The sequence below is a fragment of the Triturus cristatus genome, chromosome 7, assembly GCF_964204655.1.
Source record: "Triturus cristatus chromosome 7, aTriCri1.1, whole genome shotgun sequence".
In the NCBI taxonomy this organism is placed as follows: domain Eukaryota; kingdom Metazoa; phylum Chordata; class Amphibia; order Caudata; family Salamandridae; genus Triturus; species Triturus cristatus.
Genome location: NC_140590.1, coordinates 772,651,113 through 772,723,201, shown reverse-complemented (window position 1 = coordinate 772,723,201; position 72,089 = coordinate 772,651,113).

Here is a 72,089-nt window from a genome sequence, read left to right as displayed (position 1 = left end):
AGGTAATCACTCATCATCACACAAGGTACATCATACACAGCCTTAGGCCTTGGTGGACCCCAAATGTTCATTGGGCGTCCAAATACAATCTCATAGGGTGTAAGGCCGGTTCGGGAGTGTGGCACCGACCTAATTGACAATAACGCCAGTGGCAAAGCGTCTGGCCAAGTCAAAGACGTTGAAGCTTGAATTTTGGCGATCTTAAGCTTCAGTGTACCATTATATTTCTCGACTAGTCCTGCAGACTGAGGGTGGAACACGGCGTGGAACTTCTGGGTGATGCCTAGGCCCTTCAAGACATACTTTATAACATCTGCTACAAAGTGAGGGCCATTATCACTCCACAGAAGTCTACAGACGCCGTATCGGGGGAAAAACTCTTTCAGCAATAGCTTCGCTGTAGTCATTGCAGTATTGTCTTTCGCAGGGTACGCCTCGACCCATTTACTAAAGGCGCAAACCACTACTAGAACATACTTCAAATTGTTACAGCGCTCAAGCTGGATGTAATCCATCTGCAGAACCTCAAAGGGTGCAGTGGGTGTCGCAAATCCTCCTGCTGGAGTTCGCGTGCCTTTCCCTGGGTTATACTTCAGACAGATCATACAGGTCTGCACCACCCTCTTTGCCGTGCTAGCAATCTCTGGATGCTCCCAGACTTGGGTAAGCAATTTCACAATTGCGGAAGCTCCAACATGTGCTAGCCCATGTGCCATCTGGACCATAGGTTGTACAAAAGCCGTGGGTAATTTCCATCTATCCATCTGCTTATTTCTCCAGCAACCCTCGTCATCCAGTTCTCCTTCGCTAGCCCATTGTTCCCGCTCTTTGTCAGAAGCGGTCTTTTGTATTTCTCGCACTTCCTCCTTCGCATCATGCCATCTCTCCACCTGTGACTTCACTACATACATGGCAGTAGTACCGGGCTGCATCGCAGTCTCCCGTGCTACTCGATCCGCTAACGCATTCCCTTCTCCAACCTTATCAACTACTTTCCTATGGGCACTACACTTAACAATGGCAATTTTCTTTGGGTATGTCAATGCAGTTAAAAGATTGTGGACTAACTCCCCATGCATTATCTGCACCCCATGTGACGTTAGAAACCCTCTCTCCTTCCAGAGTAGGCCGAAATCGTGCGCTACTCCGAAGGCATAGCGGCTGTCTGTGTAAACATTCACACACAATCCTGTACTAAGCTCACACGCTCGTGTTAACGCTATCAGTTCCGCTGCTTGGGCTGATTTCTGTGGTATGCGTGCTGTCTCCACTATCGTCTGTAACGTGGTAATTGCATATGCTGCTGAAGTCGTACCATCTGGTAGCTTCAGGCATGATCCATCTACCCACAACTCTCCATCTACATCTGAAAAGGGCGTATCCTGGAGATCAATACGACCCTTTGTTTGTTCCTCAGTCACAAGAATACAATCATGCGCTTTCTGTGCCTCAGGCTGTGTCTCGGGGTATGGCAACAATGTGGCCGGGTTTAATGTCACGCACCTTTTTAACGTAATGTGAGGAGCTAAAAGCGTCAACTCATATCCCGTTAAACGGGCACTGGTCAAATGCTGCGTCTTTGTTTGATTAAGCAGGGCATCAACAGCGTGGGGAACTAACACCAACAGTTTATGGGACAATACAATTCCTTCACTCTGCCGTATTGACACAGCTGTCGCCGCAACCGAGCGAAAACACCCCGGCAATGCTCGGGCGACAGGATCAAGTACAGCCGAAAAGTATGCACAAGGGCGCTGCTTATCACCATGCATCTGTACTAAAACTGATAATGCACATCCATCTTTCTCATGCACATACAACGAAAAGGGTTTTGCATAATCAGGGGTCCCTAACACTGGTGCTGAACAAAGGGCCTGTCGCAATTGCTGAAAAGCAGCATCACACTCATCTGACCAAGGGATTGGGATAGGCGTATCTTTTGTCAAGAGGGCTAGTAATGGCTTAGCCGTGTGTGAAAACCCCAGTATCCACTGTCTACAAAAAGAAACGAGGCCCAAAAATGCACGCACATCCTTCTGCGTGGATGGCCTCGGTGTGTCCAAGATTACTTGGATACGATCTGGTGTGAGTGCACGCCCCTCCTTAGACAAAAGGTGACCCAAATAAGTCACCTTTGGTCTACAGAATTGCAATTTCTTCCTAGAGACCTTGTGATTGTGGGAGGCTAAAAAGGAAAGTAGGGATAGCGTGCTTTTCTCGCACAACTCCAGGGTGTCAGCCGCCAACAAGATGTCATCGACATATTGAATGAGGGCGACCCCCTCGAGTAAAACAAAGGAATCCAACTGTCGCTTCAAAGCCTGACTATAGATACTAGGGCTTTCTGTGTAGCCCTGGGGAATTCTACAAAAACGATAAGATCTGTTGTTTAGTGTGAACCCAAAAAGAAATCGGCTATCAGGGTGAATGGGAATAGAAAAGAAGGCATTTTTCAAATCAATCACTGAGAACACGGTCGCCGAAGGCGGGACCAAGGTAAGCAACGTCGTGATATCGGAAACCACCGGGTACTGAGGTATCACGATCTTGTTTACCTCCCTCAAATCAATTATGAACCGATAGACCTTTGCATCCGTGTCCTTTTTCAGAATAGGGAGAATCGGACTGTTACAGATATTATAGGGAACTTCTTCCACTACTCCTACTGCGATCAAATCCTGCACAATCTGTATGAGAGCTTCCTCGCCCTCCTGGGAAATACGATACTGTGGGAGGCGTGGTAGCACCGCCCCCTCCTGGACACTAATGTGGACCGGAGGAATCACCATTTGTCCGACATCTGTGTCCGAAGTCGCCCATAAAGCTTGGGGGAGGGTAGCCAACAACGCATCCTCTGAGATCGTACACATCCGCCCAGATCGGGGGTAGTTGTCATTTAAAATCACCCTCACACCCTCAGGGGAACAACGAATTGTAGCCCTAAAGTACTTTAACATATCAAGGCCCATAATGTTATCCGGTGTGTACGGAGCAAGCAGAAACGGACAAGGCGCAGAAAAACAATCAACTTTAAACGCAAGGGGCTGTGAAAGAGGGCTTCGGGAGAGTGTACCGTCAAACCCTACCGATGTAACTATTGAGCCGGATGGGGGAGCCCCCGGAACCAAGTACCTAGACAATGCACTACGTGTCGCTCCTGTATCCACTAGGAACTGATCAGTAGAACCTAAAACCTCAGCCGATACATAAGGACCCGTCTGATCGACCGGCACCTCAACTGATTCGGACCCCCATCCTACGCATTCCTATGCATGCTGAGAATCATGATATCCCGAGTGATCGATGTCCGATACATGATACTGATGCTGGCGATCGAAAACGTTTGAGCTATCTCGGTGCTGCCCAGCAGTGTCGAAACGGACATTATCGTTAGAATTCCCTCTAAAGTTCGAGAAGCCCCCCCTACCTCTCTGGCCACCCGGAGTGTGCCCCTGCCGCGAAGCACGCAATGCTGGGCACTCCCTGGCCCAATGGCCCAACTGCTTACAGTACGCACATTGGTTCTTATTCAAATCAGATCGGCCCGAAGGGGGACCATAAGATCCGCCCCTTCCCCTATTATTATTACCCCGGCGGGGCGGGCCATATACTTGTGCTAACATCACTTTGGTTTTGAGATCTTTCGATTTCTTCTCCTCCTGGCCCTTCGCCTCGTGCTCCTGACGCTCATAATACTGAGCGATGGTCAGAAGGGCCGTCGGTGTCGCGGAGGACCAAGAACTCTCACTCGCTTTTAACCGGGCCGCAACTGCCGGCAGCAGATTGGCCACATATTTGTCCGCGAAAAGGTGGCGGCCTGTGTCGTCGGTAAGCGACTGGCCACTAAAGTCATGGAACGTTTCTTCGAAGCGCGTGAAGAAATCTGCAACTGACTCATCAACTTTCTGCTTACATGCCGCTAACATATTCCAGTCAATCTTTTTAGGGGGGATTATTGTTTTCAATTTAGCCACAATAGCAGCAGGGAGATCTAGAATATTCTGGGGTGGTTTCTGTGCGGGCTTCCGTTCCCTATCCTCATCCTCAAGCTCAGACCACCGGGCCTTAAAAGCAACTGCATCATCCACCTTTCGGACAGACCGCCGCGTGTCCGGTGGTAGAATAAGGCCAAAGAACAGATCTATATCCGCTAAGGTCATAATGCAAGAATTCAAGGCCCCCTCGACTTCTTCATAGAAGGCCGCTGGATTCTTGCGGGGGTCAGGCAATGCATTCTTTAACGCCATAACATCGGCCCTATGCCAAGGAGTATAAACCCAATTATACACAAAATATCCCCTAGCATCGGCAGAGTTAATGTCCGAGCTAGTCCCTGCTCCTTTCGGAGGGACATACAAAGGTGCCGCCTCTCGCATCGGTTTAGCATGCACTACATTATCCTTATCTGACTGGGAGGTGGATGGGTGGCCCCCTGCCGCAACTGAATCCGACCGCTTCTCCTCCTCCGCTCGTTGGCGTGCTTTCTCTCGAAGGGCCAGCACCTCGTCCCGCAAGGCGAACAGCCGCCGAGCCGCCTCAGGAGCCTTAGAGGGAGAAAAAGCACCGTTACGTATTGCTCTGGCATCCGAAGACACTTCGTCAGGCTCAAAAACATGAGAATATTTTCGGAAAGCATTAATCACTTCATCCGCGAAATGACCCAGAAAATACACTTTATCTCTCTCCTGCCATGGCCCCCAAATTTGAAATAATTCCTCCATGGATACCTTGCCTTTAAGCGCACGGAAGGAAATTTGCCGAAGCTCAGCCATTTGCTCGGCCGGCAGCATGGACCGTGTGTCTACCTTACCCGAAGCCGGGTCAGAATCTTGCGGCCGCGGAGTGGATGCGCCAACATAAGGGGGCGGAGAGCGATCTAGCAAATAAAAATCATCATCAGGATTATTAAGGACAGGATAAAGCGGCTGGCGAACAACATATTGACCCGAAACTTGTAGCCTACGCTCTTTCTCTTGTCTGTCCGTTTGCTCTTTGTCCTCCCGATGCTTCGCTTCCTGCGCTCGCATATGATCATTCTTTCGTTGCTCCTTATCAAACAGCACTTTCTCACGTTTCTCTCGCTCACGCACTTCCTTCACCCATAATCGCACACACTCAAACATATCCTGACGAGCACGTCGCTTACACATACACTGTTCCACATACTCAATCTTACGTATATCAAACGATCCATACAAAGGCCATCGCAACTCAGGATCCTTCCTAGTATATTTCCTCCATAACGTGCTGTACATTATGGAAGAAAGACCATGCTTCACGTACATATCCCTATTAGGAGTCCCCTCTGGGGGAGCTGGAGCAGATTCCTCGAGGTTCAACCGGTTATCCAAACAGCAGCACCACTTACGGAGTGCGCTAAAAGCAGGCATGCTAGGAATAATGCAAAATATGCAGTATTATCAAGAAAAATGGCACTTAATCGTTGCGCCGTTCCAAGTTTACACAGCTCCGGAGAAATTTCTCCACATTACCTGCCTATATGTGTTGCAACGCATATATTTTCACAAAGACAAATTCAAAATATGACTAGTCACCATCAATCAAACTCAAATAGCCAGACCAGGCTTCAAAACTCGGAGCAAGTACCGTACAACGGTTCTTACCAATCAAGAGTCCAGGTTCCAACTGCCAAGCTCCACAATCGCCCAAACGGCTCTCACGGCAGGACCGACAGAAGAGGTCTCAGTCGATGACCGGCGCCACCCAGATGGTCAGCTCGGAAGGGAAGGAAGAAAAACCTCGGGATGCCAGGGCTAAGACGCCGCTGGCAGTGATCACGTCCCCGGCCAAACTCCTCACCTTCGTCGCGACCAGTCCTTCGAGCATCCGAGTCGCCGATGAGCCCCACGTGACGGGCGCCAATTGATGAATACAAGCCCCAGCTAGGCCCGCAAGAGACAAGGGTTCGCTCTTCTGTAACGAAATCTATAAGGAAGTTGGCACGGAAACTGCAAAGTACAAAAACAACGTTTATTAACCCTTAAGGGTGGTCCTACAATCCACACAACACTCTTCAGTATTGCAAGGAGTAGCACCCAGAACTTGCGTACATTGTCCCCTTTTATACACAACAGAGGGGCTCATGAGTGGGTGGATACCACATGAAGTCGAAGAACATTACCATTTAGGGTCATTCTCGATACCAAATCAATACATGGGCGGAGCTAACACATTCCTTGGGCCCGCGAAAACACATGGTCAAGCAAAGCTAATTATAACAGATGTGGTTAAGTCTGGGCATGCGCCAGATGGACGAGAGAGAGCTATTTATAACTGTTGCTAGGCAGATTACAAGAGCAACTAACACAGAGGTCGGACTCTCCTCGTGGTGAGCACGTGGCAGCATGTCAATACAAAATGGAGTCCGGACTTCGGCCAACATAATGAGGAAAACACGATAAAAGGGAAACACTAATGTTTTCAGTGAATGCTTAATCACATTCTGCCTTAATTTACAACACATGGAATGGAATGTCTGGAATGTCATGGAGTAGAATATCAGGAATGTCAGGAATGTCATGTCATGGAATGTCAAGAATGTCATGTCATGGAATGGAATGTCAGGAATGTCATAAATGTCATGTCAGGTATGTCAGGAATGTCATGTCATCGAATGTCAGGATTGTCATGTCATGGAATGAAATGTCAGGAACGTCATGTCATGAATGTCAGGAATGTCATGGAATGGAATGTCATGAATGTCATGGAATAGAATGTCAGGAATGTCATGTCATGGAATGGAATGTCAGGAATGTCATGTCTTGGAATGCAATGTCAGGAATGTCATGTCATGAAATGGAATGTCATGAATGGAATGTCATGTCAAGAATGTCAGGAATGTCATCAGGAATGTCAGGAATGTCAGGAATGTCATGGAATGGAATGTCAGGAATATCATGAATGTCATGAAATGGAATGTCATGAATGTCATGGATTGGAATGAATGTCATGTCAAGGAATGGAATATCAAGAATGTCATGTCAAGGAATGGAATGTCAGGAATATCATGTCTTGGAATGCAATGTCAGGAATGTCATGTCATGGAATGGAATATCATGAATGGAATGTCATGTGAGGAATGTGAGGAATGTCATGGAATGGAATGTCAGGAATGTCATGGAATGGAATGTCATGAATGTCATGGAATGGAATGTCAGGAATGTCATGTCATGGAATGGAATGTCAGGAATGTCATGTGAAGGAATGGAATGTCAGGAAGGTCATGTTCTGGAATGCAATGTCAGGAATGTCATGTCATGGAATGGAATGTCATGAATGGAATGTCATGTCATGAGTCTCAGGAAGTCATCAGGAATATCAGGAATGTCATGTCATGGAATGGAATGTCAGGAATGTCATGGAATGGAATGTCATGAATGTCATGGAATGTAATATCAGGAATATCAAGAATGTCATGTCATGGAATGGAATGTCATGATTGTCATGTTATGGAATTGAATGTCAGGAATGTCATGTCTTGGAATGCAATGTCAGGAATGTCATGCCATGGAATGGAATGTCATGAATGGAATGTCATGTCAAGAATGTCATCAGGAATGTCATGGAATGGAATGTCAGGAATATCATGAATGTCATGAAATGGAATGTCATGAATGTCATGGAATGGAATGTCAGGAATGTCATGTCAAGGAATGGAATATCAAGAATGTCATGTCAAGGAATGGAATGTCAGGAATATCATGTCTTTGAATGCAATGTCAGGAATATCATGTCATGGAATGGAATATCATGAATGGAATGTCATGTCAGGAATGTCATCAGGAATGTCAGGAATGTCATGGAATGGAATGTCAGGAATGTCATGGAATGGAATGTCATGAATGTCATGGAATGTCAGGAATGTCATGTCATGGAATGGAATGTCAGGAATGTCATGTCAAGGAATGGAATGTCAGGAAGGCCACGTCTTGGAATGCAATGTCAGGAATGTCATGTCATGGAATGGAATGTCATGAATGGAATGTCATGTCATGAATCTCAGGAAGTCATCAGGAATATCAGGAATGTCATGTCATAGAATGGAATGTCAGGAATGTCATGGAATGGAATATCATGAATGTCATGGAATGTAATATCAGGAATATCAGGAATGTCATTTCATGGAATGGAATGTCATGATTGTCATGTCATGGAATTGAATGTCAGGAATGTCATATCTTGGAATGCAATGTCAGGAATGTCATGTCATGGAATGGAATGTCATGAATGGAATGTCATGTCATGAATGTCAGGAATTTCATCAGGAATGTCAGGAATGTCATGTCATGGAATGGAATGTCAGGAACGTCATGTCATGAATGTCATGGAATGGAATGGAATGTCATGAATGTCATGGAATGGTGTAGGAAGGTGGAATCTGACTATATGGTTGCCCCACTTTTTTCCTGGTGTTTTATTGGTTTTTGACTCGTCTGGCTGGGATCCTGCTATCCAGAACCCCAGGCTATCTGCTTTCTCCCTTAAACGACTAGGAGTGCATATTAGATGCACTAGTGATTGGATACTGTGGTACCTTATGAGCCCCTAGTATATGATAACTTAGGTACCTAGGGCATAGGTACTTCACTGGCCTACCAGGGGCTGAAGCATGTATTATGCCACCCCTGGGAAGCAGACTCAATCTGACACCACAGGCCTGCCACTGCAGCCTGGGTGAGGTAGTGTTAGCATTCCTCACAGAGGTATAGGTTCCTATATCTCACCATACACACACATATAAACCTATAGCCACCCATATGGCAGGCCCTATCAATCCTGAGGGCAGGGTGCTTGGTTTACAATGTGAGGGGGTGCCTCTGCATGAGCAGGACCCCTCTACAGCTGGCAGAGTCTATTCTCTGTGGCTGTTTGTGAATGCGTTTAAACCATATACTCTTAAGTGCATTATAACCCAAAGGTAAATGCTAACTTTGGAATGGCTGCATCAAAACATGTCGTGTTTGGTGTCAAACAACTTGGAATCATACCCCCACACCAGTAACTGGTGTGGGAGTATGATCCCACCCTTCTAGAGGGGAAGACATGTACCTACTGTGGTCACACGGTAGAAATATGAAAGAGCCCTGGCATCACAAAATGGATGCCACCACCACAGACACTGGGCTGCCCTCCTGCTGCTGACTGAAACTCGCAGTGGAGGAGGCCCAACAATAGGTATCCTCTCACAGGGAGGTGTCACTACCTTCCAGATCGGATTTAGTATATTGGGGCTGGGTGGGTGCACTTCTAGAGCGCTTTGAAGTCCTGCACTGGGGGGGCAGTAGGCTCCTCTGTGCATATGCCAGCTCAAACCGGTTCAGGGGCTACCTGTCCCTGCTCTGGCATGAAACTGGACAAAGGGAAGTGGGTGTAACCACCCCCTACCCTGACCCTCCCAGAGGAGTGGTCATAGAGCTAGTCCCTCCCCTGTCTTCAGTGTAAGATAGGGAATGTCATGAATGTCAGGAATGTCATGGAATGGAATGTCATGTCCTGAATATCATGGAATTTCAGGAATGTCAGGAATGTCATGTCATGGAATGGAATGTCATGAATGTCATGTCATGAATGTCATGGAATGGAATGTGAGGAATATCATGGAATGGATTGTCAGGAATGTCATGGAATGGAATGTTGAATGTCATGGAATGGAATTTCAGGAATGCCATGTCATGGAATGGAATGTCATGAATGTCAAATGGAATGTCCTGAATGTCAGGAATGTGATATCATGGAATGTCAGGAATGTCATTGAATGGAATGGAATGGAATGTCATGAATGTCATGTATTGGAATGTCAGAAATGTCATATCATGGAATGGAATGTCAGAAATGTAATTTCATGAATGTCAGGAATGTCATGGAATGGACTGTCAGGAATGTCATGGAATGGAATGTCTGGAATGTCATGGAATAGAATATCAGGAATGTCAGGAATGTCATGTCATGGAATGTCAAGAATGTCATGTCATGGAATGGAATGTCATGAATGTCATAAATGTCATGTCAGGTATGTCAGGAATGTCATGTGATCGAATGTCAGGATTGTCATGTCATGGAATGAAATGTCAGGAACGTCATGTCATGAATGTCAGGAATGTCATGGAATGGAATGTCAGGAATGTTATGCAATGGAATGTCATGAATGTCAGAATGTTATGAATATATTGGAATGGAATGTTATGAATGTCATGGAATTGAATGTCAGGAATGTCACGGATTGGAATGTCAGGAATGTCACGGAATGGAATGTCATGAATGTCATGGAATAGAATGTCAGGAATGTCAGGAATGTCATGTCATGGAATGGAATGTCAGGAATGTCATGTCTTGGAATGCAATGTCAGGAATGTCCTGTCATGGAATGGAATATCATGAATGGAATGTCATGTCAGGAATGTCATCAGGAATGTCAGGAATGTCATGGAATGGAATGTCATGGAATGGAATGTCATGAATGTCATGGAATGGAATGTCAGGAATGTCATGTCATGGAATGGAATGTCAGGAATGTCATGTCAAGGAATGGAATGTCAGGAAGGTCATGTCTTGGAATGCAATGTCAGGAATGTCATGTCATGGCATGGAATGTCATGAATGGAATGTCATGTCATGAATCTCAGGAAGTCATCAGGAATATCAGGAATGTCATGTCATGGAATGGAATGTCAGGAATGTCATGGAATGGAATGTCATGAATGTCATGGAATGTAATATCAGGAATATCAGGAATGTCATGTCATGGAATGGAATGTCGTGATTGTCATGTTATGGAATTGAATGTCAGGAATGTCATGTCTTGGAATGCAATGTCAGGAATGTCATGTCATGGAATGGAAGGTCATGAATGGAATGTCATGTCAAGAATATCAGGAATGACATCAGGAATGTCAGGAATGTCATGGAATGGAATGTCAGGAATATCATGAATGTCATGAAATGGAATGTCATGAATGTCATGGAATGGAATGTCAGGAATGTCATGTCAAGGAATGGAATATCAAGAATGTCATGTCAGAAATGTCATGGAATGGAATGTGAGGAATATCATGGAATGGATTATCAGGAATGTCATGTCATGGAATGTCAGGAATGTCAGGAATGTCATGTCATGGAATGGAATGTCATGAATGTCATGTCATGAATGTCATGGAATGGAATGTGAGGAATATCATGGAATGGATTGTCAGGAATGTCATGGAATGGAATGTCGAATGTCATGGAATGGAATTTCAGGAATGCCATGTCATGGAATGGAATGTCATGAATGTCAAATGGAATGTCCTGAATGTCAGGAATGTGATATCATAGAATGTCATTGAATGGAATGGAATGGAATGTCATGAATGTCATAAATGTCATGTCAGGAATGTCATGTATTGGAATGTCAGAAATGTCATATCATGGAATGGAATGTCAGAAATGTAATTTCATGAATGTCAGGAATTTCATGGAATGGACTGTGAGGAATGTCATGGAATGGAATGTCTGGAATGTCATGGAATAGAATATCAGGAATGTCATGTCATGGAATGTCAAGAATGTCATGTCATGGAATGGAATGTCATGAATGTCATAAATGTCATGTCAGGTATGTCAGGAATGTCATGTCATCGAATGTCAGGATTATCATGTCATGGAATGAAATGTCAGGAACGTCATGTCATGAATGTCAGGAATGTCATGGAATGGAATGTCATGAATGTCATGGAATAGAATGTCAGGAATGTCATGTCATGGAATGGAATGTCAGGAATGTCATGTCTTGGAATGCAATGTCAGGAATGTCATGTCATGAAATGGAATGTCATGAATGGAATGTCATGTCAAGAATATCAGGAATGTCATCAGGAATGTCAGGAATGTCATGGAATGGAATGTCAGGAATATCATGAATGTCATGAAATGGAATGTCATGAATGTCATGGAATGGAATGAATGTCATGTCAAGGAATGGAATATCAAGATTGTCATGTCAAGGAATGGAATGTCAGGAATATCATGTCTTGGAATGCAATGTCAGGAATGTCATGTCATGGAATGGAATATCATGAATGGAATGTCATGTCAGGAATGTCAGGAATGTCATGGAATGGATTGTCAGGAATGTCATGGAATGGAATGTCATGAATGTCATGGAATGGAATGTCAGGAATTTCATGTCATGGAATGGAATGTCAGGAATGTCATGTCAAGGAATGGAATGTCAGGAAGGTCATGTCTTGGAATGCAATGTCAGGAATGTCATGTCATGGAATGGAATGTCATGAATGGAATGTCATGTCATGAGTCTCAGGAAGTCATCAGGAATATCAGGAATGTCATGTCATGGAATGGAATGTCAGGAATGTCATGGAATGGAATGTCATGAATGTCATGGAATGTAATATCAGGAATATCAAGAATGTCATGTCATGGAATGGAATGTCATGATTGTCATGTTATGGAATTGAATGTCAGGAATGTCATGTCTCAGAATGCAATGTCAGGAATGTCATGCCATGGAATGGAATGTCATGAATGGAATGTCATGTCAAGAATGTCATCAGGAATGTCAGGAATGTCATGAAATGGAATGTCAGGAATATCATGAATGTCATGAAATGGAATGTCATGAATGTCATGGAATGGAATGTCAGGAATGTCATGTCAAGGAATGGAATATCAAGAATGTCATGTCAAGGAATGGAATGTCAGGAATATCATGTCTTGGAATGCAATGTCAGGAATGTCATGTCATGGAATGGAATATCATGAATGGAATGTCATGTCAGGAATGTCATCAGGAATGTCAGGAATGTCATGGAATGGAATGTCAGGAATGTCATGGAATGGAATGTCATGAATGTCATGGAATGGAATGTCAGGAATGTCATGTCATGGAATGGAATGTCAGGAATGTCATGTCAAGGAATGGAATGTCAGGAAGTTCATGTCTTGGAATGCAATGTCAGGAATGTCATGTCATGGAATGGAATGTCATGAATGGAATGTCATGTCATGAATCTCAGGAAGTCATCAGGAATATCAGTAATGTCATGTCATGGAATGGAATGTCAGGAATGTCATGGAATGGAATGTCATGAATGTCATGGAATGTAATATCAGGAATATCAGGAATGTCATGTCATGGAATGGAATGTCATGATTGTCATGTCATGGAATTGAATGTCAGGAATGTCATGTCTTGGAATGCAATGTCAGGAATGTCATGTCATGGAATGGAATGTCATGAATGGAATGTCATGTCATGAATATCAGGAATTTCATCAGGAATGTCAGGAATGTCATGTCATGGAATGGAATGTCAGGAACGTCATGTCATGAATGTCATGGAATGGAATGTCATGTCATGAATGTCATGGAATGGTGTAGGAAGGTGGAATCTGACTATATGGTTGCCCCACTTTTTTCCTGGTGTTTTATTGGTTTTCGACTCGTCTGGCTGGGATCCTGCTATCCAGAACCCCAGCCTATCTGCTTTCTCCCTTAAACGACTTGGAGTGCATATTAGATGCACTAGTGATTGGATACTGTGGTACCTTATGAGCCCCTAGTATATGATAACTTAGGTACCTAGGGCATAGGTACTTCACTGGCCTACCAGGGGCTGAAGCATGTATTATGCCACCCCTGGGAAGCAGACTCAATCTGACACCACAGGCCTGCCACTGCAGCCTGGGTGAGGTAGTGTTAGCATTCCTCACAGAGGTATAGGTTCCTATATCTCACCATACACACACATATAAACCTATAGCCACCCATATGGCAGGCCCTATCAATCCTGAGGGCAGGGTGCTTGGTTTACAATGTGAGGGGGTGCCTCTGCATGAGCAGGACCCCTCTACAGCTGGCAGAGTCTATTCTCTGTGGCTGTTTGTGAATGCGTTTAAACCATATACTCTTAAGTGCATTATAACCCAAAGGTAAATGCTAACTTTGGAATGGCTGCATCAAAACATGTCGTGTTTGGTGTCAAACAACTTGGAATCATACCCCCACACCAGTAACTGGTGTGGGAGTATGATCCCACCCTTCTAGAGGGGAAGACATGTACCTACTGTGGTCACACGGTAGAAATATGAAAGAGCCCTGGCATCACAAAATGGATGCCACCACCACAGACACTGGGCTGCCCTCCTGCTGCTGACTGAAACTCGCAGTGGAGGAGGCCCAACAATAGGTATCCTCTCACAGGGAGGTGTCACTACCTTCCAGATCGGATTTAGTATATTGGGGCTGGGTGGGTGCACTTCTAGAGCGCTTTGAAGTCCTGCACTGGGGGGGCAGTAGGCTCCTCTGTGCATATGCCAGCTCAAACCGGTTCAGGGGCTACCTGTCCCTGCTCTGGCATGAAACTGGACAAAGGGAAGTGGGTGTAACCACCCCCTACCCTGACCCTCCCAGAGGAGTGGTCATAGAGCTAGTCCCTCCCCTGTCTTCAGTATAAGATAGGGAATGTCATGAATGTCAGGAATGTCATGGAATGGAATGTCATGTCCTGAATATCATGGAATTTCAGGAATGTCAGGAATGTCATGTCATGGAATGGAATGTCATGAATGTCATGTCATGAATGTCATGGAATGGAATGTGAGGAATATCATGGAATGGATTGTCAGGAATGTCATGGAATGGAATGTCGAATGTCATGGAATGGAATTTCAGGAATGCCATGTCATGGAATGGAATGTCATGAATGTCAAATGGAATGTCCTGAATGTCAGGAATGTGATATCATGGAATGTCAGGAATGTCATTGAATGGAATGGAATGGAATGTCATGAATGTCATGTATTGGAATGTCAGAAATGTCATATCATGGAATGGAATGTCAGAAATGTAATTTCATGAATGTCAGGAATGTCATGGAATGGACTGTCAGGAATGTCATGGAATGGAATGTCTGGAATGTCATGGAATAGAATATCAGGAATGTCAGGAATGTCATGTCATGGAATGTCAAGAATGTCATGTCATGGAATGGAATGTCATGAATGTCATAAATGTCATGTCAGGTATGTCAGGAATGTCATGTCATCGAATGTCAGGATTGTCATGTCATGGAATGAAATGTCAGGAACGTCATGTCATGAATGTCAGGAATGTCATGGAATGGAATGTCAGGAATGTTATGCAATGGAATGTCATGAATGTCAGAATGTTATGAATATCTTGGAATGGAATGTTATGAATGTCATGGAATTGAATATCAGGAATGTCACGGATTGGAATGTCAGGAATGTCACGGAATGGAATGTCATGAATGTCATGGAATAGAATGTCAGGAATGTCATGTCATGGAATGGAATGTCAGGAATGTCATGTCTTGGAATGCAATGTCAGGAATGTCATGTCATGGAATGGAATATCATGAATGGAATGTCATGTCAGGAATGTCATCAGGAATGTCAGGAATGTCATGGAATGGAATGTCAGGAATGTCATGGAATGGAATGTCATGAATGTCATGGAATGGAATGTCAGGAATATCAGGAATGTCATGTCATGGAATGGAATGTCAGGAATGTCATGTCAAGGAATGGAATATCAGGAAGGTCATGTCTTGGAATGCAATGTCAGGAATGTCATGTCATGGAATGGAATGTCATGAATGGAATGTCATGTCATGAATCTCAGGAAGTCATCAGGAATATCAGGAATGTCATGTCATGGAATGGAATGTCAGGAATGTCATGGAATGGAATGTCATGAATGTCATGGAATGTAATATCAGGAATATCAGGAATGTCATGTCATGGAATGGAATGTCGTGATTGTCATGTTATGGAATTGAATGTCAGGAATGTCATGTCTTGGAATGCAATGTCAGGAATGTCATGTCATGGAATGGAATGTCATGAATGGAATGTCATGTCAAGAATGTCAGGAATGACATCAGGAATGTCAGGAATGTCATGGAATGGAATGTCAGGAATATCATGAATGTCATGAAATGGAATGTCATGAATGTCATGGAATGGAATGTCAGGAATGTCATGTCAAGGAATGGAATATCAAGAATGTCATGTCAGAAATGTCATGGAATGGAATGTGAGGAATATCATGGAATGGATTGTCAGGAATGTCATGTCATGGAATGTCAGGAATGTCATGTCTTGGAATGGAATGTCATGAATGTCATGTCATGAATGTCATGGAATGGAATGTGAGGAATATCATGGAATGGATTGTCTGGAATGTCATGGAATGGAATGTCGAATGTCATGGAATGGAATTTCAGGAATGCCATGTCATGGAATGGAATGTCATGAATGTCAAATGGAATGTCCTGAATGTCAGGAATGTGATATCATGGAATGTCATTGAATGGAATGGAATGGAATGTCATGAATGTCATAAATGTCATGTCAGGAATGTCATGTATTGGAATGTCAGAAATGTCATATCATGGAATGGAATGTCAGAAATGTAATTTCATGAATGTCAGGAATGTCATGGAATGGACTGTGAGGAATGTCATGGAATGGAATGTCTGGAATGTCATGGAATAGAATATCAGGAATGTCATGTCATGGAATGTCAAGAATGTCATGTCATGGAATGGAATGTCATGAATGTCATAAATGTCATGTCAGGTATGTCAGGAATGTCATGTCATCGAATGTCAGGATTATCATGTCATGGAATGAAATGTCAGGAACGTCATGTCATGAATGTCAGGAATGTCATGGAATGGAATGTCATGAATGTCATGGAATAGAATGTCAGGAATGTCATGTCATGGAATGGAATGTCAGGAATGTCATGTCTTGGAATGCAATGTCAGGAATGTCATGTCATGAAATGGAATGTCATGAATGGAATGTCATGTCAAGAATATCAGGAATGTCATCAGGAATGTCAGGAATGTCATGGAATGGAATGTCAGGAATATCATGAATGTCATGAAATGGAATGTCATGAATGTCATGGAATGGAATGAATGTCATGTCAAGGAATGGAATATCAAGATTGTCATGTCAAGGAATGGAATGTCAGGAATATCATGTCTTGGAATGCAATGTCAGGAATGTCATGTCATGGAATGGAATATCATGAATGGAATGTCATGTCAGGAATGTCAGGAATGTCATGGAATGGAATGTCAGGAATGTCATGGAATGGAATGTCATGAATGTCATGGAATGGAATGTCAGGAATTTCATGTCATGGAATGGAATGTCAGGAATGTCATGTCAAGGAATGGAATGTCAGGAAGGTCATGTCTTGGAATGCAATGTCAGGAATGTCATGTCATGGAATGGAATGTCATGAATGGAATGTCATGTCATGAGTCTCAGGAAGTCATCAGGAATATCAGGAATGTCATGTCATGGAATGGAATGTCAGGAATGTCATGGAATGGAATGTCATGAATGTCATGGAATGTAATATCAGGAATATCAAGAATGTCATGTCATGGAATGGAATGTCATGATTGTCATGTTATGGAATTGAATGTCAGGAATGTCATGTCTCAGAATGCAATGTCAGGAATGTCATGCCATGGAATGGAATGTCATGAATGGAATGTCATGTCAAGAATGTCATCAGGAATGTCATGAAATGGAATGTCAGGAATATCATGAATGTCATGAAATGGAATGTCATGAATGTCATGGAATGGAATGTCAGGAATGTCATGTCAAGGAATGGAATATCAAGAATGTCATGTCAAGGAATGGAATGTCAGGAATATCATGTCTTGGAATGCAATGTCAGGAATGTCATGTCATGGAATGGAATATCATGAATGGAATGTCATGTCAGGAATGTCAGCAATGTCATGGAATGGAATGTCAGGAATGTCATGAATTTCATGGAATGGAATGTCAGGAATGTCATGTCATGGAATGGAATGTCAGGAATGTCATGTCAAGGAATGGAATGTCAGGAAGGTCATGTCTTGGAATGCAATGTCAGGAATGTCATGTCATGGAATGGAATGTCATGAATGGAATGTCATGTCATGAATCTCAGGAAGTCATCAGGAATATCAGGAATGTCATGTCATGGAATGGAATGTCAGGAATGTCATGGAATGGAATGTCATGAATGTCATGGAATGTAATATCAGGAATATCAGGAATGTCATGTCATGGAATGGAATGTCGTGATTGTCATGTTATGGAATTGAATGTCAGGAATGTCATGTCTTGGAATGCAATGTCAGGAATGTCATGTCATGGAATGGAATGTCATGAATGGAATGTCATGTCAAGAATATCAGGAATGACATCAGGAATGTCAGGAATGTCATGGAATGGAATGTCAGGAATATCATGAATGTCATGAAATGGAATGTCATGGAATGGAATGTCAGGAATGTCATGTCAAGGAATGGAATATCAAGAATGTCATGTCAGAAATGTCATGGAATGGAATGTGAGGAATATCATGGAATGGATTGTCAGGAATGTCATGTCATGGAATGTCAGGAATGTCAGGAATGTCATGTCATGGAATGGAATGTCATGAATGTCATGTCATGAATGTCATGGAATGGAATGTGAGGAATATCATGGAATGGATTGTCAGGAATGTCATGGAATGGAATGTCGAATGTCATGGAATGGAATTTCAGGAATGCCATGTCATGGAATGGAATGTCATGAATGTCAAATGGAATGTCCTGAATGTCAGGAATGTGATATCATGGAATGTCATTGAATGGAATGGAATGGAATGTCATGAATGTCATGGAATGTAATATCAGGAATATCAGGAATGTCATGTCATGGAATGGAATGTCATGATTGTCATGTCATGGAATTGAATGTCAGGAATGTCATGTCTTGGAATGCAATGTCAGGAATGTCATGTCATGGAATGGAATGTCATGAATGGAATGTCATGTCATGAATATCAGGAATTTCATCAGGAATGTCAGGAATGTCATGTCATGGAATGGAATGTCAGGAACGTCATGTCATGAATGTCATGGAATGGAATGTCATGTCATGAATGTCATGGAATGGTGTAGGAAGGTGGAATCTGACTATATGGTTGCCCCACTTTTTTCCTGGTGTTTTATTGGTTTTCGACTCGTCTGGCTGGGATCCTGCTATCCAGAACCCCAGCCTATCTGCTTTCTCCCTTAAACGACTTGGAGTGCATATTAGATGCACTAGTGATTGGATACTGTGGTACCTTATGAGCCCCTAGTATATGATAACTTAGGTACCTAGGGCATAGGTACTTCACTGGCCTACCAGGGGCGAAGCATGTATTATGCCACCCCTGGGAAGCAGACTCAATCTGACACCACAGGCCTGCCACTGCAGCCTGGGTGAGGTAGTGTTAGCATTCCTCACAGAGGTATAGGTTCCTATATCTCACCATACACACACATATAAACCTATAGCCACCCATATGGCAGGCCCTATCAATCCTGAGGGCAGGGTGCTTGGTTTACAATGTGAGGGGGTGCCTCTGCATGAGCAGGACCCCTCTGCAGCTGGCAGAGTCTATTCTCTGTGGCTGTTTGTGAATGCGTTTAAACCATATACTCTTAAGTGCATTATAACCCAAAGGTAAATGCTAACTTTGGAATGGCTGCATCAAAACATGTCGTGTTTGGTGTCAAACAACTTGGAATCATACCCCCACACCAGTAACTGGTGTGGGAGTATGATCCCACCCTTCTAGAGGGGAAGACATGTACCTACTGTGGTCACACGGTAGAAATATGAAAGAGCCCTGGCATCACAAAATGGATGCCACCACCACAGACACTGGGCTGCCCTCCTGCTGCTGACTGGAACTCGCAGTGGAGGAGGCCCAACAATAGGTATCCTCTCACAGGGAGGTGTCACTACCTTCCAGATCGGATTTAGTATATTGGGGCTGGGTGGGTGCACTTCTAGAGTGCTTTGAAGTCCTGCACTGGGGGGCAGTAGGCTCCTCTGTGCATATGCCAGCTCAAACCGGTTCAGGGGCTACCTGTCCCTGCTCTGGCATGAAACTGGACAAAGGGAAGTGGGTGTAACCACCCCCTACCCTGACCCTCCCAGAGGAGTGGTCATAGAGCTAGTCCCTCCCATGTCTTCAGTATAAGATAGGGAAACTTTGCCATTGCAAATCAGATATCCCTGGACGACGCTCTACAAGAAGAATCCAGGCCCTTCGATGTTCCACTACCTTTGGAAGACAGAAGAATCTCCCTTGGAGTCAAGGAGTGACTCCCCTGCTTGGCAGGCACCAAAAACCTTAATCAACAGTCGCAAACCTTCCCGCTCCCGCTGGAGTTCGAAGTCCCTGTAGCCCCAGAAGTAGATTTCCTGACTTCTCAATGGCCATTGTGAGTCCCCAGCAGAGCTGTAGCAAGTGGACCCCACGAGTGACGAGGAACAGTAATACCCGGGTACCATGCACTATTGTCAAGTGCAACCCCTTCACAACATTCTATGAACTTGTTCATTAGACCATTTGTGGCCTAAGCCTCCAGAAGGTTTTGCAGTGAAAATCAGAGGCCCACCCCATCCCGAGTGACCGTGGGCTCCTGTGAAGCATTTCCTCATGAGGCGTCTTTGCGATCCCTTGGCCATTGGCTTGAGGGTCTCCTGAAGACTATTTCTTTGAACCAAAGGGCTCCCCTGGTTGCTCCACACCTGCCCTCACTCACCCTTGCTGGGTGAGTCCCTCAGACCTTGCTGGTCAGCACCGCTGACTTTATTCCTTTCTCATGAGACTTACTGTTGCCAAGCCTTGTTGGCTCCAATCCGGTTGCCGACACCTCAGTAAGCTGCAGACGTTGTGGGACACTCTGAATCCAGATGCTGTTTATTGTCCATCTCTCCTGAACCTCGTGAGTGAAGAGTCAAAACACCCTTGATCACCTGTAATCACCCGACTTCCGTGGGCATCCATCTTCCTGGCCCCGGGTCACTGGCAAGTGACTGTGAACACTGTCCCTTCAGTTTACAGGTCAATCTCCATCTTGAATCCAGCCTTGGATTCCACCGGACACTTCTCAAGTCTTCGCAAGCAGCAAATCTTCTTTGGTCTCCATAGAAAACAACAACGCGACCCGACCTCAAAAGACACCAATGCACCCAGCTTCCCTGGGTGAGGTAACTTGTGCACTCTGGTGCCCTAGTGTGTGTTGGCCCTCGAATTACTTACCTTGTAAGTGGCTTGCTTGTAGACTTCCTCGAAGTACCCTTAAACTTTAAAAATCCAACTGCGACTTGCTCCATTGTAATCAAGAGGGAACCCGCGGCTGTGTTCTCACACTGCAAGCGACTCCCGTGGGTCTTTTACTTACCTGCTTCTGCTGCATTAGTGAAGCCCCAGCCATTCTACAGGCCCTAGACCTTGTCCCCTTGCAAGTCGACTGTCCTAAACCTCTTTTTTATTATATGGTCTGGTACGCCCCTGGGGCCCCAGCCATATTTGTGCTTAACTTATTGTGAAAAGTAGATATTTGAATGTGTTCCTGGCTTCTAATCTCATAAAGAGATTAGTAGAATGTGTCTAGAAATAAATACATATATATTTGATATATACCTGTGTGGTGTCCTTTCATTTGGTAATTCAAGAGATTATAAAGTAAAAAAAAGCTGCTTTACATTCCTCAGAGACTTAGTCTGAAGGCTGCTCTCCACAGCTACCACTAGGATAGCATTCTTTAAAAGGTTGTCTTAAACCTATCTACCATAAGAGTCGCATTGGACTGGTGCAAGGTGGCCACTATAACTAGTGACCAGCATATGCCAGGCCAACTTCTCACATTGGTGGGCAGCGTGTGGGATTACAGCTTGCCATTGTTTTACCAGAAAATCTCTATTTGAATTACTAACTGAAAAACATTAAAGGTGCTCAAGGTACATATAAAAGTCAAGCTTAGTATCAATAAATTCTACTGAACTTAGAGCTGTTTGTGAAGGGATAGCACACCCTTGCTACAGCTCAAGCTAGGATCAGTAGGCCACAAACTAGTGTAGGTAGTACAACACCACACAACACTAGAATGTCCTTAAGGGTTGGAACCAATGGGTCCACCCAGCCTCAGTACAAGGACATGACCTTCTTTGACCTGAAGGCCATGTGTGTTGCAAGACACCTGAAGCTAGGACAGAGTCCCTCCACACTACACCTGATAGATCTGTTGACCACAGATGATCTTAGATTAGCTCTAGGAGCTCATAGGTCTGAATCAGGGGATGGGTCAGTGTAGGAAGGCATGATCTGCACAAACTAGTGTAGGTAGTGCAACACTGCATAAGACTAGAAAGTCCTCAAGGGATGGAGCCAGTGGGTACACCCAACCCCAGTATAAGGACATGTCCTTCTTTGACTTGAAGGCCATGTGTGTTGCAAGACACCTGGGATTAGGACAGAGTCCCTCCACACTACACCTGATAAATCTACTTGTAGCAGATGATCTTAGACTAGCTATGGAGCTGGTGGATCTGGATCAGGGGGTGGGTCAGCCATAGTCTCTGGGTCTGATGATGAAAATCAAGATTATCTGGAGTCTGTGATTGAAGGGCCAGACTCAGAAAGATCTGAACAGGACATAGGAATTCTCCCTAAGAGAGTTGACAGAGTGGAAGAGAGGCCTAGATCCCCTTCAAGGGACTCTAACCACTCATATCACTCTGACAAGGATTCTGTCCATCAGAGGAACTCATACTTTCACAGAGAGACCTCCTCTGAAAGAAGGTAGGCTTGCCCTCAGAACCAAGCAATTGGCCTTAGATAGAGAAGCCTTTGAGCTCCAGAGAGCTTCTAGAAAAGAGGGGTTAGAACCCCCTGGTGGCAGCAACAGTGTCCCTAGAGGCAGAGATTACATTCCAGACCATAGGAACCTGTCCAAGGTTGTTCCTCCCTACCAGAGTGGGGATGATATCCACAAATGGATAACTGCTATGGAGAGGGCCTGTAAAGTTCAACAGGTCCCCCGGAAACAGTGGGCAGCAATCTTGTGGCTCTCCTTTTCTGATAAAGGTAGAGACATGCTCCTCACTGTTAGAGAAGAGGATGCTAATGATTATGAAGCCCTGAAGAGTGCTTTGATAGATGGGTTTGGCTTAACTACTGAACAGTACAGGTTGAAGTTCAGAGATACCCAGAAAGCACAGACTCAGGATTGGACTGACTTTGTTGTTTGTGCAACCAAGGCTCTAGAAGGTTGGCCGGTTGGTAGTAGAGCTACTGATTCTAAGGGATTGTATAATCTTATCATGAGAGAACAGATCCTTAATAATTGCCAAAACCAGTTGTTGCATCAGTACCTGGTGGACTCTGATCTGACCTCTCCCCAAGAATTGGGAAAGAAGGCAGACAAATGGGTCAGAACCAGGGTGAGGCAGAAAACCCAGAACCAAGGGGGTGACACTAAGAAGCAGGATCCTAAAGGCTCAGATAAAGGTGGGGATAAGTCAAAACACCAGAAGTCTTCCCAAGGGCCCCACAAATCTGCATCTGGTGGGGATTCACAGTCTACAAAGGGAAAAAGCCAAAAGAAGCCCTGGTGCAAATTCTGTAAACAGAAAGGGCACTGGACTTCTGATTGTACCAAGTCCAAGGACCAAACCACCACCACTCCAGCCCCTAAGGCAACTGCTTCCCCTAGTACAAGTATTGTTGGAGGTGGTAATCAGAATAAGGGTGTAGTAGGGTTGACCCTGTGTTCTGATGTGGACTCTGGCCTAGTCAGAGTACCAACACAGGCATTGCTAGTTTGTGAGGGAGACCTTGATATGTCCTTCCTAGTGAGCCCCAGTAATCTGGGCAAGTACAAACAGCAGCCTATAATAAATGGCAAACAGGCATTGGCATTCAGGGACACAGGTGCTAGTGTCACCATGGTGGCAGAGGATCTAGTGGACCCTTCACCAGATCATCCTGGGTAAAATGTACCAGGTTACCAATGCAAGCAATGCCAGGACCAACCATAGTCTGGCAGTTGTGAATTTCTCCTGGGGAGGGGTAATTGGCCTCAAAAAGGTAGTAGTCAGTGCAGACCTCCCTGTCGAATGTCTATTGGGCAATGATCTGGAGACTTCAGCCTGGTCTGAAGTGGAGTTATGGACTCATGAAGAGATGTTAGGCATACTGAAGAACCAGAACCTTTTGGGCCTGGCGGCGCAGGGAACGCCCTAGTCTCCTGGGTTCTCCTGCTCAGCTACACAGAGACACGGGACACTCTGTCGGCGTTAGAAGATCGGATTTATTAGCTGCAGCTAGTACAGCTATCCCAGAAGTACACAAGGTAGGTTCTCAGGAGACTGCCACTTCACTCTGTGGCGCACAGACTTATATACTATATAGGTAACATATACATTAACCAAAACACACTCCCAGAACATACAAGAAAGAGCCAATAAGGAAAGTTGGAAAACAGGACAGAACCAATAGGAGAGATTGGAAAACAAAAGTGTCAGATGACTCGAAGAAACCTCTCCTCCAACTATGTTTGTCACCCCTCCTTCAAGCTAATTCATTAACGGATTCGTAACTAACTTGCAGGTGGCGAGATACGTTTGTGTGTGTTGGAGGACAGTTGTGAAACGAGAGAATGCTAGCAGAAGACAGTGAAGGCCAGACGATAAGATAAAGTCAGGAAAGAATAGTGTGAACCAACAGATAGTTGAGACGGGGATTAGAAAAGCCAGGCAGGGATTAGTGTACTCGGCTAGTCCTAACATCAGCTTTGCAAATAGAGGCAGAACGCGTATTTCGACACCAGGCTGCAGAAAAAGCAGAATAGACTTTGTTCGCCGTGCTGCCTGAGTGATGGCAACACAAAATGGCGGTGGAGCACAAAATGGCGGGTCGATTCGATCGCGATCAGAAATCGAAATTCCTCAGACCCTCCTTTTGCCAGAACTCAGGCAAGATAGACTCATGCTAATCTGAGTCAATGTCGATAGCCATGAGGTCATCGAGTTGTTGCTGTAACATCATCCTTATGTTTTCTGTTACTTGTGGTTTGGGTTTTGGGATGCACATAGTAGCACAAAGGTCACAGATAGCGGGACCACAGAGCATACAAAGGCAACAGGAGAAAATAATAGTCAGAATTATTCCAAAAAATGTCAATGCTTTCCAACCCCATTTGGACAGTAGTCCCCAAAACCACTCCGTAAAAGACCAATCTCCTTCGTCCTGGTGAATAGACTCAGAGATTATGTGCAACTTGGAGATAGCTTGGTATACTGTCGGGGCGTCATTAGGTATGAAAATACAGCAACTTGACCCGATCAGTTTGCACACTCCACCACAATCTGCAAGAACAAAATCTAAGGCAACTCGATTTTGTAATGTCATAAGACGGTCCGCCTGTCGTTCTGCCGTGATGTTACAGTAATGTCTATTGTGGTCTCTACGACACGGACCAGTTGCCTTATATTTCTGCTGTTGGCCATTGGACCCCAAAAAGGAAGAAATCCTTTAAGGAAATCTCCTCCCTCTTGTCCTGCTGTAACTTTTGAATGAATAATCCCTCTGCCGTATCTGTTTCGATGATGATTTGCGGAAGCGGTGTAAGTAGGGGAAAGAAGAAAAACTATATAACAAGTACCGGAGAAACCCGTTGGTAACCATGTATAAGCTCTATTATAACAGATGAAGTGTGTGCCTTGAGACGGCACTAGAGGAGGCGAGTTCTGAGAGGAATAAACGTATGTGTAGGAGCAGTTATTTCTTTGTGTGGTGTCAGAAGAGCGATCGTTTACCTGTAAGCAAAAATTGCCCTGATGTGGTATAGTCCAAATCGGTTAAGACTTTCCTTTCTTAACTTTATCACTAAGACTAGACATATATTGGGTGACGTTCCAGTTAGTGTATGCCTTTCTTTCGTCAATGGAGATTTTACTATTTTCCATGATTTTAGCCATAGCTACCATTCCCTTAATCAAAGAACTATGACTAAAATCCGGATCACTAACATGTGAACTAACGGATCGTCTGAATTTGCTTTGATAAGCATTGGAGAAGATGACGAAATAAGCCCAAGCAGAACCCTCATAAGAAAACGGGAGAACTAAATATGGCATTCCTTTCTCTGTGGTGTGTGGCATAAGTCCACACACCCAACAGTCAGTTGTATTGACCACTAACTGATGTTGCTGTAATAACTGAATAAAGGAATTGTTATAATATTCAGTTCTTCTAATGAGTTCATGTTGAGGAGGAGTATGAAAGAGATGTGGAGAGACAGTTGAAGAAGAGGGAGAGGAAGAAGGAGAGACAACTTTTTGTTGCAGAGCATAAATGATCCAACCTATAAACGCCAAAGCAATACATAATGATATAATAATACATAACGTTATACTGAAACGACTGTACATTATTTTACAGGATTCTTTCTTTATTTGATCCTTTCTCTTTTCCCAAGTGTAGTTTCCATCTTTCTAATGGATGCTCACGGCAATCTTCCTCGATCACTTAATTATGATTGTCTGCCGTCCTATGACACTGCAAATCCTGCAGGCCTATTGCCACTACTCAGGTCACAACCAAGACTCCTACCGTGACCCTGCAACCGGGACAGAATACTACACAAGAGAGACATTTTTTAAGAGTTCTTTGTTCTAGGTCTTAGATTGTAGTGTTCCTTGTTCTGTACAGTCTGGTCGTGGAACAATGTTCTCGGATTTGTCGTATCCAAGCGACGATGTGATGGTATTGCTTCCTGAAGAATGTCGTCGTCCTCTTTCTCAGATAGTGTCCCATTTAGGTGTGCATCACTAAAGGGCACGAATCTTGGAACCTTCTCACTTTCAGAGTCACCAATACCCCTGCACACCCATCGATCGTAGGGTAAAGGCAAAGGCACTTTCTTACAATGCACACCGTGAATCCAATTTTTCTTTCCTTCAATTTTAACTGCTATTCTCGTAGTGAGCAAAACCATCCGGGGCTCTCTCCACCTGGGTTCCAAATTTCTCGTCCTTTGGAAATTCTTGGTGCAGACCCAGTCACCTGGTCGGATGGAATGACCTGGGTCTGTGGAGGCCTCCGGCAAAGCACTCTGAACCTGTTGATGGAGAACACGCAATTTAGTCGTAAGATCATGCAGGTAGTCAATCAACATTGGATATGGCAAGTCTGAGTATTTCTTAGGGCGAAGGACTCCCCATACATTAGCCGGGCGTCCAAAAACCACTTCATAAGGGCTAAGTCCCAAACGAGAGTGTACTGCAGTTCTGGTGGATAGCAAGGCTAATGGCAAAGCATCGGGCCAATTGAGTCCTGTACTTGCTTGAAGCTTCGCTAGTTTTAATTTTAAGGTTCCGTTGTAACATTCTACTAAACCCGCTGACTGTGGATGATTTGCCACATGGAACTTTTGCTTGATACCAAGACCTGCACAAACTTTTTGCATGACTTGGCCAACAAATTCGCTCCCATTGTCACTCCAGACAATGCGCGGCAAACCAAACCTGGGGAAAAATTCTTTTAGTAGAATTTTAGCTGTGGATAAGGCTGTGTTATCCTTTAGAGGGTATGCTTCTATCCATCTTGAAAAGGCGCATACTGCCACCAGAACGTATTTGAGGTTGTTGCATCGCTCCATATGAATATAGTCGTTCTGCAACACCTCAAATGGATATGTTGGGGGAGGAAAGTGACCTGCTGGAGTTGGGGTTCCCTTTCCCGGGTTGTACATTAAACAAGTAATACAATGTTTCACTACATTGTCTGCGCATTTTGGGATTTGTTCGTTTTGCCACACTGGAGCCAGAAGTTTACATATACCTTTTGCACTTAAGTGGGCTGGACCATGTGCCATAGTAACCACTGGGAGTACATAGGCATCCGGTAACAGCCAACGTTGATGTTCAGATAATTCTACCCAACAACCCATCTCATCCAACATTCCTGTACTTTCTTTCCACTTGCTTAACTCCCTCTCTGAAGCCTCTTTCTGAATTGCTTTTACACTTTCCACTGTATCCTCATACATTCCTCTCTCTCTGACCCAATTTGCAGGACCCGCCACATACATTCGACTTGTAACATCTCTCGCTGTCTTTTTCGCTATTCCATCTGCAAATGCATTTCCTCGACCAACATCATCTGTAATCTTTTTGTGTGCACTACACTTCACGATTGCTATTTGGGTGGGTAAGGCAAGTGATTCAAGAAGATCAGTCACTAACTGACCATGTTGTATTTTGGTGCCATGTGAAGTGAGAAAACCCCTTTCCTTCCAGAGACGCCCAAAGTTGAACGCTACACCAAAGGCATATTGGCTGTCGGTGTACACGTTCACTCTCTCCCCCTTTGACAATACGCAAGCTCTCGTTAATGCTATCAATTCTGCTGCTTGTGCTGAATTGTGTCTAATGCGTGCAGTTTCCACAACTGTATGTAAAGTAGTTACAGCATAGGCTGAAACTGTATCTCCATTAGGCATTTTTAAACAAGAACCGTCTACCCATAGAGTTCCATCCGGATTCTCTAGCGGTGTGTCTTTCAAGTCAATTCTTCCTTTTGTCTCTTCTTCAGTACGAAAGAAACAATCATGTTGCTTCTCAATACTTTTCTCATCTGGAAGGGGCAACAGAGTAGCTGGATTCAGAGTATTACATCGTTTAATGTGTATGTGACTAGATAAAAGCGTCAGCTCATATCCAGTTAGACGAGCACTCGTAAGATGCTGCCTTTTCGTTCTGTTTAGTAAAGTATCCACTGCATGTGGTACCATGACAATGAGAGTGTTATCCAACACTACTCCAGCAGACTGTCGAATAGAAATTGCTGCTGCTGCTGTCGCTTTGAGACAACTGGGCAATGCTTTAGCTACAGGATCTAACGTAGCCGAAAAATAGGCACATGGCCGCTGTTTGTCTCCAAATTGCTGTGTTAAAACCGATAATGCACAACCTTCTCTCTCATGGACATAGAGCGTAAAAGGCTTATTGTAGTCAGGGGTGCCTAGTACAGGAGCAGAACACAGAGCGGTACGTAAGTCAGTGAAACTCTTTTGGCACTCATCAGTCCAAGGAAGGGGCTGAGGCGTATCTTTTAAAGTGAGTGCCAACAAAGGTTTGGCTATTAGAGAGAAGTTAGGGATCCACTGCCTACAATAAGAGGTGATACCCAGAAAGGCACGTACCTCCCTTTGTGTGGATGGCACAGACATTTGCGTAATCGCCTGAATTCGTTCTGGTGTCAATCGTCGTCCCTCGTTTGATAGGAAATGACCCAAGTAGGTAACCTCTAGACAAACATATTGTAATTTGGAAGGTGAAACCTTATGATTCAGATTAAACAAATGGCGTAATAATGCAACAGTGACATCTTTGCAAATATCTTCTGAATCAGCGGCGACTAACAAGCCGTCCATATATTGGATAAAAGCAGCACCAGACGGCAGATGAAAAGTATCAAGATGACATTTTAAAGCTTGGCTGTAAATGGAGGGACTTTCACAATAGCCCTGAGGTGCGAGCTTAAACCGGAAGCTTCGGCCTCCAAGAGAGAAGCCAAAAATGTCCCTACTTTCTTCTGCAATGGGAATACTAAAGAAGGCATTCTTTAGATCGATAACAGAGAACCAAGTCGCTGTGGAAGGTATCATTGTCAACAGAGCAGTGATATCTGGAACAACAGGGAATTGCGGTACAACAATTTTGTTTACCTCCCGCAGATCAATTACAAAACGATATACAGGTGGCTGAGAAGGATCAGTACGTTTAAGAACAGGAAGAATAGGACTATTGCATGTGTTACCTCTTGTTTCTTCAACCACACCCTTCTGAATTAAATCATGAATGATTTCCAAAAGCGCTTTTTCACCTTCGATTGAAATTCTATACTGCGGGATGCGCGGTAATTCAACATTGGGCTTGAGAGTGACAACATAAGGTGGAATCTCAAGACAACCCACGTCGTTAGGACCCGTGGCCCAAAGCGCTGCTGGAAGAGAAAGCAATTCAGGTGAAAACTGATCTTTGGACAAATACATTGGGGAGATCAATTTCTGTCCTAAAGTAAGATGTACACCAGAAGGAGAACAATATATTGTAGCATGCATTCTTTTCAATAGGTCTAGACCCAACAGATTTTCACCGCAACCATTCGTCAACAAAAGTGGAGCTTCCAAATCATAAGGACCAACTGAAATAGGCAAAGGGCAAGAAACTGGATTACGAACAGGGGCGCCAGAAAACCCTACAGAAACATTTGTTAAGCCAGACAAAGGTGCCCCAGGGAGTTTAGAATGAATGATAGAACTTCTCATTGCCCCAGTATCTAGAAGAAATGGCTCTGAAACACCCATTGTAGTGACGTTAACATAAGGTCTATTCTGATCTACTGGGATCGACACAACTCCCTTACTTTGTCCATGGCTGTCCTAGTTAGCATGAAGACTTTCATTCTCGCCTTCAATATAATGGTCTTCATTGTAATACTGTGCAGACCTAACATTTTGCTGATCAAAGTAGTTCATGGAATTGGGAGAAGGAAGGGCACGCTGTTCTTGAGTCAACACACCCCGACCTCTACCTCTGTTTGCTGACTGGAGGCCAGCACGACCTCGTGGAGCAGATAATCCTCCGTTGCGTTGCAATAAAACCGGACAACTATTCTTAAAATGACCTTCCTCTCTACAATAGGCACATTGATTAGGTCCTAACAAAGGTCGCGGAATGTATGGCTCAGGTTTTTGATACAACCTCTGAAACTGCGGAGGCTGTTGAAATTGAGGCTGAACATAACGTGGAGGATAGGCTTGTTGCAAGAGAATCTTCGTTTTTAATTCTTTCGTCTTTTTCTCTTGCTTTTCTTTTTCTTCTTTATCCCTGTTTTCATAATATTGTGCAGTAGCCAATATCTGGGCAGAAGAAGAAACAGCCCATGAACTTTCTGGATCTTTTAATTTGTGTGACAGCTCGGGAAGCAAATAATTAAATACGAATTTGTCCACAAATAATCGCTGTCCACCTTCTGTAGCCATGTCTTGACCACTGTGATCAATAAAGGTCTCCTCGAAACGAGTAAAGAAATCAGAGACACTTTCATCTTTCTTTTGTTTGCATGCTGCTAGTTTATCCCAATTTACTCTCAATGCAGGCATCATAGTTTTCATCAATGGAATTATTCTACCAGGGAGTTCCGAAATCAAAGCGTCAGGCTTTGCACCACCGACTTGATCCCTATCTGTGGTAGCTATAACATCCCAAGTAGCACCTAATTCCTGCGCGTGATCCTCTCTACGAATCTTAGCCCATATTGTCTGTGGGACTAAATTTCCCATCAACATATCGATGTCTGCTAGGTTCATAATGCAAGCATCAACTGTCTGTGATAATTCTTTATAATAACCTGCAGGGTTTTTTCGAGGATCCGGTAGTCTGCTTAAGGGCCAAAACTTCAGATCTTTTCCAAGGGACATGTACCCATATACGCTGAAAATGAGCAGGAATAAGTGGTACGTTGCCTGCTGCTAGAACCTCTTCCTTCCATACTGGAGGAACCTCTCTCATAGGATAATTTTTCAGTGTCAGTTTAACCGACGGATCAGAATCAAGGGAAGCCTGAGAGGACAATAAGGGTCTATAAGAAATAAGTGTCCTTACAGCTTTCTCAACCTTAGAACCCACAATAAGTCCTTTATCAAAATCTGCCTGAACTTCTAATAGATCTTGTGGGATCGGACTCGAACTCACATCTTCCCATTCTTTAATGAGTGTTACGCACATTGTATTAAAAACATATCTTTGCATAGGCGCATTCCATTGTGAAAAGGTAGGCATAATATCGGGCACACTGTATTGAGGACCCTTTTTGATCCATCTACGTGCAAGAGAGTCCAACCTTCCTCGTTCTTCAAAATCTGGGAACTGACTACGAGACTGTCTTCGAGCAAAAGCCGGAGACACATTTAAGGCTTCAAAGAAAGGAGATAGAATACCAGTGACAGTGTCTGTGAGACGCTTTCGCACAGACGGAGAATTAGACATAAGAATTGGAGACAAAGTATTAGGAGGACTGACAGAAGGAGAATCGATAACTGCAGGAGGAGCAGAAGGCAAGAGAAATCTAAGATCAGGAGATGAGGGCAAAGAAGTTGAAGTTAACGGTAAAACCGGCAGAGGCGGTAATACTGGAGGAGGCAAATGCGAAAGAGCCAGAACAGGCGGAGGTACCGCTGGTGGCTGAACAGGCTGTAACGGCTGAGGTGCATTGGCACTTTGTGCATAGGGCGGAGGCAACCTTAATAAATGGGACATTAGGGGATCTTCTTCTATATCTTTCTTATTATCAGAAGGGGAAACAGGTAACACCGGATAGTATTTATCTATCGCCATACGATGCTGTCTTTCTGAGATTTCAGTCGCATTATCAATTTCATCATCTTTAAACTGTTGGGCAGCCTGTATAATTGTCATACCCTGTGCTTTTCTATCTCGTTTTGCTTGCTTAATTTCTTTCTGTTTGGCTTCCTTACGCCAAAGGCAGAAAGAGTCAAACATTGCCGGCCGGGCATTTCTTTTGAATAAAACTGCTTCCAAATTGTCTAGCACATCAGGATCAAAACTACCATTTTCTGGCCATTTTAGAACACCATCTTTCTTCGTGTATCGTGTCCATGCCTCGCTAAAGGCAATGGGGCCAATACCATGTTTCGAATAGAGCTCATATGTGGGAGTTCCAACCGAAGGAATCGGACAAGAGTCCTCAAGCCGGGAATCCCTATTACAACCAAAGCAACAAATTCTTCCAAACTTAGTCAGACCAGGCATCTCATGATATCACCGGACTGTTCACAAACTTCAAGGGGGTAAAACTCAGTTTACGCAGCACAAATGCACTTACCTTCGGCTTCGGCTATTGCAATAGTCGAATCTAAGGACTACAAATACCAAGAAAACCAAGAACAAAAGTTGTGGGCACGACCCACGAAAATACTTAACTAAGAACGTCTTCTCCCGCCAACAGAGGCCCGTCTATCGTCTCGCCTTACCATATATCACCAAAGGAAGGGATAAGGCAGGGCGGCAGTCAGGGCAGCGGTCGTCAGTAGCCGTCAGGAAGGAGTAACCGCGCTGCAAAAGACCTTCGGACCACTTTCGACATACAAGGGTCGCTTAATGTGGCTCGCAAACCCGCCGGAATTTTCTTGCGGGGTTCCTCACGACCTTCAGGCAGAACCGGTACGACTGAAGCAGCCCCACGTTGGGCGCCAGTTGAAGAACCAGAACCTTTTGGGCCTGGCGGCGCAGGGAACACCCTAGTCTCCTGGGTTCTCCTGCTCAGCTACACAGAGACACGGGACACTCTGTCGGCGTTAGAAGATCGGATTTATTAGCTGCAGCTAGTACAGTTATCCCAGAAGTACACAAGGTAGGTTCTCAGGAGACTGCCACTTCACTCTGTGGTGCACAGACTTATATACTATATAGGTAACATATACATTAACCAAAACACACTCCCAGAACATACAAGAAAGAGCCAATAAGGAAAGTTGGAAAACAGGACAGAACCAATAGGAGAGATTGGAAAACAAAAGTGTCAGATGACTCAAAGAAACCTCTCCTCCAACTATGTTTGTCACCCCTCCTTCAAGCTAATTCATTAAAGGATTCGTAACTAACTTGCAGGTGGCAAGATACGTTTGTGTGTGTTGGAGGACAGTTGTGAAACGAGAGAATGCTAGCAGAAGACAGTGAAGGCCAGACGATAAGATAAAGTCAGGAAAGAATAGTGTGAACCAACAGATAGTTGAGACGGGGATTAGAAAAGCCAGACAGGGATTAGTGTACTCGGCTAGTCCTAACATCAGTTTTGCAAATAGAGGCAGAACGCGTATTTCGACAACAGGCTGCAGAAAAAGCAGAATAGACTTTGTTCGCCGTGCTGCCTGAGTGATGGCAACACAAAATGGCGGTGGTGCACAAAATGGCGGGTCGATTCGATCGCGATCAGAATTCGAAGTTCCTCAATACCTGCAGAGGTATTTGCTGTGACCAGGTCACAGGCCAAAATGCTTAAAGCTGAACCACCTCTGGATCCTGAAACTATGGACTAGATGCTACCCAAGAGGAGGAGCAGTAGGGTTAAGGCAGTGCCTTCCCCTCTGTCTCAGATCTCAGATTCCCCTCCTGAGGGAGGAGAAGCAGAGCCTGAAGAAGGAACTGCCCCAGAGGAACTTGAGCCTGGTCAGGTTGAGTTCTTGGGGGCAGGGGGACCTTCGAGGCAAGATCTGAGTAAGGAGCAACAGTGCTGCCCCTCTCTTGAACCCCTCAGACAGCAAGCTGCTGCTGAGGCTGCTGGGAGTGCTACTCGGTCCCATAAGGTTTATTGGGATGAGGGACACCTATATTCTGAGGCTAGAGATCCTACCCCTGGAGCCACCAGGAGGTTAGTAATACTTCAGAAGTTTAGGGGGTTCCTCTTGACCCTAGCACATGACATCCCATTGGCAGGACACTTGGGCAAAACAAGACCTGGGACAGACTTGTCCCTCATTTTCATTTTCATTGGCCACACATGTCAGAGGACACCAAGGAGTTTTGTCGCTCCTGTGTCACCTGCCAAGCCAGTGGCAAGGCAGGTCGCACAACGAAGGCCCCCCTGATACCACTACCTGTGGTGGGGGTTCCCTTTGAAAGGGTAGGGATTGACATTGTTGGTCCCCTTGACCCTCCAACAGCATCTGGGCACAGGTTTATCCTGGTGGTAGTGGATCATGCCACCAGGTACCCAGAAGCAATTCCCCCCAGGACCACTACAGCCCCTGTAGTGGCAAGAGCCCTCATTGGAGTCTTCTCCAAAGTGGGTTTTCCTAAGGAGGTTATATCTGACAGAGATACCGACTTCATGTCAGGGTATCTAAAAGCAATGTGGAAGGAGTGTGGTGTAAACTACAAGTTCACTACTCCCTAGCACCCACAATGCAATGGGTTAGTTGAAAGGTTCAACAAAACCCTAAAGGGAATGATCAAAGGCCTCCCAGAAAAGCTTAGGCGAAAATGGGACCTTTTACTTCCCTGCCTTCTGTTTGCATACAGGGAGGTCCCACAGAAGGGGGTTGGCTACAGCCCTTTGAACTTCTGTTTGGGCACCCTGTCAGAGGTCCATTGTGTCTGGTGAAGGAGGGATGGGAGTTACCTCTCAAACCTCCCAAACAGGATGTGATGGACTATGTACTTGGTCTCCGCTCCCGGATGGCAGAGTACATGAAGATGGCAATCAAAAACCTTGAGGCTAGCCAAGAATTACAAAAAGCTTGGCATGACCAAAGGCTGTCCTGACTGTTTATCAGCCAGGCCAGAAAGTGTGGGTGTTGGAGCCTGTGGCCCCAGCAGCTCTCCAGGACAAATGGAGTGGCCCCCCATACAATTGTTGAGAAAAAGGGAGAAGTCACCTACTTGGTGGATTTCGGAACTCCCAGGAGCCCCCTTAGGGTGCTCCATGTAAACAGATTAAAGCCATATGTGGACAGGGCTGACATGGGCTTGCTCATGGCAACTGATGAGGACCAGGATGAGGAGAGTGACCCTCTCCCTGACCCGCTCTCACAGAACCCTGGTGATGGGTCAGTTGATGGGTCAGTTGATGGTGTTGCTTTGGCAAGCAGCCTCACTGAGCATCAGCAAACTGAATGCAGACAAGTTGTGCAACAGTTCAGACATATGTTTAGCCTGACCCCAAGTCAGACTTCCTGGTGCACCCATGAGGTGGACACTGGAGACAGTCTGCCTGTTAAGAGTAAAATCTACAGGCAACCTGACCATGTCAGGGATTGTATCAGGACTGAAGTCCAGAAAATTTTGGAACTAGGTGTTATTGAGCCTTCAGATAGCCCTTGGGCTAGTCCAGTAGTCCTTGTGCCTAAACCTCATACCCAGGGTGGTAAGAAAGAAATGAGGTTTTGTGTTGACCACAGAGGCCTCAATGCAGTCACCAGGACTGACGCCTATCCAATTCCCAGGGCAGATGAACTTATAGACACTTTGGCCTTAGCCAAGTATCTCAGTACATTTGACCTAACAGCTGGCTATTGGCAAATCAAGTTAGCTGATGATGCCAAGGCCAAAACAGCATTTTCAACCCCTGGTGGGCACTATCACTTTGTGGTGATGCCCTTTGGTTTGAAAAATGCACCTGCCACTTTCCAGAGGTTGGTGAATAAAGTTCTGACTGGTATGGAAACTTATTGCTCAGCTTATCTAGATGATATTGCTGTCTTTAGTTCCACCTGGCAGGATCACCTGGTCCACCTCAGGAATGTTTTGGAGGCCCTGCAAAAAGCAGGCCTCAATATCAAGGCCACTAAGTGACAGATAGGGCAGAGTCAGGTTGTGTACCTGGGCCACCTTGTAGGTGGAGGCCAGGTTCAACCATTGCAAAGCAAAATCCAAACCATAATGGAATGGGTAGCTCCAACCACCCAGACACAGGTTAGAGCCTTTTTAAGCCTGACTGGATACTATAGGAGGTTTGTTAAGGGATATGGATCTATAGTGACCCCCTTAAATGATCTGACCTCCAAGAAAATGCCAAAAAAGGTTCAGTGGACAGCTAGCTGTCAAAAGGCATTTGATGACCTCAAGTAGGCAATGTGCACTGCCCCCATCTTGCAGAGTCCAGACTACAAAAAGAAGTTCATTGTTCAAACAGATGCTTCAGAGCTGGGTGTGGGAGCAGTACTGTCTCAACTTAATGATGAAGGCTGACCCCTAGAGAGAAACGTTGGTCAGCTATAGAGAGGGAGGCCTTTGCTGTGGTGTGGGCCCTGAAGAAGCTGAGGCCATACTTGTTTGGCACTCACTTCATAGTTCAGACTGACCACAAGCCCCTCCTATGGCTCAAACAGATGAAAGGTGAAAATCCTAAACTGCTCACGTGGTCCATTTCCCTACAGGGGATGGACTATACAGTGGAACATAGACCTTGGATCCAACATGCCAATGCAGATGGACTCTCAAGGTATTTCCACTTAGAACACGAAGACTCAACTGGTTAAGGTTAGATTAGTGTCCCTGTGTTTTGGGGGGGGGGTTGTGTAGGAGAGTAGGATCTGTACTTATGTTGCCGCACTTTTTTTCTGATGTATACACTGGTTTCTGGCTATAGTCTGGCTGGGTCCCTGCTAATCAGGGCCCCAGTCTCTCTGTTCTCTCTGAACGACTTGGTGTGCATATTAGATACACTAGTGATTGGATACTGTGGTACCTTATGAGCACCTAGTATATGGTACCCTAGGTACCAAGGGCATAGGAACTTCACAGGCTTACCAGGGGCTGCAGCATACATTATGCCACCCCTGGGAAGCAGACTCAATCTGACACCACAGGCCTGCTACTACAGCCTGGGTGAGGTAGTGTTAGCACTCCTAACAGAGGTATAGGTTTCTATATATCACCATACAGACACATATAAACCTATCAGTTACCCCTATGGCAGGCCCTATCAATCCTGAGGGCAGGGTGCTTAGTTTACAATGTGATGAGGTGCCTCTGCATGAGCAGGACCCCTATGCAGCTGGCAGAGTCTATTCTCTGTGGCTGTTTGTGAATGCGGTTAAACCATATACTCTTAAGAGCATTATAACCCAACGGTAAATGCTAACTTTGGAATGACTGCATCAAAACATGTTGTGTTTGGTGTCAAACAACTTGGAATCATACCCCAGCTCCAGTAACTGGTGTGGGAGTATGATCCCACCCTTCTAGAGGGGACGACATGTACCTACTGTGGTAACACGGTAGAAATCTGAAAGAGCCTTGGCATCACAAAATGGATGCCACCAGCACAGACACTGGGCTGCCCTCCTGCTGCGGACAGAAACACGCAGTGGGGGAGGCCCAACAATAGGCATCCTGTCACAGGGATGTATCACTACCTTCCAGACAGGATTTAGTGTATAGGAGCTGGGTGGGTGCACTTCTAGAGGGATTTGAAGTCCTGCACTGGGGGAGCAGTAGGCTCCTCTGTGCATATGCCAGCTCAAACCGGTTATGGGGCTACCTGTCCCTGCTCTGGCACGAAACTGGACAAAGGGAAGTGGGTGTAACCACCCCCTACTCTGACCCTCCCAGAGGAGTGGTCATAGAGCTAGTCCCTCCCCTATCTTCAGTATAAGATAGCAAACTTTGCCATTGCAAAGCAGATAACCCTGGACGACGCTCTACAAAGAAGAATCCTGGCCCTTCGATGTTCCACTACCTTTGGAGTCAAGGAGTGACTCCCCTGCTTGGCAGGCACCAAAAACCTTAATCCACGGTTGCAAACTTTCCTGCTCCCGCTAGAGTTCGAAGTCCCTGCAGCCCTGGAAGTAGATTTACTGACTTCTCAATGGCCATTGTGAGTCCCCAGCAAAGCTGCGGCGAGTGGACCCCACGAGTGATGAGAAACAGCAATACCCGGGTATAGTGCACTATTGTCAAGTGCAACCCCTTCACTACATTCTACGAACTTGTGCATTGGACCCTTTGTGGCCCAAGCCTCCAGCAGGTTTTGCAGTGAAATTCAGAGGCTGACCCTATCCCGAGAGACCATGGGCTCCTGTGAAGCATTTCCTCAAGAGGCGTCTTTGTGATCTCTTGCCCGTTGGCTTGTGGGTCCCCTGAAGACTTTCTTATCAACTCAAAGGACTCTCCTGGTTGCTCCAGGCCAGCCCTCACTCACCCTCACTGGGTGAGTCCCTCAGACCTTGCTGGTCTGCAACACTGACCTTCTTTTCTTTCCACAAGACTTGCTGTTGCCAAGGCTTGTTGGCTCCAATCCAGTTGCCGACACCTTCGTAAGCTGCAGACGTCATGGGACACTCGGAATCCAGCTGCTGGCCATCATCAATCTCTCCTGCAGCTCGTGAGCAAAGAGTCAAAACACCATTGATGACCTGAAATCACCCGACATCCGTGGTAAGCCATCTTCCTGGCCACCGGTCACTGGCAAGTGACTTTGAACACTGTCCCTTCACTCTCCTCCGCCTCAGTCCCACTCGATGTGCCAGCCACGATGTCACCGCTGGCACTGGTGCTCGGTCCCTCTGCTCCGTCTGTGCCCATGTCTCCCTCCGTGTCCCCCGACGATGCTGTGGGCAGGGTGAAGAGACAGAAATTAATCATACACCTGTATACATATGTCACATGAGTCCAACCTACTCAGGTTACAGTGCATGGCCTGAAACAAAAGAAGAGTCACAACTACAAAACAAGGTACATATGTAGGGCATGCAAGACACAGTTGTGTGACCCACCATGCCACTGAAAAACTATGGAGAGCATGACACAATAGCAAATGAGATGACATGGAATTTTGACTGAGGAGCAAGGCCCTGGGGACAATCCAGCACTGCATCTGCACCACACAGCGTGGCAGGAAATAGGGATGAGCAGGGACCATATCCATGAACTAGAGGCACATGCAGCATAGGTAATACTGATAACATGCCCACCCTGACTGGCTCACTGCACCTTGAGTGTATGTCCAGACAAACATCACACACTGGCCAGTCCTAGCAAGGAGATCTCAGGTGTTGAAATGTAGGCCATGCCCGCACCACCCACCCCCTACATGAGACAATTCTGTGGAGACACAGGAAGCACTTACATCTCTTAGTCTGGGTGAAATACACATGGGATGCAAAAATTCAATATTGCACACAAAATACCCAAGGTGCGCCTGTCCAAATAATCATGTACAAATGGGCATCATCAGATGATTGTAACAAGACACACATGCAATGGCCACCGTGAGTATGAACAAGGAAAATCAGGTCAGGCTGGACAGTGGACACTTGTACTACATTTCACGTCAATATACATGGTGCCAGGGGTCAATGGCACAGAGCACAACCTATGTTGTAGACACAGAGATTGTCGACATTTTCGGATTACACACATGATACCTAGGAAAAGATGCCCCTGGGGACAGTAGTGGCCACACAACTCCATGCTCCTGAATGGGAATGACTGCAACACATGCTACCATCCCTGCACCATGCGTACCGCACAGTCATGCACATCATGTCACAGGCCACCACATAGGACATGCGTGCTGGAAGGCCTCGCACTTGAGAGATTAACTCCCATGTCTGGACTCAGCATTAGTGCCAACTGACATGGAACCCACAAGTCCAGAACTGGACAGGGCACAGGCAAGGTCCCAAAACCTGTTACACCCCACCCCCACACATGATGCTGCAGGCATAGTACACTTGGAGAAGGTGCCAGGCTACATAACCTTGTGACGGAGTGACTACACACAGACCAGGGAACACATTGCAAGGAGGGGAAGGGAGGCAGGAGAGCACTGCAATACTGTGGGTAACAGGATCTGCACAGCACCATTAAACCCTGGCAGTGTATCCATGGAACAGTGCACTTACAAATGCTGGTGAAACACAACAAACACACATGTACCTACCCCCTTCCTGCTGCTGCATCTCCTGTAAGCGCCTCTCCAAGTCTGGAAAGACCACCGGCAGCACACGCTTGTGGATGTGGCTCAGTCGGCGGCGCCCGCGGTTCTTATGGCTCTCAGGTGAGTCCCCCAGCAGGACCCGTGCGATCCTCCGCGTCCAGCACCGGATATCCTGCCAGCGTTTCCTCACCTGGGACAGGCGCCGCCTCCGACCATCCGCACTCCTCACGGCGCTGACGGCGGTCAGCCATATGTGCTCCTTGGCAGAGGCGTCTACCTGTGAGGATGAACAAGTGACACTACATCAATACACCTGGCACATGTCACAGAGACACAGATTAGAACACATTTGCTGTTTGCAACAAGGCATAGTATGCATCCAACGCATTGCACCTTTGTTATAGGGACATGATCCTCTGGGGAAGGGCAAAAGCAGTACGTGCCATTGAAAGGACACAGGTGGAATGAGGGCAACTACACAATCAATGATCCAGGCTCACACTGTGCATCACACCCAGCCCTCCTGTCTCTGGGCACTGCTCGGAGGACTCTGCACCCACCCCTCCTTCATCTGGGCACTGCTGGGAGGACTCTGCACCCACCCCTCCTGTCTCTGGGCACTGCTGGGAGGACTCTGCACCCACCCCTCCTGTCTCTGGGCACTGCTGGGAGGACTCTGCACCCACCCCTCTCATGTCTGGGCACTGCTGGGAGTGTTAGGCACACACCCCTCCTGTCTCTGGCCACTGCTGGGAGACATCAGGCATCCCCCCCCTGGGACCCCCCCCTACAGTACATAGCATGTGTGTCACACCTGGACACAATGGCAGAAGTCACAGTCACAAAAAAGGGACACAGTCTGTGCTAGTGGACTCTGCACTCACCTGATAACCTGGTCGCCCATACAGCATGGGGTACTGTGGGAGGATCACATCCAGCAAAGCCATGTTCTCCTCCAGGGTGAATGGCTGTGACCTCTCCACAGCCCTTGACATGGTTCCAGGGAATCAGTAGTAGCAGCTGGGTCGTGGAATACAGAGATGTGCAGGCAAGTGCTCCCTCATGGGACCTGGCTGCCTTATATCTGCCTTGCTGGCCCATTTCATGCACAGGAGTACAGAGTGATTGGTCACTCACATTTGCATCCTATGTTTCCTCCAATCCCTTCAAACCTAGCAGTCAGTGGGTTCTTATTCTGTTTTTTTCTCCAGCATGATGTCAGCCCCACAAACACATTGCAACAAAGTAGATTCATTCCAACTGACTTCTGCTGTGCACCTTCCAGAACAAATTCAAACTTTAAACTTGGTCTCCATGACAACCAGCATGCATGTAGGCCTTAATACTTGTCCCTCATGTGTCCCCTATGTAATTTGGAGCTTCACACACAGGTACGGTGCGTTCCTATGGGTGTCCTCGCGAATGCGTACTCGTAGTGGTACGGCCCGTACACACGCTTGTACGCTCCCTATCTCTATGGGTGTCCTCGCGTATGCGTACTCGTAGTGATAGTGAGCGTACAGGCGTGTGTACGGGCCGTACCACTACGTGTACGCATACGTGAGGACACCCATAGTGATAGGGAGCGTACAGGCGTGTGTACGGGCCGTACCACTACGTGTACGCATACGCGAGGACACCCATAGTGATAGGGAGCGTACAGGCGTGTGTACGGGCCGTACCACTACGTGTACGCATACGCGAGGACACCCATAGTGATAGGGAGCGTACAGGCGTGTGTACGGGCCGTACCACTACGAGTACGCATACGCGAGGACACCCATAGTGAAAGTGAACGTAGGCACGCGTGTACGGGCCGTACCACTATGGGTGTTCCTGCGTATGCGTACTCGAAGTGGTACGGACCGTACACATGCCTGTACGCTCACCATCACGATGGGTACACATACGGCAGCACTCCCATAGTGATACGGGAACGTACACAGGCCCTCTTAGCAGAAGTACGGTGTTTTTCACACATCACAGTGGTGACAGGCAGCACACAGGAAGGAATAGGGCTGACATACTTGTCCATGGATGGACATCAAGGCATTGTCTGGGCAGTACTACATGTGTGGGGCACAGGTGTGAAAGGCTGTGATATGGCACAATACTCCTGAGTGGAGAAGGCACCAGATGTATGATGAGATGTGTACATATTTAATGTGTGATGGTGCAATGTGTGCCAGGCATGCCCTTGACTCCTTTGACATGTGTGCATGTTGTACTGCACACTTGGCATGAGCGTCACTGGCATGGCATGGACACCAACACACGGAAGTGTCCCCTGAGGCCCGGTACAGGGGTTACCACACCTGACATGTCACTACCCACGGTGCACGATGTGACTATGTCATGTATGTGTGGGGGGTTCACATTAGGTAGATGTTTGAGCTCCCTCAAAAGCTGCAGCCGTTGCAGCAACCAACATGGGTCTGTGTGTAGATGGCCATGGCACACTGTTCCGCACACCATGCCACATGTGGTATCGGATGTGAGGTGCGTATGTATGCATGGGACACGGAGTAGCGTAACAAGGACATGTCTGCATCCTCTCTATGAATGTGTGGTGAGACATGACATGTACACCTTCATGGCAAGGTGTGTGGGCTGTCCTAGTGTAATGTCATGTGACCTGTGTCTCTAGTATTCCGCTACCAGTCTCTGCAATCGACATCCTACTTCTGCTGATGTTCGGATGTATGTCACTCCTGTCTTGCGTCTGGCTGTTCACTAGCACTGGGACACAGCTATTCCCATGCCATGGCATGTGGAGGTTCACAATCTCCGTGTGTAGCTGGGTCTTGGTAGGAGTGTCACCTGGCAGCCATATGTGTCCAGGGCATGTAGCACATACCTGACTCTGTATGTGGCATATGTGTATTGACAGATTAACATGTGCACAGTACAAATCAATTGTCGTTGTGGTGCACTCACTCCTCCTTGTCACTTCCAAATCACTGCAGAGCGCCACCTCTTGCCCGACCAATTCCGGACTTGGCTGCCATGCGGGAGAGTGACAGTATCCGGTGCTACCGCTTCCCCCAACCGTTGATTCTGGAGTTGACGGCGAGACTGGCACCACACCTGCAACCGCAGCACAGGTATCCTACGGCACTGACACCCAAGCTGAAGGTAATGGCAGCCCTACATTTTCTAGCCACGGGTACCTTTCAAAATACCATAGCTCATGTTGGTGGCATGTCCCAGAGCATGTTCTGCCGTGTGCTGCATGATTTCTTAGAGTCCATGTTGATTCACCTGGATGACTTCATCCATTTTCCTACCCCTGCAATGTTGACTGGGGTCAAGCGTGGATTCTATGCCCTGGGAGGGATGCCCCATGTCATTGGGTCCATAGATGGGACACATGTGGCTTTGGTACCACCACACGCACAGGAGGTAGCGTACCGGAATCGCAAGCACTACCACTCCATCAATGCCCTTGTGGTGTGTCTGTCCAACATGGTGATTTCACATGTCTGTGCTCGTTTTCCAGGATCAGCACACGATGCCTACATCATGAGGCGTAGCAGGATGCCTAAAATGATGACGCAGCTGCGCAACGAACGAGCATGTGTTGTTGGTGGGTACAGTCTGTCTGTCCTGTATTTTGCGTAGACTTCCAGCACGACCGTTACTCCTGTCCTACTTATGTCCATGTGCTTTCCATGTAGGGGACGCTGGCTATCCCAACATGCCATGGCTGATCACACCTCTCCGCAACCCCATCACGCCGGCCCAGCTCCGCTACAACACCGCCCATGGCCGGACAAGGCGAGTGATAGAGAGGACGTTTGGCCTCCTGAAGAGCCGATTCCGATGCCTCCACAAGACCGGCGGCGCCCTCCCATATGCCCCGGCGAAGGTCTGCAAAATCTTCATGGTCTGCTGCATGCTGCACAACATGGCAGTTGAGAAAGCTGTGCCACTCATCCTGGATCAAGATGACCAGGACCATCCACCCGTGGAGGATGAAGGGCTTGGCAATGGGGCTAGTGATGTGGAGGATGTGGAGCCGCAAGAGGACATCCGGACTCGGCTCATACGCGACTTCTTTGCTTAGTGGTGAGTACCAGTGTCTGAGTGTGCACGCATTGGTCCCCGTGTGGCATGTGTTGCGATGTGTGTCTCCACCTGCATGTATGGCACGTGAGTCAGAGTTGTGTGTGGATGTGTCACTGGAGTGATGGTGCCAGTGATGGGTGTATTTCCCAAGTCATAATTGTGACCTAGCATGTGGTCATCCTTACATGTGTCGAGTACATGCACATGCAAGTGGCTGTGCTTTTTGTGGCTGACTTCTTGTGTGTCTCTCTTCCCCAGGTACTTGCGCATGCCGTCTGCTGGTTGCATTGTTGTGGCACTGCTATTCCTCATGGACACATCATCGTGTGCTGACTCAGCGTTACACGCACGGACACGTTTGGAAGTCTCCTTAGGGTAAGGGATGCATCAGGGGTGTATTGGGTGTGGCAGTTGTTCACGATGTATGCACACTGCCCCTGTGGATGTTTGGTTCCTCTGCAGACATGTTGCATCACCATGGTACACATTACATGCAGCTGGGTACACCTGAATAGATAGTCAGACTTGTTGACAGTCATCAGTGATGGGATTGTGGAATGTGATGATGGCATCAATGTGTGTAACACTGCCCTCGGACACATACGGTTTGCATTGGCTTGACATGCTGTGGGACTTCCACATCAGCGGATCAATGGTGTGTGGCAGGCTCTCCGTGAGCAGCAAGGGGTGTTTAGCTGTTAAACGACACTTGTGTGCCAGTTCCATGGCTATCACGCATTTGTGCTGCGGAAGGGGGGTGCCAGTGTTGGACCCACATGTTACTCCACATGAACTGGTCATGTGTGCTCCGAGTTGCCTCTGCAATCCCGAATACATGACTAATAAAGGTGTCCCTATGCCTCCAAGGTGCCTCTTCTCAGTCAATGCTGGTGTGTTGCCACGGTGCATCCGGCATGTCTGGCATGGTTTTCCGTGATAGTGGCTATGTGTCTACGTGTAAAGTAGCAAGATGCAAGCTGTTTGTGTGGGATTAGACTGTGTATTATGCATGATGTCCATGAGTGTGTGGGTATTGTGACATGTGCCTTCCCCATGCATCCAACGTTGGCCATGCCACCATTCTCAGTATCCACCGGACTCAAGCCTGCAGGACATGGTTCTGCCACCTGTCTACACATACCTGGGTGCCCCCTAGGACACTCCACATGATCCCTGCCCTCTGCACATGACTGTTGATGTACTCAATATGTCTGTCGGCACGGTTGTGCAGCCACCCCCGCAGCTGGTTGGGCCCATCATGGGTGTGTATGGTGCTCCATGTCTGTCTTGCCTAATACACCGTGACCCATGTGTGTCCTGTGCCAGACTCAGGCCCCAGGGTGTGGATGGTTGAATTCAAAAGAGAACTCAGGCATGGTTAGACTTTACAAGACACATGTAAGGTAATAATGCAACCAGCAGGCATCTTCTCTTCATGGTGTGACCTTTTTATTTTAGTGGGGGGAGGGGGGGGGTTGACATGAGGGTCTTTCCGGGTGTGTGGAATCCAAAGTTCACTGGGGGAGTTGGTGTCCTTGCCATTGTAAATCCTCAGAGTCCATGCCACAGTCTTTGTCAACATTGGTCAGACAGTGACCAGCACGGCCATGTGGCCGAGAATGTCTTTTGATTCTGTGATGCTGTTGCTCCAGTGGGCCAGGTGCCAGGCCAGGTGTCCTGGGAGATGGTGGTGTTGCGCCGACCCTCACGGCCTTTTCCGTGGACGACCCGCCTTCCTGCGGGGACCCTCAGAAGCAGGCCGTGATGATGTTTGGGATGCTCCGTCGGATGTTTCCTCCTCCTCCTCCTGATCCCTCCCTGTGGGTGGTGATGTTCTAGGCCTTCTGGCACAGGGAGGGTTGCCCATGTTGTCGGCCATCCGACGGAGTGTACTGTGAATTCCCGTGAACACCGTCACGAGCTCAGCCTGTCTGTCCTCCATCCTCCGTTGGTGTTGCAGTAGACAGGCATGTTGTTCCGCATGTTGCTGGGCCTGCTGGGTCTTGATCTCATCGAGGGTCCCCTTCATCTCATTGAGGGTGGACACAACCTGGGCCATGCCCGTGGTGTCCTGCCGGTATGTGTCCAGGATGTTTCGGACATGGGCATATACCGGTTCCCCAGCCAACTGGTCAGGCTGGCGCCTCCGCCGTCCTTCACTCCCATCACCCCCGCCCACTTGCGCCTGGCCTGCCGTTGTGGGCACATTGGGTCTCCGGGACCCCTGAGGGATGGCATTTGCGGTGTTGCCTGCCTCCTCCTGGGTGCCCGGAGAACCTTGTCCCTCCTGGACAGACTGGCTGCTTTGTGGTGGTGGGGCAGGGATCCTGGGTGTCTCCTGGGATGTGGCAGGAGTGGGGGTGGTGGTTGGCCCCGTTGTACCTGACGCAGGTGCTGCAGGTCGTTGGACACCAGAGGGGCCAGGTTGGTCGGGGGCAGGTTCGTCCACAGAGTGGTGAGAGTCGTCGCTGGCGGTGGCTCCGTCATCCCGCCGAGCCGGGTCCTGTGAGTCTTCCCCCCCCCCAGTGTTGGGGGGTGATCCACGACGTTGACCTGTGTGTGAGAGAGACAATGTTAATTTTGTTCCATGCAACATCCATGTTTCATTGGTTTCTAAGTTGGCACATTTCCTCTGGGAATTTGGATATGTCTTGCATTCCACTCACAGTGCACTTGTACATGGGAAGGTCCCTTGGCCACAGCTTTTGCGACTTTACCTATGTGTGGCACAGTCTTAGTTGCTGCGTCAATTGTGACTGCAGTCAGCAGTGGAGTGGGCAGGTGTGGCGAGCCATGCATTGGTGCCTTCCGTGTTGCAGTGTACGTGGGCACATGGAGTGGTTCCACACACTTAGATAATGCAGGTGGCTGTCGTTGTGCTCGTGCACAGGTTGTGACATGGCCCTGTGTTGTGCCATGGAGGAGAGGGGGGGTTCTGGCACTGGCCACCCTTGTCTACATGCACGCAGTCTACCTGCTGATTAGCAGACATTCCCACACCCCACAAGGCTGATTTGCTCTCCCTGTGTGTCCCTTTCTCGCTCCCTCTCTGTCCCCCTCTCCCTCCCTCTGTGTGTCGGCCTCCTCCCTGTGTCCGTCTCCCTGTGTCTCCCTCCCTCTCTGTCCCCCTCTCCCTCCCTCCCTGTGTCAGCCTCCTCCCTCTGTCCATCTCCCTTTCTCCCTCCCTCTGTCAGCCTCCTCCCTCTGTCCGTCTCCCTCTGTCAACCTCCTCCCTCTGTCCGTCTCCCTCTGTCTCCCTTTCTCCCTCCCTCTGTCACCCTCCTCCCTCCCTCTGTCTGTCTCCCTGTGTCCACCTCTGTCTCCCTCCCTCTCTGTCCCCCTCTCCCTCCCTCTGTGTGTCACCCTCTGTCACCTGAGCCCAGCTTCCTGGGCACACACTGTTAGCAGATCTTTGAATGGCCCTTGGATTGTTGATGTGAGTTTGTTTGTGATCTCCAGGCACCCATTGGGTGTAGTGTGTGTGTCTGCACTGCTGCTGTGGTGGTGTGTGCTGCCACTCTTTCACAGTGTTGGCTGTTCATTGGCTGCTGTCATGTGCACGAAGGTGCCGTCACCCCCATGTGTTGATGCAAGGCGTCCGCCATTTGCTGGCGAGTCTTTCCTGTGTGGGGACACACTGTTTGTCTGGCTGTGACCTAGGCCATATGGGCAGAGGGCATTGTTGTCTGCTTCTGATTTGCACTATGTGATTTTTTGGGCCCACACTCCCGCCATGTGGCTTACCGTGTCATGTGTTGGTGTTTTCTGTGGCCTGTGACTTGACATTGTCCAGCTGGGTGCATGGGGCATGGTGGCGCCAGTGGCATGTGCGTGTTCATGGAGTGTGGTTGAGTCATGCGATAGCTTGGGGTGGTTGCGTGCCTGTTTGTTAGTTTGCTTGTGGATGACGTTCCCCCCATGTGAGGTGAGTTGTTTGTGTACTCACCCGGGTCTCGGAGTCCTTCTAATCCGTCGACTACCACCACCGGCAGTATGGGCATCACCGTCTCCTCCCAGGGATGGTAGTGTACGAGTCTGCGGGGCGGCCCTCCTCCAGTGACGTTGGCCTGGTTGTGGTCGTCGGTCATTTTGGCTCGGACCCTCCTCCGCAGATCGTACCACCTGGCTTGGCATTCATGCCTGGTCCTTCTGGTGTCCGCAACAGCATTCACAGCATCGACGATGGTCTGCCACATGGCTGTTTTTTCAGAAATGCTGGTCTGTCTGACCAATGTTCCAAAGAGGTGTGGCTCAACTCTGAGGATTTCATTGACAAGGACCTCCAACTCTCGGCTAGTGAACTTTGGATTCTTGTTGGTGGGCATGGTGAGGGGTGTGGGTGTGGATGGTGGGGGGGGGTGGTGTGGATGGTTGTGGGTGTGTGGGTGTGGTTGTTTGGGTGTGTGTGTGAATGTGATGTGGGGGTGTTTGTGAAGGTGTGTGTGTGAAGGTGTGCAAGTGTAAGGTATAGTAAAGGTTCAAGTCTGGTGCTGTAGGTTGTCTGTGGGGTCTGGCAGCAGTGAGTCTGTTGCAAAGGCTCATGGTTTGTGTGTGTGGTCCCTTTTTATTGGTCCATTGGTGGGTGTGGCTGTGTTTGAACTTTGGGTGGGTGTGTTATAAGGAGTGGTGGTGTTTTGGGCCTCTGTTTGTTTTTGGCAGTTGCAGGTCAGTGAATGTGTTGTTTTGGTAGTTGTTGGACATGTTTTGTGGCTTTGTGACATTCGAATGGTGTATTCTTGTGTCGTTTTGGTTTGTCCGCGTTGTGTACGTGCGTTTTTAGCGTGTATACGGTGTGTACATGGCCCATTTTGTTGTACAGTGCTGTCCTTGTGTGTGGCTTGGTACGACTCGTACATGCGGTTGTGATGTTGGGGCCTGGGGTGCGCTCCGTCCTTAGGATGTTGTGGTGGGGGTACGCTCCATGCATACGCGGGTGGGGGTACAACTCTGACGTACACGGGTGTAGATACATGGGGGTATGACACATACTGGGGTGTACATACACGGGGGTACGACACGTACAGGGGTGTACATACACGGGGGTATGACACGTACACGGGTGTACATACACGGGGGTACGACACGTACAGGGGTGTACATACACGGGGGTATGACACGTACAGGGGTGTACATACACGAGGGGGTACGACACGTACTGGGGTGTACATACACGGGTGGGGGTTCGACACATACAGGGGTGTACATACACGGGTGGGGCTTCGACACGTACAGGGGTGTACATACATGGGTGGGGCTTCGACACGTACACGGGTGTACATACACGAGGGGGTAGAACACGTACTGGGGTGTACATACACGGGTGGGGGTTCGACACGTACAGGGGTGTACATACACAGGTGGGGCTTCGACACGTACACGGGTGTACATACACGGAGGGTACGACACGTACAGGGGTGTACATACACGGGGGTACGACACGTACAGGGGTGTACATACACGGGGGGTACGACACGTACAGGGGTGTACATACATGGGGGGTACGACACGTACACGGGTGTACATACACGGGGGTACGACACGTACAGGGGTGTACATACACGGGGGGTACAACACGTACAGGGGTGTACATACACGGGTGGGGGTTCGACACGTACAGGGGTGTACATACACGGGTGGGGGTTCGACACATACAGGGGTGTACATACACGGGTGGGGCTTCGACACGTACAGGGGTGTACATACACGGGTGGGGCTTCGACACGTACACGGGTGTACATACACGAGGGGGTACGACACATACAGGGGTGTACATACAGGGGGGGTGTACATACACGGGGGGTGTACATACACGGGGAGTACGACTGGAACGTACGGGGGCTGGGGGGAGTGTTGGGCGCGTATACGGGCACATGTCTCCATGGTTGCTATGGGAGTTCGGTGTGGACGGTGTTTTTACCATACGGTTGTAACATCGGACGCACGGGATGGATCGTGATTCCTCGGTCGGACTTCACTTTTCCCATTTGTACGGTAATTCGTCCGTGGCCGTGTCGGACACGTTTTCCGACCCGAGGACGTGTGGGGAGTTATTCCCACTGCGATTCGTATGGTCTTTTTCCCATGCGAATCGTAATTGGCAGTTTGTACGGCACTTGTACGATTCGTATGGTAAAAAGACCGGATACGAGTCGGACGGGCCTTTTTTTTACCGGATCGTAATTGGCACCTAAGTGTACAATATGCTACAGATAGTACTTTTGCCTACCAGGTTAAAAAACTAATAGCACTAGCATACGTACCTGTGACAGATGTAGCAGAACACTATAATATTCTGATAGAAAGTCCCTATTACAAAAAGAAGGAAGACAAATTAAGCCAACTCCTAGACTACTTTGAGGACACCTGGGTGGGAAGATTACACCGATCAGGATATAGAAGACAACCAAAGTTCCACATTCCTTGGTGGAATGTATACCTAAGTACCTCAAATAAACAATCCAAAACAAACAATAGTGTTGAAGGATGGCATAATGCCTTCCAAGCAACTACAAGCAGAGTGAAACCTACCCTACAAAATCTCCTGGAATCTCTACAAAAAGAACAAAGCTACCAAGAATTACAGATGCAACAATCTGTTACTCAAATAGGTCCTAAATTAACTAAACAAACCAAACAAATGTTTCATCTACTACAAAGTCAAGTAACCCTATACCCATCAACAAGTGGCCTAGACTACCTATCACTAATAGCCAAAAGCATTTTATAATAAACATGGCAACAGCTAATAAATGAAATTGGTCAATACAATAAACAATTACAAACATATATTAATACTATATTTTCATAAACAATATATAATTGTCATATACATTTCTTTGTCATATGGGAAATATATATGTACAATTAAATATTATTTATCTAAATATAATATATATAACAATAAACTATAATAACATTTCCCACCCAAATAATTAAAAAAAAAAAACTTACCATTGATGTACCCATAGAAGATGAATTCCACCAAGTAATACTCCTTCCATTTGTCTGTCAATCCATAGTAATGCTCAAAAATTAACCCCCAAAAAAATGCAAAAATTCCACAGGTCCAATATAAATCCATCCTCGACAAATCCAAAAACTTGAAACCCTCAAAAACCCGAGAAACAAGTCAAAATATTAAAAAACGCTCCTGGAAATCCCGGAAAAAAAAGTGTGATAACTTTATTAGTTTAAGCAACTAAAACACACTTTTATTTAAAAAAAAAAACACGTCTCTGTTTCCAGCATAATATACAAACCCTAAAATACCCGAAAATATTTAAAAAATATAAATAAACGCTCCATGAAATCCTGAAAAAGTTAAAAAGTGTGTTAACAATATTAGTTAAATCAACTAACACACACTTTAAAAAAAAAAAACGTGTCTTGGTCTTCGACAAAACATCGATCAAAATTAACCTGAAAAAAAGAGGAAAACATACCCACCCACACAATTACACCCAAATACATAAATTAAATACAATAACATCATTTCAAAACAACACATATCTACTCACAATCTTTACTTCAAAATCTACGTCACAACCAGTAAACAACCACACGTAACTAAAACTTTACTAACACCTCCAAAACACCCAAAACAAGTTAAACTAACAATAAATACACTGTAAACATCCTAACTACCCTAAACATAAGTATTTAATAACATATAATACTTAAAACACCCCTTACCTTGCTCAACGCGACGCAGCTTCCAACCACGAGCTTCCTCAGTCCAAAATGACCCAAAATAACACTAAGCGGTTACAAAATAATCCCATTAAAAGTAAAATACCTACTTAAATCAGTGTAAATACATAAAAACAATAGAAAACAGCATTATAATCATCTATAAATATAACATTCATTTATCTTAATTTAGAAAAGTATTTTCTAATAAACAATACCTTTAAAAATTATATTCATAATAATTATAAATACATTATTATTATGATGATAATACACAATTTTTTTACAACTCTACACACTATAAAAAATGTAATTTTATAATTTAATTTTTTTTTACAAAACTTACATGTTGAAAAATATTTTTTTTCATATAATTATAAAATGAAAAAATTAATAATATTAATATTTCCTAAAATAATGTTATTAATCAACATTAAAAATACATTCCATAAAAATATACTTTTTGTCATATAGTAATTATGTTCAACAACCTAAAAATGTCACAAACTGCTTCTGAAATTAAATATGCAATGATTTATTTTATGTATATATCCAAAAAAAACGTATTATGTCAATACTGTGAGAATATGATTATTTGCAAACAATGTAAAACAATTATAAATGTTATGTGAGATTTTTTGCAATTATCAATACTTCTGTTATAAAATGTGATTATATTAACAAATTTTATTTTCCTTAAAACATTGCAAAAAGAAATAAATATATGCATATTTGCTGTATCTCTACTAATGTATACTCCATTCTGTAAATAAAAAAAAACAATAATCTCTCAACTTTCATCAACAAAAATAAAGCTTATTTAAAAATATAAAATGTGTCATTTTATTTCATAATTTATTACTATCGAATGTATAATTTAGCTAATTTAATTGTTTTAAAATGTTAACCACATTTTTACCAACATTAAATGAAAAAACATACTTCATTGACACAATACATATACAATCTGCACACTAACCCTATACAATTTACTATTCCCAATTCAGCTACATTAAAGTCAGGGAATGTGCTGGACACTAACCCTATATAATTTACTATTCCCACTCCAATTAGGTTAAAGTCAGAGAAGGTGCTACACACTAACCCTATATAATTTACTATTCCCAATACAGCTACATTAAAGTCAGGGAATGTGCTGGACACTAACTCTATATAATTTACTATTCCCACTCCAATTTGGTTAAAGTCAGGGAAGGTGCTGCACACTAACCCTATACAATTTACTATTCCCAATTCAGCTACATTAAAGTCAGTGACTGTGCTGGACACTAACCCTATATAATTTACTATTCCCACTCCAATTAGATTAAAGTTAGGGAAGGTGCTATACATTAACCCTATATAATTTAATATTCCCAATGCAGCTACATTAAAGTCAGGGAATGTGCTGGACACTAACCCTATATAATTTACTATTCCCACTCCAATTAGGTTAAAGTCAGAGAAGGTGCTACACACTAACCCTATATAATTTACTATTCCCAATACAGCTACATTAAAGTCAGGAAATGTGCTGGACACTAACCCTATATAATTTACTATTCCCACTCCAATTAGGTTAAAGTCAGGGAAGGTGCTGCACACTAACCCTATACAATTTACTATTCCCAATTCAGCTACATTAAAGTCAGTGACTGTGCTGGACACTAACCCTATATAATTTACTATTCCCACTCCAATTAGATTAAAGTTAGGGAAGGTGCTATACATTAACCCTATATAATTTAATATTCCCAATGCAGCTACATTAAAGTTAGGGAATGTGCTGGACACTAACCCTATATAATTTACTATTCCCACTCCACTTAACATAAACTCAGGGAAGGTGCTGGACACTAACCCTATATAATTTACTATTCCCACTCCACTTAACATAAAGTCAGGGAAGGTGCTGGACACTAACCCTATATAATTTACTATTCCAACTCCACTTAGTTTCAAGTCAGTGAAGGTGGTGGACACTAACCCTATACAATGTTCTATTCCAACTCCAGTTAACATAAACTCAGAGAAGGTGCTGGACAGTAACCCTGCATAACTTACTATTCCAACTCCACTGAGGTTAAAGTCAAGTAAGGTGCAGGACACTAAACCTATATAATTTAATATTCCCACTCCAATTAGGTTAAAGTCAGGGAAGGTGCTGCACACTAACCCTTTACAATTTACTATTCCCAATTCAGCTACATTAAAGTCAGGGACTGTGCTGGACACTAACCCTATATAATTTACTATTCCCACTCCAATTAGATTAAAGTTAGGGAAGGTGCTATACATTAACCCTATATAGGTGCCGATTCCGATCCTGGAGAAACCGGGTACGAACCGTCGGTCGGAGCGTTTTCTCTGTCCGACTCGTACCCGGGAAATAAACATTACAAACATGCAAGTACGATTCCCACGGAAACACCATTTCCGTACGAATCGTAAAAAACAGCGACCGACGAAAAAATACATACCAATGTGATCCGAGACAGCGCCGACATGACGTCGGGACGCATTCAGGCTGCGTTTCACGAACCATGAACTACAATCCGCACCGACGTCACCCCGCACGGATAAAATTCTCCGCCTGCCAAAAACTGCCGGGAAATCAGGACGACGCGCACAAGGAGCACCTGTACGCGACGGACAGCCATGGACCCGAACCTACGTGTCATCCCAGCACTCATAGCAGTCCACCTGCTCTACAGGAACCGACGCAGACGCCGCAGAAGGTCAGAACAACACCCAGGGGCAAAGGGTGGGGCAGGGGCAGGACACATAACCCCCACCCAAGTCACAAATCACACATGCCCTGGACATACCTGACCTGCAGGACCTGGTCACCTCGAGGGGATGGGGCGTGTCCAGCAACGCAAGCGTCCGCCACAACGGAAGTGAATGTTGACGCGAACCGACAACACAACAATACCGGTACGTACCGTACCCACGCCTTAAGAGCGTGGGTACGGGTCATACCACGCCCACCCCTACGTCACCCCAACAATGGCGGTACAGCCCGTACCCACGTTTTAAAGGCCTGGGTACGGGCCGTACCAGCATTGTTCGGGTGATGTAGGGGTACGCGTGGTACGACCCGTACTAACGCTCTGAAGGTCTGGGTACGGTGCAGACCCCCAATGGGGTGCCGTAGGGGTACGCACCGTACCCAGCCCTTCAGAGCGTGGGTACGGGTCGTACCACGCGTACCCCTACATCACCCCAACAATGCTGGTACGGCCCGTACCCAGGCCTTTAGAACGTGGGTACGGGCCGTACCGCCATTGTTGGGGTGACATAGGGGTGGGCGTGGTATGACCCGTACACATGGTACGTACCCAGGCCTGCAGATCGTGGGTACGGGAATGCACGGAGCGTACCCCCACCCGTGTATAAATGGAGCGTACCCACACCCCACCAGTGTATATACGGAGCGTACCCACACCCGTGTATGAATGGAGCACACCCACACCCGTGTATGAATGGAGTGTACCCACACCCCACCAGTGTATGTACGGAGAGTACCCCCACCCGTGTATGAATGGAGCGTACCCACACCCGTGTATGTTCCGAGCGTACATGCCCAGACACAGAAGGGGTGGGTGCAGAGTCCTCCCAGCAGTGCCCAGACATAGGAGGGGTGGGTGCCTATCACTCCCAGCAGTGCCCAGACACAGGAGGGGTGGGTGCAGAGTCCTCCCAGCAGTGCCCAGACACAGGAGGGGTGGGTGCAGAGTCCTCCCAGCAGTGCCCAGACATAGTAGGGGTGGGTGCCTATCACTCCCAGCAGTGCCCAGACACAGGAGGGGTGGGTGCCTATCACTCCCAGCAGTGCCCAGACACAGGAGGGGTGTGTGCAGAGTCCTCCCAGCAGTGCCCAGACACAGGAGGGGTGTGTGCAGAGTCCTCCAAGCAGTGCCCAGACATAGGAGGGGTGGGTGCCTATCACTCCCAGTAGTGCCCAGACACAGGAGGGGTGGGTGCAGAGTCCTCCCAGCAGTGCCCAGACACAGGAGGGGTGTGTGCAGAGTCCTCCCAGCAGTGCCCAGACACAGGAGGGGTGGGTGCAGAGTCCTCCCAGCACTGCCCAGACACAGGAGGGGTGGGTGCAGAGTCCTCCCAGCAGTGCCCAGACACAGGAGGGGTGGGTGCAGAGTCCTCCCAGCAGTGCCCAGACATAGGAGGGGTGGGTGCAGAGTCCTCCCAGCAGTGCCCAGACACAGGATGGGTGTGTGCAGAGTCCTCCCAGCAGTGCCCAGACACAAGAGGGGTGGGTGCAGAGCCCTCCCAGCAGTGCACAGACATAGGAGGGGTGGGTGCCTATCACTCCCAGCAGTGCCCAGACACAGGAGGGGTGGGTGCAGAGTCCTCCCAGCAGTGCCCAGACACAGGAGGGTGGGTGCAGAGTCCTCCCAGCAGTGCCCAGACACAGGAGGGGTGTGTGCAGAGTCCTCCCAGCAGTGCCCAGACACAGGAGGGGTGGGTGCAGAGTCCTCCCAGCACTGCCCAGACACAGGAGGGGTGGGTGCAGAGTCCTTCCAGCAGTGCCCAGACACAGGAGGGGTGGGTGCAGAGTCCTCCCAGCAGTGCCCAGACACAGGAGGGGTGGGTGCAGAGTCCTCCCAGCAGTGCCCAGACACAGGAGGGGTGGGTGCAGAGTCCTCCCAGCAGTGCCCAGACATAGGAGGGGTGGGTGCAGAGTCCTCCCAGCAGTGCCCAGACACAGGAGGGTTGTGTGCAGAGTCCTCCCAGCAGTGCCCAGACACAAGAGGGGTGGGTGCAGAGTCCTCCCAGCAGTGCACAGACATAGGAGGGGTGGGTGCCTATCACTCCCAGCAGTGCCCAGACACAGGAGGGGTGGGTGCAGAGTCCTCCCAGCAGTGCCCAGACACAGGAGGGGTGGGTGCAGAGTCCTCCCAGCAGTGCCCAGACATAGGAGGGGTGGGTGCCTATCACTCCCAGCAGTGCCCAGACACAGGAGGGGTGGGTGCAGAGTCCTCCCAGCAGTGCCCAGACACAGGAGGGGTGGGTGCAGAGTCCTCCCAGCAGTGCCCATGGAAAGAAAAGGGTGCAGTACCCACAGATACAATGCCCACAATTGTCAGTCAGGTGCTCAAAGACCCTGCAGAACACGTAACATGTGTGCGAGGCTGGGAGTACACACATGCATAGTGTGTAAAAGGGAACATGTCCACATGAAGTAACTTCAATATACTCCACACACAAGTACAGTGACCACCAAGGATGCCACAAATGATGCAGGTGGAGACATTGCCCAGCATGCATGGCCAAAGTAGAACGGATCCGTCACACACCAAGGATATGTAGACACAGCTCAGCACAACATTTAGGAAACACCCTGCAGGGAAGATGTCAGGGTCCACAGAGGAAGGAACACACCTTGGGACAATGTCACCATGCAGTAAGAGCATACATGAACAAAGTTATTTCGCAAATACCATGTGATGGCACACAGATACCAGGGTCCATCCCATGAGCAGCACACCACTACATTTGCCAGACACCTAACACATTATCCCCACCCCAAACATGGAGCAGCACCACCAACAGCAATACCAGAAAAGCAGTAGTGTGCAAAGGGAAAAAAACATAGCTTTATTCAGCATTAAAAGAAGAATTGTTATTAAAAGTTGAATATGTACAAGGCCCATAGGGCAGTCCATAGTCCAATTCCTGGTGGGGGACACATAGGGACGCGTGTCCCCTAGCTTGCCTGCACAGTTCATACCTCCTTTGCTTCTACAGGGGAGGGGCATCATGTGGGGGGGAAGGACCAGGCACCGCAGGGACAGGAGGGGCAAGGGTAGGTGTTGTGGGTGCAGGGACGGAGGACTCCACCACAGGGGGTGGGGCAGCATCAAAGGTGGAGGTCAGAATGGCGCTGCACACGGTTGCAAGGTCCTCCAGCGTCTCCCCTGCACCCGAAGAAACCACAGGCCCCAAGGAGGGGGGGGGTCGGAGAGATGGGTCGCAGCGCTACTGGGGGAGGGTGTGGACAGGGGGGGACTCAACCACCCTGACCGGGGACTCCTTTGACCGCTTGCGGGGTGGTGTCACTTTGGAGCTCAGGGACAGAGCGGCCATGAAGGATTCTTTGGTGGAATCCTGGCCAGGAGAGCTGAGGGGAGTGGATTTGGAGGTAGTGGGTTGTGATGAATGTGGACTCCCACTGTGGCTGCGTGTCTTCCGTTTGCCCCCCGACCCAGTGGGTGTGCCTACTTCACCCTGTGTGTGCGTAACAGGAGGTGTGCGCTTGGCCTTCCCTGGTGGTGTGGTGCCTGTGTCTGGTGGGGTGCGTGCATGGGTACGTCTGGGTGTGCTTTGGACAGGCATGGGAGTGGGAAGTGTGGATGGTGCAGGGGTAGGGGGGGACGTAGCGCTGCAGGAGACCCACTGCTGCAGTCAGTGTCGAGTCAATGGACCTCAACAACTGGCGTTGGTCAGACTGCGTAGCTGAGATGCCCTCCATGTATGCCTCCATCTGGGTGAGCACTCATGTGTGGCCATGGAGGACATTAAGCATCGCAGTCTGACCAACCTGCAACTGGCGCAGGATGTCCACAGACTCGGCATTGGCGGCAGCAGTGGAGACAGGGGCAGGGGGTGCGGTGCCTGGCAAGAAGGAGACACGTGGTGACCTAGCACAGCGGGAAGGGACCAGAGCAAGTGGGAGGCCGGTGATGGGAATCGAGGGAGCGGGTAGAGATCGAGTGTTGCTGTCAGCTGTGGGAGCAGCCTCCGCCCCCTCTGGGAGATCAGCCTCGGACCCGTCAGCGTCATAGTCGGTGGTGTTACTGGACAGGTCCTCCGCCTCACTCCCCTCGGCCTCCGTGCCACTCGATGTGCCAGACAAGACAGCACTGCTGCCACTGGTGCCTGCTCCCTCCTCAAGGTCCGTGCCAGTGTCTCCCTCGGAGTCCCCCGACGATGCTGTGGGCAAGGTGAAGAGACAGGAAATAATCAGACACCTGTATACATATGTCACATGAGTCAAATCTACATAGGTCACAGTGCATAGCCTGAAAAGCAACATGAGTAACATCTACAACACAAGGTACATATGTAGGCCCTGCAACACACAGCTGGTTGACCCACCATGCCACTGAGAAAAAATGGAGAGCATGACCCAACAGCAAATTACTTGATATCAAATAGGACAGAGGAGCCAGGCTCTGGGGACAATCGTGCACAGCATCTGTACCACACAGCGTTGGCAAAAAAGGGATGAGCAGGAACCATGTCTATTAACTTTTTGCACATGCTGCAAAGCTAATACATTAAAACATGCACAACATGACTGGGTCACTGCACCTTGAGTGTATGTCCAGACAAACATCACACACAGGCCAGACCTAGCAGGGAGACTTCAGATTTGGACATGTAGGCCTTTCCCGCACAAAGCACCCCCTACCTGAGACAATGTGATTGGTACTTACACCTCTTACTCTGGGATAAAAACACATGGCCTGCACTAAATCCTGATTGTACACAAACTACCCCTGGTGCGCCTGTCGACATATATCATTGACAATCAACCATCATCAGATTGTCGTTCCAAGACACACAGGCACTGCCCACTGTGAGTATGCACAAGCAAAATTGGGTCACACTGTACAGTGGACACATGTAGCACAGTTTACGTCAATACAGATGAGGCCAGGGTACAATGCCACAGAGCCCAACCTATGCCGAAGACACAGAGAGTGTCCACATAGTTGGATGACACACATGATACCTAGGAAAAGGTGCCCCAGGGCACGGTAGTGGCCACACACCTCCATGGTCCTGGATGGATATGACTGCAACTGAAGCAACCGTCCCTGCACTATGCATTAATCCCACTCATGGACATCATGTCAGAGGGCACAACATTGGACATGCATGCTGGAAGGCAGTACACTTTAAAGACACACTCCTATGTTGGGACTCAGCATCAGTGCCAGCTGACATGGACCCCACAATGACTGAACTGGCCAGGGCACAGCCAAGGTCCCAAAACCTGTTACACTCCACCCCCACACATGATGCTGCAAGCATTGGGCACTTGGATTAACTGCCACTCTAGATTACCTTGTGCAAGAGTGACTACACACAGACCAGGGAACACATGGCAAGGAGGGGAAGGGAGGAAGAACAGCAACGGTTTACTTTGGGGAACTGGTTATGCACTGCACATGTAAACCCTGGCAATGTATCCATGCAACTGTGCACTTCCAAAAGTTGGTGACACACAACAAACACACATGTACCTACCCCCTTCCTTCTCCTGTAAGCGCCTTTCCAAGTCGGGGAAGACCACCGCCAGCACACGCTTCTGGATGTGGGTCAGACGCCGGCGCCGACGGTTCTTGTGGCTCTCAGGTAAGTCCCCCAGCAGGACCCATGCAATCCTCCTCGTCCAGCACCGGATATCCTGCCAGCGTTTCCTCACCTGGGCTAGGCGCCGCTTCCGACCCTCCGTATTCCTCACGGCACTGACGGCTTGCTTCCATATCTCCCCCTTGGCATGGACGCCTACCTGTGAGGATGCAAAAGTGAGAATACTTTAATTCACCTGAGCAATGACACAGAGACACACATATTAACAATTTGTCTTCTTTGAACAGGCCATGGTATGCAGGCAACTCATTTCACATTTGTCATAGGGACATAATCCACTGTGGAAGGCAAAATGCACTACGTGGCATTGAAAGTACACAGGTGGCATGAGGGGTGCCACACAATCAATGATCCTGGATCACACTGTGCATCACAAGCTACACAAGGATTATGCACAGCACCTCAAAGCAGTCACATGCCCCAGCCCACTGACGCTACCTCAGCAGAGTACACAGACACACACAGGCACAGGACAATCACCTGCCATTGCCAACTGCGGGTACAAACCTCACTCTGCCCATGTGCCACTAGACTGGGGGGTGTCACAGGTGTGGGGCTGGCTCAGCACGGCAGTCACACAGCACTGCTCCCTGCTCACATCACATGGGCAGGGTATATCCATCCCTCATGCAGCTGGTGTGCAACACTCCCCATATGCACTCACCCACATGACAGGGGACTTACACACACACCAATGTCCAGGGGACGAACACATCATTTGGACACTCACAGCACAGGTACACTAAACAAACACACATCTATGGGTACTGTCACCTGTCACACTGGGGGGACCACAGAATCACAAGGACTGTAGCAACAACATTCCCAGGAGGAGTAGCCAGGCAGAATGTGGCATGCACCATGCATTGATTGTCACAGTAAGCACAATGCAAGTGAGGAGTGCACACAGGAACCACAGCATGCTCTGCATGGGAGACATGAGGCCTTCCCCACCCTGGGACCCACTCGAAACAACATTGCATGTCTGTCACACAGGGACACAATGCCAGAAGTCACAGTCACAAAAAAGGGGCACAGTCTAAGCTAGTGGAGTCTGCACTCACCTGCTCCCCTGGTCCACCATACAGCATGGTGCACTGTGGGAGGATCACATCCACAAACGTCATATTCTCCTCCATGGTGAAGGGCTGGGCCCTCTCACAGACCTGGACATGGTGCCAGAGGAATCACGAGCAGCAGCAGTGTTGTGGAATGAAAGGATGTGCAGGCAAGTGCTCTCTCATGGGACCTGGCTGCCTTATATCTGCCTTGCTGGCCTGTTTCATTTACAGGAGTACAGAGTGATTGGTCAGTCACATTAGCATCCTACGTTTCCTCCAATCCCTTTAAACCTACCCCAGTGAGTGGCTTTGCATGGTTTAAAAATTGAGCATGATGTCAAGTCAACAACCACTTTGCAACAAAGTATATTGTTTCCAACCGGCTTCTGCTGGCCACCTGATGCAATAATTCAAACTTTAAACTGGGTCTCCATGACAACCAGCATGCATTTAGGCCCTTATACTTGTCCCTCATGTGTCCCCTATGTTATTTCAATATTTACACACAGGTACGGTCCGTTCCATGGCCCTAGGGCACCCCAAATGCAGTGATACAGACCGTACACGCGTGTGTAGGGTCCCTATCACTATGGAAGTGCTGGTGTATGCGTACGCCACAGTGATACGGACCGTACACGCGTGTGTAGGGTCCCTATCACTATGGGAGTGCTGGCGTATGCGTACGCCACAGTGATACGGACCATAAACGCGTGTGTAGGGTCGGTCCCTATCACTATGGCGTACGCATACGGACCCTACACACACGTGTACGGTCCGTATCACTGTGGCGTACGCATACGCATACGCCAGCACTCCCATAGTGATAGGGACCCTACACACACATGTACGGTCCGTATCACTATGGCGTACGCATACGCCAGCACTCCCCCTACACACGCGTGTACGGTCTGTATCACTATGGCGTACGCATACGCCAGCACTCCCATAGTGATAGGGACCCTACACACGCGTGTACGGTCCGTATCACTATGGCGTACGCATACGCCAGCACTCCCACAGTGATAGGGAGCCTACACACGCCCTCAGAGCGTATGTACGGTGCGTTTCACACCGGACAGTGGTGACAGGCGGCACACAGAAAGGAATTGAGCTGTCATACTTGGCCAAGGCTGGACATCAAGGCATTGTCTGTGCAGTACTACATGTGTCGGGCACAGGTGGGTCAGGCTGTGATGTGGCACTATACTCCTGAGGTGTGAAGCTAATAAAAGTATGATGAGCTGTGTACACATGTCATGTGTGATGGTGCCCTATGTGCCACACATCCCCTTCACTCCTTTGACATGTGTGCATGTAGTACAGACTTGTTGAGCCATGCGTCACTGGCATGGCACAGTCACCGGCACCCGCAACTGTCCCCTGATGCCAGGTACATGGAATATTACCCCTGACATGTGAATGCCCGCGTTGCACGCTGTAACTATGTCATGTGTGTGTCATGTGTTCCCATAGGTTTGCTGTAGGTGTTTGGTCAAATGCATCTGCAGTTGCTGCGACCAACATGTGTCTGTGTGTAGATGGCCATGGCACACTGTTACGCACACCAGCCCACATGTGTAATCCGACGTAAGGTGTGTATGTATGCATCGACATGGAGTTTCAAAACAAGGACATATCTGCATACTCTCAATGTATGTGTGTTGGACCCGGCCCTCGTAACATAGTCAGACCTGACCCCTGCACCTCACACCAGCCCCGAGCCCCTGGCCTAGCCGATCCTTCCCACACACGCACCCGACCCGGACTTACCCCGTCCATAGGCCTTCCTCCTTCGGCCACCCCGGGCCCGCGTGCCCACTGCATGCACCAAGATGGCCGCCCGGCCCCAGCGCGACCCTAGCCTATAGGCGCCACTCCGGCTGGAGGACATCGCGCCCCCCTTGGGATGAGAGAGGGAGGAGCAGTTTCCATCACACCTCTGCGCTTCCCTGGGACGGTGGGTTTCGATCGACCTGCCGGCCTCCCTGAGGGCTGGCTCCACGCCTGCTGGGTGTCTGGGGCTCCTCCCGACCCGGCCCTGAAAGGATCAAAGGACAATGGCAGGAAACCCCCAACAAGCGACCCCCAGGTGACAAGACCCCTGCCTGCACAGACTCCGGACATCAAAGAGGAGTCGCCCTATAACAAGGGGTGCTCTGGGACTGTCCGGCAGATTCGCCTTGGAACCACCTGAGCCCTGCTGAGTGACTCGCGGCTTCCTGAAAGATCGTAAGACCTCCGAACTTGTGCTTGAGCCCTGCTGAGTGACTCGCGGCTCCCTGAAGATCATAAGACCTCCGAACTCGTGCTTGAGCCCTGCTGAGTGACTCGCGGCTCCCTGAAGATCGTAAGACCTCCGAACTTGTGCTTGAGCCCTGCTGAGTGACTCGCGGCTCCCTGAAGATCGTAAGACCTCCGAACTTGTGCTTGAGCCCTGCTGAGTGACTCGCGGCTCCCTGAAGATCGTAAGACCTCCGAACTTGTACTCGAGCCTGCTGAGTATCTCGCAGTGCCCACAGACTCCCTTGGTCCCGCCGGACCCCACGACGACAAGCGTATCCCCCAGCTCGAGGATTGTGAGCTGTGCGCCGGATACGCTCCTGCATTTGATCCATTCCCCCCAAAGACTGTCCCGCTACCTCCTAACCCCCCTCCAAGACTTTGTGAGCCCGCGCTCCACTTGTATATATATTGCCTTGCGGATCATAAAGATCTTACCACTCCGATCTGATAAAGATTTGCTCTTAAGAACTCTCGGTGTTGTGTCTCTTTGTCGTGTGGTGCCGAGTGTACGATCCTAGATACGAGATTCCTCCCCTGAGGAGTCTCCCGCCAGTGCCCGGCTACGATACCTCGAGGGTTGGTCTCAGGCCAGTCAGGGCCCGCTCCGGGCCCCTCTGAGGTCGCCTTCTAACAATGTGTGATCAGTCTTGACATGTAATCCTTCATGGCAAGGTGTGTGGTCTGTCCTTTTTCTATGACATGTGACCTGTGCCTCTAGTGTTCCGCAACCTGTCTGTACAATAAACATCCTTCTTCTGCACATATGTGGATGTCTGTAACTCCTGTAATGCGTCTGCCTGTTCACTTACACTGGCCCACAGCTAGTTTCATGGCATGGCATATTGAGGTTGAGAATCAACGTTTGTAGCTGGCTCTTGGTAGGAGTGTCACCTGCCTGGCATACGTGTCCAGGGCATATTGCACAGACCTGACTCTGTATGTAGCATATGTGTATTGCCTGTTGAACATGTGCTCAGTACATTGACATTGGTGGTGTACTGTACTCACTCTTCGTTGTCCCTTCTAATTCACTGCAGGGTTCCGCCTCTCCCTCGACCAATTCCGGACTTGGCTGACCTGAGGGAACATGACTGTATACGCCGCTACCGCTTCCCCCAACATTTGATTGAGGACTTGACGACACGGCTGACACCACACCTCCAACCGCTACACAGGTATCCTACTGCACTGACACCCAAGATGAAGGTGATGGCAGCCCTACATTTCTTTGCCACGGGTACCTTTCAACATACCATTGCCCATGTCGGTGGCATGTCCCAAACCATGTTCAACCATGTTCTGCATGATTTTTTAGAGGCCATGTTGGATCACCTGGATGAGTTCATAAAATTCCTAACTCCTGAGCAGTTGACAGGTGTCAAGCGTGAGTTCTATGCCCTGGGAGGGATGCCCCATGTCATTGGGTCCATAGATGGAACACATGTGGCTTTGGTACCACCACAGGCACAGGAGGTAGCGTATAGGAACCGCAAGCATTACCACTCCATTAATGCCCTTGTGGTGTGTCTTGCCAACATGGTGATTTCACATGTCTGTGCTCGTTTTCCAGGATCAGCACACGATGCCTACATCTTGAGGCGTAGCAGGGTGCCTGAAATGATGCTGCAGCTGCGCAACGAACGAGCATGTATTGTTGGTGGGTATACTCTGGCAGTCCTGTATTTACCGTCATCTTCCTGTCTTACTGCTTCTCCTGACCCACTGTTGTCCATGATGTTTCCATGTAGGGGACGCTGCCTATCCCAACATGCCATGGCTGATCACGCCTCTCCGCAACCCCAGCACGGCTGCCGATCACCGCTACAACAACGCCCATGGGCGGACCAGGCGAGTGATAGAGAGGACGTTTGGCCTCCTGAAGAGCCGATTCTGTTGCCTCCACAAGACCGGTGGCGCACTCCCATATGCACCGGTGAAGGTCTGCAAGATCTTCCTCGTGTGCTGCATGCTGCACAACATGGCAGTGGAGAAAGCTGTGCCACTCATCCTGGATCCAGATGAGCAGGACTATCCACCCGTGGAGGATGAAGGGCTTGGTCACGAGGCAAGTGATGTGGAGGAGGAGGAGGCGGTAGAGGACATCCGGAGTCGGCTCATACGCAACTTCTTTGCTTAGTGGTGAGTTTCAGTGTCTGAGTGTGCACGCATTGGGCCGTGTGTGGCATGTGTTGCAATATGTGTGTCCATCTGCATGTCTGCCAAGTGAGTCAGAGGTGTGTTTGGATGTGTCACTCGAGTGATGGTGCAATGGAAGAATGTTTTTCCAGAGTCATCATTGTCACCTAGCATGTTGACAACCTTATACGTGTCGAGCGAGTACATGCACATCCATGCGGATGTGCTTCTTTTGGCTGACTTCTGGTGTGTCTCTCATCCACAGGTACTTGCGCATGCTGTCTGCTGGTGGCATTTTTGTGCTCCTGCTATTCCTCATGAACACAGCAACATGTGCTGAATCAGCTTTACATGCACGGACAAGTTTGAAAATCTCCTTAGGGTAAGGGATGCAGCACGGCTTTTTGGGAGTGGTATTTGTTTTGAATGTGTGTGCACTGCTCCTGTTCATGTTTGGATACTTTACATACATGTAGAATCACCATGGGGCACATGACATGGAGCTGAATTCACCTGAATTGATGGTCAGACTTGGTGACAGTCATCTGTAATGGGATTGTGGATTGTGATGAAGCCATCAACGTGTGTAACACTGCCCTCGGAAACATACGGGTTGCACCGGGTTGACATGGTGTGTGAATTCCCCATTAGGGGCTCAATGGTGTATAGCAGCCTCTCCGTGAGCAGCAGGGGGTGTTTAGCTGTAACCCGTCACTTGTGTGCCAGTGCTATGGATTTCCAGCATCTGTGGTGCAAAGGGGGGTGCCAGTGTTGGTCCCTCGTTTTCATCCACATGACCTGTGTATGTGTTGACAGAGTTGCATTAGCATTCCGACACACATGAGTAATAAAGGTGTCCCTCTGCCTCCAAGGTGCCTCATCTCTGTCAATGGTGGTCTGTTGCCACTGTGCATGCGGCATGTCTGGCATTGTTCTCAGAGATGGTGCATATGAGTCTATGTGTAGAGTAGCAAGATGCAAGCTGTTTGTTAGGGTTTAGAATCTGTATTGTGCATGATGTCCATGGCTGTGTAGGTATTGTGGCATGTCAGTATCCACGACGGCCACTGTGCTGCATGTGAATCCATTGTGTGTGTGTGTGCCATGTTGAACCAGACATTCCTTCCTTGACATACACCTTTTGCATAGTTCCTTCCTGAGATCCTTGTCTTTGTGTGCTACTTGTGGCATTGTTTTCTTGACATGGTGCATGCTGCTGCAGGCCCTGCAGCAAGGGCACCCAGTGTCCACGCAAACGAGCTGGTGTTCATCATGGATTGCTTGCTGACATGTGCTATGCTGATCAGCAGCATCTGTGCCTCATGCGGCAGCACACTGCATTATGCACAAGATCCCCAGTTCCATCCACCTCAAGGCAAGAGGGAGACCATCCCCCAGGTCAACTACGACATCTGTGTCTAATCCTACCCTGCACTCTAAGGACATGTGCGTTACAAATCCCATGATACTTGTCCACATCCAGGGTGCATCTGCACAGCTCTGCTTCTACATCCCGCGACCAGGCCACATCTACGTCCAACAGAGATGGGGGGAGTGGATCACTGCCAGCTGCAGGATGACCTTCTCAATCCACGCACACACTCAGGATGCAGCCCACAACCACAACACAACCTTGTGGCACTGTGATCCAACACCCCATTGTGCCATCTCCATGCATCCAACCTTGGCCGGCCCACCATTCTCCACATCCACCTGACTCAAGCATGCAGGACATGGTTCTGCCACGTGTCTACACATACCTGGGAGTAGCACCCCAGGACACTCCACATGATCCCTGACCTCTGCGCATGACTGTTGCTCTTCTAAATAGGTCTGTAGGCACAGTTGTGCGGGCACCCCCTCAGCTGGTTGGGCCCATCACGGGTGAGTATGGTGCTCCATGTCTGTCTTGGATGATACATTGTGACCCATGTGTGTCCTGTGCCAGACTCAGACCCCAGGGTATGGATGGTTGGAGTTACTACTGAAATCAGGCATGGTTTGACTTTACAACACACACATGTAGTGGAATAATGCAAAATGACGGCATCATCTGGTGATTGTGATGATTTTTATTTGTGGTGGGGCACGTGTTTGGGGGGATGACAAGAGGTGCTTGGCGGGAGTGTAGAATCCAAAGTTCACAGGGGGAGTTGGTATCCTTGCCATTGAAAGTCATCAGAGTCTATGCCACAGTCTTTGTCTACATTGGTCAGACAGTGACCAGCAAGGCCATGTGGAAGAGAATGTCATTTGCTGATGTGCTGCTGTTGGGCCAGAGGGCCAGGTGCCAGGCCAGGTGACCTGGGAGATGGTGATGTTCCGCTGACTCTCACGGTCTTTTGCGTGGACGACCCACCCTCCTGCGGGGACCCTCAGAAGCAGGCCGTGACGATGCTTGTGATGCTCCGTCGGATGAATCCTCCCCCTCCTGATCCCTCCCTGTGGGTGGTGATGTTCTTCGCCTGGTGGCACAGGGAGGGTTGCCCATGTTTTCGGCAATCCGACGGAGTACACGGGTCATGTCCGTTTGCACCGCCACGAGCTCAGCCTGTCTTGCCTCCATCTGTCCTTGGTGTCGCTGTTGACAGGCATGTTGCTCGGCCTGCAGGGTCTTCATCTCCTCGAGGGTCCCCTTGATGTCTGTGAGGGTGGTCGCAATCTGGACCATGCCCCTGGCGTCACGCCGGTATGAGTCGAGGATGTTGCTGACGTGTGACATTACCGGTTCCTGAGCCAACTGGTCAGGTTCGCGCCTCCGCCGTCCTCCACTCCCACCACCCCTGCCCACTTGCGCCTGGCCTGCCGTTGTGGGCACATCGGGTCACCGGGACCCCTGAGGGATGGCATTTGCGGTGTCGCCTGCCTCCTCCTGGGTGCCCAGAGCACCTTGTCCCTCCTGGACAGATTGGCTGTGTTGTTGTGTGCGGGCAGGGCTCCTAGGTGTCTCCTGGTATGTGGCAGGAATGGGGGTGGTGGTTGGCACAGTTGTACCTGACGCAGGTGCTGCAGGTGGTTGGACACCAGAGGGGCCAGGTTGGTCTGGGTCATCCACGGAGTGGTGAGAGTCGTCGCTGCCGGTGGGGTCCTCTTCACCCAGAGCCTGGTCCTGTGAGTCTTCCCCCCCAGTGTTGGGGGGAGATCGACGACGTTGACCTGTGTGTGAGAGAGACAGTGTTAATTGTGTTACATGCGACATCCATGTTTCATTCATTTTTGATTTGGCACAGTTTCTCTGGGTGGTTGGATTTGGCTAGCATTCCTCTCACAGTGCACTTGTGCATGGGTATGTCCCTTGGCCACAGCTTTCCACACTTTACCTATGTGTGACACAATCTTAGTTGATGCATCTTTTGGGAACGCAGTCAGCAGTGTAGTGAGCGGGCGTAGCAAGCCATGCAGAGCCGCCTTACGTGTTGCACTGTACGTGGCCAAATGGTGTTTTTTCCATGCTATTTGAGAATGCAGGTAGGTAAATTAACCATTTGTGACAGGGTTCTGACAAACACAGTGGGTGGGTATACTGAGTGTAAGGTTATGTATGTGCCTGCAGCATGGATGTACTCGTGCACAGATTGACACATGGCCCAGTGTTTATCAAAGGTTGAAGGGGGGGTTCACGCACTGCCAAACCTTGTCTACATGCACACAGTCCACCTGCTGACGAGCGGACATGGCCACACCACCCAAGGGTGATTTGGTCTCCCTCTGTCTCCCTTTCTCCCTCCCTCTGTCAGCCTCCTCCCTCTGTCCGTCTCCCTTTCTCCCTCCCTCTGTCACCCTCCTCCCACTGTCCCGTCTCCCTCTGTCTCACTTTCTCCCTCCCTCTGTCAGCCTCCTCCCTCTGTCTGTCTCCCTTTCTCCCTCCCTCTGTCAGCCTCCTCCCACTGTCCATCTCCCTCTGTCTCCCTTTCTCCCTCCCTCTGTCAGCCTCCTCCCACTGTCCGTCTCCCTCTGTCTCCCTTTCTCCCTCCCTCTGTCACCCTCCTCCCACTGTCCGTCTCCCTCTGTCTCCCTTTCTCCCTCCCTCTGTCAGCCTCCTCCCTCTGTCCGTCTCCCTCTGTCTCACTTTCTCCCTCCCTCTGTCACCCTCCTCCCACTGTCCATCTCCCTCTGTCTCCCTTTCTCCCTCCCTCTGTCACCCTCCTCCCACTGTCCCGTCTCCCTCTGTCTCACTTTCTCCCTCCCTCTGTCAGCCTCCTTCCTCTGTCCGTCTCCCTCTGTCTCACTTTCTCCCTCCCTCTGTCACCCTCCTCCCACTGTCCGTCTCCCTCTGTCTCCCTTTCTCCCTCCCTCTGTCAGCCTCCTCCCACTGTCCCGTCTCCCTCTGTCTCACTTTCTCCCTCCCTCTGTCAGCCTCCTCCCTCTGTCCGTCTCCCTCTGTCTCACTTTCTCCCTCCCTCTGTCACCCTCCTCCAACTGTCCATCTCCCTCTGTCTCCCTTTCTCCCTCCCTCTGTCACCCTCCTCCCACTGTCCTGTCTCCCTCTGTCTCCCTTTCTCCCTCCCTCTGTCAGCCTCCTCCCTCTGTCTGTCTCCCTCTGTCTCCCTTTCTCCCTCCCTCTGTCAGCCTTCTCCCACTGTCCATCTCCCTCTGTCTCCCTTTCTCCCTCCCTCTGTCAGCCTCCTCCCACTGTCTGTCTCCCTTTCTCCCTCCCTCTGCCACCCTCCTCCCACTGTCCGTCTCCCTCTGTCTCCCTTTCTCCCTCCCTCTGTCAGCCTCCTCCCTCTGTCCGTCTCCCTTTCTCCCTCCCTCTGTCAGCCTCCTCCCACTGTCCATCTCCCTCTGTCACCCTTTCTCCCTCCCTCTGTCAGCCTCCTCCCTCTGTCCGTCTCCCTCTGTCTCCCTTTCTCCCTCCCTCTGTCAGCCTCCTCCCTCTGTCCGTCTCCCTTTATCCCTCCCTCTGTCACCCTCCTCCCACTGTCCGTCTCCCTCTGTCTCCCTTTCTCCCTCCCTCTGTCAGCCTCCTCCCTCCCTCTGTCTGTCTCCCTGTGTCCACCTCTGTCTCCGTCCCTCTCTCTCCCCCTCTCCCTCCCTCTGTGTGTCACCCTCTGTCACCTCAGCCCAGCTTCCTGGGCACACACAGTTTGGAGATCTTTCAAAGGCCATTGGCTTGTTCATGTGGGTTTGTTTCTTCTCTGCGGGCACCCATTGGGCGGAGGGTCTGAGTCTGCGCTGCTGCTGTGGCGGTGTGTGCTGACACTCTTTCAGAGTGATGCATCTTCATTAGCTGCTGTTATGTGCAAATTGTGCCTTCATACCCATGTCGTCCTGCAACGCGGCCACCATTAGCAGGCAAAACAGTACTGTGTGGGGACACACTGTTTGTATGGCTGTGCCCTAAGCCATATGGGATGAGGGCATTGTTGTGTGCTTCAGAGTTGCTCTATGTTAGTTTTGAGGCCCACCCTCCCGGCATCGGGGACATCCTGTCTTGTGTTGGTGTTTTGTGTGGCCTGTGACTTGGCATGGCCTTGCTTGGGGCATGGGGCATGGAGGCGCTAGTGGCATGTGTGTGTTTTTGGAGTGTGGTTGTGTACGGTGCTGGCTTTGGGGGGGTTGCGTGCGTGATTGGTATTTAGTTGTGTATGGCGTTCCCCCATGTGAGGTGAGTTGTTTGTGTACTCACCAGGCTCTTGGACTCCTTCTACTCCGTCTACTCCCACCGGCGGCAGCGTGGCCATCACCTTCTCCTCCCAGGGATGGTAGTGTACCAGTCTGCGGGGCGGCCCTCCTCCAGTGATGTTGGCCTGGTTGTGCTCGTCCGTAATTTTGCAGCGGACCGTCCGCCGCAGATCGTACCACCTGGCTTGGCACTCATGCCTGGTCCTTCTGGTGGACCCAACAGCATTATCAGAATTGACAATCCTCTCCCACATGGCAGATTTTTCGGATATGCTGGTCCGTCTGACCAATGTTCCAAAGAGCTGTGGCTCGACTCTGACGATTTCGTCGACAAGGACCTCCAGCTCCTCCTTTGTGAACTTTGGATTCTTGTTAGTGGGCATGGTGTGGGGTGTGGGTGTGGATGGTTGTGGGGGTGTGGGTGTGGATGGTTGTGGGGGTGTGAGTGTGGTTGTGCAGGTGTGT